The sequence below is a fragment of the Medicago sativa genome, chromosome 6, assembly GCF_051527215.1.
Source record: "Medicago sativa cultivar Bolivia chromosome 6, Bolivia_mono, whole genome shotgun sequence".
NCBI lineage: Eukaryota > Viridiplantae > Streptophyta > Magnoliopsida > Fabales > Fabaceae > Medicago > Medicago sativa.
The window spans coordinates 20,228,173-20,300,261 of NC_140754.1; the positions used below are offsets into that span (position 1 = coordinate 20,228,173).

Below are 72,089 nucleotides of genomic sequence, written 5' to 3' on the forward strand. Positions count from 1 at the left end.
CTTTTATCATTCAATGGAAAAAGAATGGTTTATATGTGGGGGATTGAAATTGTTGGTTTTAAAGTCTTCCTATGAAAAATTAGGATTTTAGAAGGTATAATAAGAGAAATATGTTAGGAAAAAGATGGATATATCTATCATCACAAATTATGGTCGTGTCGGTACACTTCCACTCCTTCACAACCTTCATAACTTTGTCCACCCTCATCATTTTTGTCTTTAGGGTAAAATAGGAGGAATGCATTTTCTTTTTGTGTTTTGATTTTAGCAATATAAGTGCATGTTTTTTTAAGACGCCAGTTGGCTCTATATATAGATTAAACTTGTCAATCAATCTCAATGAGTTGAAATAATGGTCAAAACGTACAATTTTGACTTTTTTACTCTAAAATTTTCACTTAGTAAAAAAAATGCGTTTTACCTTTATAAAGACCACGACCGAGCTTCTCAATAGGGTCTTGTACATGCAAATATAGGCTTAATTGCATGTTTGGTCCGTTATGTTTATTTTAGTTTTCAAGTTGGTCCCTTACGTTTTGAAAGTTTCAAGTTGGTCCCTTACGTTTTAAAAGTTTCAAGTTGGTCCAAAACGTTGCTCATGTTGGAATAAGTTAGTCCCTTATGTTTATTTTAGTTTTCAAGTTGGTCCCTTATGTTTATTTTAGTTTTCAAGTTGGTCCCTTATGTTTTGGACCGACTTGAAAACTAAAATAAACATAAGGGACTAACTTGAAACTTTCAAAACGTAAGGGACCAACTTGAAAACTTTTAAAATGTAAGGGACCAACTTGAAACTTTCAAAACGTAAGGGACCAACTTGAAAACTAAAATAAACATAAGGGACCAAACATGCAATTAAGCCTGCAAATATACAAGACATATGCTCAATCCCATCTTTGTTTAAGGTAGATGAGAGGTAATCAGAATATCGTGTACATAACCCACCTTGTAATCGTTTCTCCTTATCACTTGACATATTTCTATTAATCACCTTGGAGGTGACAATGGGTTGGTCGAGGTGGTGGAAGACGTTGCGGAGCTCAGGCTCCAATGTTTCCCACGAATATTGCAGACGCGCTCCTGCAAGTGGCGGTTAAATCATGAATGCTTACCACATGTCTCGTTCATGTTAGTTTATGTGGGTGATCAGAGCCCGACCTTAGGGTGTGAAAACAACTCAATGGAGTTGGCCCTCCCCAAGGTATGGGCCTAATAAAAATAATTTTATAGTCAAGCAGTACTATTAAGTATTAAGTACTAACCATTCTGAAAATTAATGCTTTGATAATAAACAGACTTGTTTCGGTGTTTATAGGTGGGGATATTTTTAAGATGTGAAGTAGTTTGCTATAGCAGTATATAGAGACAATAACTCAAGGAAGATGATTATTTTGAAGAAATGAGAATGATATGTGGAGCTATTTATTGTTGAACATTGCACACGGTTCATATTTGCTCTTTTGAGCTACTTGTAAAAAAAATTAAATAGAATATTGTTAGTTAAAAAAAAAATACATTTTTATTTTATTACGGACCTCTTTTCACTTACAGAGCCGAACCTTCAGATTCGTAGGAACGGCCCTGTGGGTGATGTCACATGAACTATCCCTAAGCTCCAGTAGCAAGATCGCTCCAGTAGCATAATCTTAGCGCTCATGCGCTTGAAATATCCCTAAGCTCTATATAAATGATATTTTTCACTTCCTTAATTCATTTCCATGAATCCTTTTTTTTCCTACCTCTGTAAGTAAATATTATCAAGTAAAAAATCATTGTTGAAGAAATCTAAGCTTCGTTAAAGGTTGTCAACGTGTTTGCACTTTTGCAGTACTTAGTATGTGTTAGGATTTTGTCATTGATCTTCGATTCTCTTCTTTCCATTTCAGTAACATGTTTACATGAGTGTTACCCATATGTTCCTTTGATGAATATATGATTTCTTGGTTTCCTTGTTGATTAAACATTGTTTTAGGGTTGCAATGGACAGTTGGATTTTCGGTACTACGCAACACATTTCGGCGTTTTCTCACTGATTGTTAGCAAGTTTAACATCCTCAACCTCTCTAATCCTAGTTCTCTTATTGATTCATTTATTTCTATGAGTTGCTCTTAATTCGTTATGTTTATTTTTTTTTTTGTACTTGTGAATCAATATATCCAACTCGTTACCGTGTAAACAATGTTATTAACGAAGCAATATTGTGCTGTGATTTTCTTCGAAAATATAGGTAAAGCTATTACAACCTCTGATGTAGTTATTCCTTGAACTTCGGGTTTTGTTTTGTTATTTCTAAATTAATTCTAACCATATATTTGTGTTATGAGCTAAATAAGGGTTGTCAGGACACATCTCTTATTGTGCCTGTTGGAGTGTAGTTTGTTTGTTGTTTAAGGAAGTAGGGGTTGTGGTTTAATGTGGATTAGAACTTCTATCTTGATCGTGATATTGGTTTTATTTTATTTTTTTCAGGTCGGGAAAGTAATTATTTTTTTTTTAAGAAGCTAAATAAGCCAGTCCACCTAAATTGACACCGGTGAGAATAAAACTTGAGACTAACATGGTTGTTATGCACTCGATGTATGAGGTTTGACTATAATATGGAAACAAGTGTGTCAATATTAAGGGAATTAAAGAAGATATGGCAATTTTGTGCTCACTTCAGGAGTATATGGATGCTAACCAATACTTTCAAGGATATTTCAGAGAATCATCAAGGTTGCATCAGGAAGAACAAGATTATCGCAGGTTTAGAAAATTGGAGACTTCAAAATCTAAAAATCAATACTTATAAAGTTTGTATGGGTTTATTATACAAAGAAAGGGCCATTAGAAGTCCATGATAATAGGAGGAACAATCTGAGGAGCTCTAGTGCTAATGTTAGTGGATAATGGAGAAACTGACAATTTCATCACACCTATAGTGCCAAGAGCTTTAGGGTGGGAAGTTATCGTGGTACCACAAATGAAGGTGAGGCTAGGAGATGGTCACCTCAACATAAGTGTACTTTAACAAATTAATACTTTTATTTCTAATTTATTTGCATTTTACTACATATTTCTTTTCTTTTTTTAAATAAAAAGTATAAATCAAGAGAATATGGATTGGTAGAATTATGATGGAAAGAATTTATTTGTATCAGTCTCGATGATTAAGAATGAATTTATGCTAATGGAGACCATCTTCAATGCAATCAAAGTGGAAAATCAATTTTTAACACTTGAGAAGCGCCGCCAAAGGACCCAAAATCATCGCCTTAACTCAGAAGTTAGAATAACACAAACACAAAAAACAAAAGTTGATGAGATAACACCTATTTGCCTATGATCCGTCTGGGTTCCTAACCCTTATTTAGGGGTGAAAAATCATATAAATAAGCAATTTCTCGTTCGGCACGTGTTTCACATGTTTCTTCTTAACATGAGACAACCGTGCTTTTCACTTAGCTCACTTTTATTTCCTTTAGTGTGTGTCCATTGTTTGAGATCGTACGTCGTCACACATGGACACCAACGACCTTTCTTTATTCATTCTTCTTATGTGCGGTCGAGTTGGGTCATTCGCGGGCGCATGGACTAAGATATATATTCCTTTATTTTGTCGCTCTCTATGGACACTTCACCTTTGATACGTCTTTAGGACTTGGAACAAAAAATTCCAAGTTTTCTGGATTTCAATATCTTCATCGTGTTTGGCTTTCATACTTCCTTAACTTTTATAAGGTGTCTTTTGATTGAATCAACCCACTGACATATACCAAAAAGACCGACACCCTATAGAGTTGTTTGATTTGTTGATTACAAGAGACATAATGATTCAATTCAAAACATTACAAAATATTACCAAACTATCACTAACTCATTCTAATGCTCTATAAAATGCTAAAACAAAAGACAAATTAAAGACACTACAAAACACTAAAATACATGTTATGATATGGAGCCATCGTGTTTCTTCTTTTTGTTTGTCTTGTGTTATTGTTTCTATGAGATATTGTTCCAACGCTAGAAAGTGAATAAACCAGTCATTGTAGTATCGTGGTATCCAACTCATAATGAAATGCTTAGTAATCAGAAATTAAGTACTTAATGATCGATCTTATCTTTGTTGGAGATAACTTATTATCAGAATTACTTTCTTTGATATAAGGTATATACAAGATGAACTCCTTGCAAATAATGAATCCTTTGCTTTACCATATAGTAAGCATCAAAATATATGTTCCTATTTCGTGGTTAATATCTACTGGAAAGCTCCACCCATGGTTGGGTAGTTCAAGTATGGGTAGTTCAACTTGTTTAAGCTAATGAATTCGGAGTTCCTGGATGCAAACTCATACGAAGGAGAAAAACTCTTACAACTAATTATTAACCTTTTTTATTAAAAAAAATATTCTCCGAATTGCTTAATCACACTCAGTTGAATAAATTGTTGTCGTTGTTATTATCATCAAAACATCCAAGGTATTGTTCAGGACAAACTTAGTTCTTTCATCATATGATGAACCAGTTTCAAAGATCCGTTTTAACTAGCCTAAAATTATTTTTCCGCACTGATGCAATTGAAAGTAGTCAAAATCAGTCTTTCACTAGAATAATTATTGAAGGGGTAATGCTGCTTCTAGCGAATTTTCTTTTAGGGAAAACATCACGACCCTTGTAGCTTTTTGGCGTGTGACTGTAGCATGACATCATCCTTTTATCCAAGCTTCCATGTTTTGTGTTGAATATGATCGAACGATGGCATTGAATTCTAGATAAATTCGTGATGTTATATTTCGCTTGGAATAGCACTGCCCTTATTGAAGAAGCTACACTTACCTCTCAGTCACGAACGAGACTACGAATTACCAAATCTCTTTCCCTTTAAAACGCGAGGATTTGGAGCAAAAAGTTAAGGGAAATGCTGCATAAAGCGACAATTATTATCACGATGACATCGCGACAGTATAAACGTGTATTGTAGCAAAATAACTAAATTTCATCCAACCAGCCATGTATTGTGTGCAAGGAGATCTAACAGTGGAAAGCAATTTCGGGATAGATTCGGGAACACGGGCTTCGCTAGAAATAGCATTGCTCTAAAGTTAATAAAAATGAACAAAAGAATAATTAATGAATTAACAACAAGGTGTGAATTCCAAATATGGACAAAATAAAAAGTGAAACTAGAGTTTTGGCAAGCAAGTGAATTTGATGATATATGCATAGAAAGCTCGATCGGTAGTATTAAAGAAGAAATAAAAACTGATGAAAGAAAGCAATAGAAAAAGAAGAACATTCCAAAGGGTTGGTCAAGAAACCATAATTTAGAATTTTGCTCTCCACCCAGCACATTTTGCTCGCACCCTGTAGCCATGCCAATTTTGCCCCTGCGCATGTTAACTAACGCAAGTGTAATACTATGCGTTAGTTAAGTGACGTTGCGTAAGTTAAGATGCGCAAGTGTAAAACTATACGTGAGTTAACTCACGCATTGGCATGTATGAAAAAAAAACACTGCGTGAGTTAACTCACGCATAGTATTACACTTGCGCGAGTTAACTCACGCACTACTGATATATCAGTACAGCATTAAATGCTGTACTGATGTGCATTGAATGCAGTTTGGGTCCAAACCCTAAAATGCTCGTAATTGAACCTAATTACGTCAGTTTAACAATATTATTGGATAATACGACTTGGTGCATCAAAATTATACCAAAACATCGTTTTTTTTCACAATCACATAATCACACATAACGATCTAAACGGTCCAAATTACACAAATTCGCCGGTAATGACCCGTAATCATCTAAACACACTTAATGACACGTAAACGATCCAAATTACAAATAATTAGAGACAAAGTAAGTAATGCAAGCAATAATTGGTGTGACATAACCGGCCACCAAAAAAAATAATTCATTTCATTTAATATATATATATATAATATTAGTTACATATTGGCCACAAATATACAAATTACATAACCGGCCTTTTTATAACGGATTTATCTATACAAACACCAAATCCGGCCTTCACCCCTTGTCCGCGAACCCAAGTAAGTAACTCTTCTCGCTCTCTCCATCTTGCATTTGTTGTAAAAAATGAGGCGGTGTCACGAGCTTCACAAATAACACCGGTAGGTACCGGATTAGGTTCTTGAATTTTACCAATTCGAGCTTGATTTGGAATTTGGACTTTAAATGGTTTGAAATTAAAGCTTGGTTTGACATCGCCGGAACCTTCGTCGGAACCTTCACCAGAACCTTCTTTTTTGGCCGGTTTCGGTTCAACGCCATCATCCGCGACTTTGTCAACCATTTCCCTAAATATCTAATGAATAAAAAAAATTACAAAGGAAGAAAAAATAAATTACTTGCGGAACAAGCTAACCAAGAACAAAAGTGGCGCAAAAAATTCAAAAAAACATGACTGCACAGTGGCGTGACTTAAGTCACGCAGCACTAATGCACTTGCGCCAGTTAAGTCGCGCAGCAAGTTAACCTGCGCAAGTTAACTTGCATACCATGCCCTAGTCCCTACGAAAACCAGACGAACCAAGCAGGAAAACTAGCAAAATGAGATGAGTTTAGATGGTACAATACCTGATATTTGATGCTTGATGAGCGTAGAAACTTGCTTCCTGACGATTTGCAATGATTTGGGATGATGATTTTCACCCAAAAAATCGCACTTTTTGGGTTTTTGAAGGTGGAGGGAAAGAAAATGGTGGTTGGAGTTCGGACTGATGGGTTTTGTTCAAAAACAGGAACACTGCGTGAGTTAACTTGCGCAGCGTGAGTTAACTTGCGTAGCGCATGTTAACTTGCGCAAGGGCAAAATTGGCATGGCTGCAGGGTGCGAGCAAAACGTGCTGGGTGGAGAGCAAAATTCAATAATTTATTAGTAATGACGTGAAGCAAACACTGGCTTGCAGTTTCTCTGTGAGGTCGGCTTAAAACTAGAACATTTTCTGCCTTCTTTATTGTTTATTTGTCCTATACTCTTGATAATTGAGTATGTGAGACGTTGTCAATATAATATTTCAAAACATTAAATTTGCAAACATGTTTCTAAGTGTATTTTTTGTTTGTACTTTTACGCTAAATCATCTAACGAAAAACACATTTGAATTTAAACTAATTAACTAATTAAACACATATCTAATTACGAAAATAGCTAACAAAAAGCACTCTTTATCATGTTTTTATAATTTTGATATATTCAAGGATTAACGTAATGTCACACAAATTTATGTACAAATTGGTTGTTTAACCGGCAAATTCAAGTATGTTTAAAATATTTTTGGTATCAATTGATTGTAGTCGATCAGAAGGTGATTGTCGATGCGGTGTTTTTTTATGGTTTAGAATGGTTTGCGTTGGCTAGAACGACAGGGGGGCGGTGCTTTTCGACACTCTGACGTTCAAGTCAGTGTTGAGTTATAGAAGGGGGTTAAGATGGGAGAGAAAAAATTTTAACCTTCAAAAATATAAAAGTTCATATTAAATTTATGTTTTGTTAAAAAAAATTTAATTTTTTTTGGGAGAGATTCTTATAATATTATGAATTTTTCTGCAAAATTTCATTCAAAAATATAAATTTTACGTATGAGTTTACTTTAAAGGATGGACTAAAAGTGAAGATGGAAAATTTTTAAGGGACTAAAAGTTGAAGAAATGTTTTAGAGGGACTAAAACGAAAAGTTGACATATTTATAGGGACCAAAAACATATTTAACCCTTAAATAAATAACATCGTAAAAGTGTAACAAATGATGTATCAATGTGATCCTTTAATATACCATGTTCGATTGACTTAACGACCTTGCATTGTGACTTTCTACAACCGGTGGAAGATGCATTGGTGATGTATCAATGTGATCCTTTAATATACCCCGTTGTAAGATGAAGATCGTTAAATATCGACTAAATTCATACTGGAAATGAAACTGGGAAATGGCTTAGAAAGGAGAGATTTTGTGGAAAAAAAAAATAGCCAATTGATCTTTTGAAGTGACAGGAAGCAACCTTAGAAACACTATATTGAACTTAATCTCATAATATATGACAACATATCTCCAAATGTTTAGTGCGCTCATGAATAACTGGGTTGGCTGCAATATGAAAGGCACTCTGGCTGTCATAGTGGAGCATAGGCATTTTGGAAGTGATGACATGAGGATCTTGCAACAAGTATAAGAGTCGCTGAATTTCACAAGTAGAAGCTGCTCACTAGAAAATTTGGACAAAATTATTTGTTTCATTGTTCTCCAAGACACAAGAGAATAACCTAAAAAGAAGCACATGCTTGATATTGGCTTTCTAATGTCAGGACAACTTGCCCAATAAGTAGTTGACTTTCTATACAAGTAATCAGTTATAACCAACTTCTAACTAAATAATCTAAGTGTAAATGGTGTTCTATTGATTTGATGAGCTTGCATTGTGACTTGCTACAACCATTGGAAGATGCATTGTTAATGTATCAATGTGTCTAATAGAAATGTACTCCAAAAGGGGATCATTTTTAAAAATATAAAATAAAAATAAAGGATTAAAATAACCCTAAAAATATATATGGACATAGTTGGGACTCTAACTCAAATAAAAATATGCGATGTAATTTTATTTTTATAGACGAATTAGTAAGCACCATCTAAAACTCACAAATAACCACTGAATTTTAGGTTCAAATCTGATTGAAGATGTTCAATCTAACAATATTGACTCAACCGATCGTGTTAGGTCTTATGGACTAGGAAGCAATTCTTTTACTAACCAAATAATAACATTTGAAACGGATGTAAAAAAATGGCGAAGAAATAGCTGGAGATATGGGGCAACCAAAATCGGATTATGCTCAATACATGTGCCCTAAAAGAAAAACAAAGATGTTATATGGTGTTTCTCTTTTATAAATACGAAAATATAAATTAAGCACCTCCCTTTGAACCATAAATAAATAAATCATTCACATTATGCATATTAGAATATAATAATAATCCGAACTATGATTTTTCTTGGTATAGTGACCATTGTTGCTGGTGTTGATAGTTTATAAGTTTTATATGATATCGTTCTACGAGGTTATCTGGGACTTAGTTTGATGTTTATCCAAAAAAGGAAAGTTTCGAGCTGTATATGTATACTACTCAAAATACCAATATATAATATGATTATTATATTAAAGTATAGTAACATAAGTATAGGAATCTCCATTGTTGGGGTGTGGAGTGGACTGTGTGCTGTGAATGACAGGCTCTCGTGCTTGCTTCTCGTACTGTACTTTGGACAAAATTAAAATATAAATTACTATGCTACAAAATAGGCTTTTGGCAACATCCTTATTCTTTGCATTGCATGTCAGTGTCAGTGTATTACTATTTCTTAAAAGTAATTCGTACGTCTAATTGACATGTGGTCAGAGAGACCAATTTTTAATGAAAAAATAATTGTTAACAATATTGGATTTCACAATATTTCAAAAGTTTGGTTTTGGGAACTCAATCGCGAAAACAACCAATAATTTAAAGAAGATCGAGTCATGTTCTTGATGTCATGTTCACAATAGAGTTTCAATAATAATAAAGAGACGGTTAGGGTTTTTAATAATATTATATTAACATTTGTTGTCAATATTATATTACACTAGAAGTGTGTTATGTGTTGGACATGCATTGATGTTCGACACTTATATGATAAAAATCTTACACTGCCGACATAAATAGAAATACAATGTTTTGAAAGCTGAATTAAAACTTTAAATCCAAGTCTGCCATGTTTTACAAAGATGGAAAAATTTAAACAACAACCAAGAACTATTGACTCTAGTCACTATAATATTAATCCAGTTTCAATTGACTTTAAAATAGTTTATACCTAAAAAGAAGTCAACAAAGTGGGATGAGATACTACAATATTATCCAAGTAAATTCCCAAATTCAGGATAAAATATATCATCTAATCTAACAAATTATATAATAATTCTGTAAAACATCCAAAGAAAATGCTTGAAAAACTAGTTTTTTAAACCTCTTAGTGTTAAATAACTTGGTTTAATCGTCTCATCTCTACATCCAGGAGAGTAACAAAGTCAGTGACAGATAAAAATCAATTTTCAAAAGCAGAAATTTTTTTTTATTATTTAAACAAAAAATATTCAATCTATTTGAGCTTAAACATAACTCTCTGCAAAATGTCTAGGGACGAGTTCATACCTTTCACCAAGTATCTTAATGATTTAGGCAGTCATACATAGGACTTACATATCCTCTCACACACCACCAAAATATTTTGGTTAAGAGAAGACACGAACACATAGATGAACCAAGTGCCCTATGACCAACTCACATGCATCACACGAATATTTGCATTACCTTCACCTCCCAACCTCATCCCGCTATCTCAATCATCACTCACCACATGCAAACTATAGAACTAAAACTGACATTGATCTACCTAGATTAGATCATAGAGTTTTTCTTCCTCACACTAAAACTAAAACATTAAAACAACCACTTAAAGACTCCAATTTGTTGGAAGCCATGAAAGAAGAATGTTATGCTTTAGAAAAGAATAAAACATGGTCTCGTGTACCTTTTCCTCAATGGCCTTTTCTCTTATGATCCCACCTTTGTTTGCCAGCAGCACAATGCCTTATATGGTTTAAAACATGCTTCGAGGCAGTGATTTTAGAGACTCAAAGAAACCCTCACATATTTTGGATTTTGCACTAGCAAGTGTGGTTCTTCTTTCTACATCTACACTAACAATGGTTATGTGATCTACATCTTAGTCTATGAAGATGACAAAATAATCACAATGAAATCATCTTGTGAATAAGATATGCCAATTCATGGCTCACACTTTAGAGGATTGGTGGACGTTTGAGAAGTGTACCAAATTATGGTCCATATAGGGCTGTGATCAATCTATTAACTCAATAATTGTAACTCTACTTAAGTGATAGCTTATGGGGGGTTTGCATAAGACCATCTCCAACGACCCTATTGAAAGGGTGATTAAGCATGTTGAATCATTGGAGGACAGGGTATTGAAGACGAGGTGGAGGAAAGAAGTGATGAAAGCCTTCAATATGTTGAATCATGTACCGGCCTTGCTACGCGGCGCGTTTTTATTGGTTCAAGGGAGCGCGTGAGATGCACGCGCCGACAAGGCGTGTGTGTGGAAGTTGAACGCGGAGAGAGAAGAATATTTGGATAAAGCTGTGACACGTGGTGCAACACAATTGGCTGCTTGGATTTTTATCTTCTTAATAATTTGGACTCAATTATTTCATTGCAAATATTTTTTTTTTTTTTACCAAAATTCGTGATTTTTTTCCTCTACAAATAGAGACTTGGATCATTTGATTTGGACACAGAAAAAAAAACCAAGTTTTTCACTCTCTTAATCTTATTATTAGCTTTTCTTTTGAAGTTTTAGTCTTTACTTAGTGAAATGGATCCCAATAATAATCAATTCAACACCCAAAATTCTTCTGATTACCCATTTAGCTACCAAAATCCCAACAATTATCAATCAACCAACATCTTCAAAACCCAAATCAATTTCCCAACCAACATCCTCAAAACATGCCTAATTTTGGTTTTGCATCAAATTTCAATCACCCATCCTCTGTTCCAAACAACTTTAATTCATATCATAGATCTATGATGGGTTATCCATCTCAAACACCCCTATTTAATGGTTATATGTCAATGGTGAATGAAAATTTTCAGAGTGTTGGTGAATATCCTGAATATTCAACACAAATAAATCGTGGTGGAATGACAAGAGCTAATGAAGTAACTCCAATTCCAGAGGATACAACTCCTAAGAGCAAGAGAAATCCGCAACCAGCATGGAACACGGAACAAAATTTGGTGCTAATTAGTGGGTGGATAAAATTTGGAACATCCAGTGTTTTCGGGAGAAACCAGACAGATGAAGCATATTGGGGTAAACTTGTTGAGTATTGTAATGAGCATTGCTCATTCGATCCTCCGCATGATGTAATTGCTTGCCGAAACCGTTTTAATTATATGAGCAAAGTAATAAATAAATGGATTGGTGCTTATGAAAGCGCTAAGCGTCAGCAAGGAATCGGTTGGTCGGAAGATGATGTTTTGGCAAAAGCGTAGGAATTATTTGCATGTGGGAAGAATGTTCAATTTACTTTAAAGGAAGAATGGCACGCTCTTCGTGATCAACCACGTTATTCTAGTCAAATGGGAGGAAATGTTGGGTCAGGAAGTAGTGGATCTAAGAGATCTTACGAGGACTCTGTAGGATCTAGTGCTCGTCCAATGGGTAGGGAGGAAGCTAAAAAAAAAGGTAAAAAGAAAAGCAAGGACGCTGCTGCCTTGGAGGAGGTGGAAAAGGAGTGGGTTGAATTCAAAGAAATCAAGGTGCAAGAGATTGAACAACTGAAAGAGTACACCGTAGTGCAACAGGAGAAAAACAGATTGAAGAAAATGAAACTGTATCTAAAGTTATGTTCCGAAGAGCATCTCGATGACCGAAAAAAAGAGATGTTGGAAAACTTGGTGCGTGAGCTATTTGGAAATTAATTTCACTATAATATTTGTTTGTATTCGGTCAAAATTGTCAGTGTTGTCTAGTCCTTAGTGTTTGCTTTAATAATTGTCAGTGTTGTCTAGTCCTCAGTGATTGTCCCTAGTGTTGTCTAGTCCCCCGTGACTTTTTTCACCTACTATTTGCTTTAATAAGTATGTCCACTGTGTGCTCATTATTTCACCTACTATTTGCTTTAATAATTATTTCCACTGTGTGCCCATTATTTCACATACTATTTGCTTTAATAATTATTTCCAATGTTTGCTTTAATACAATACAATAACTTATTTCGAATCCGTCAGTGTCCACCGCACGATGTACTTATATATAGGGACTCATATCTACTTCCAATTTCACAAATCTCATTCATATCTACTTCCAATTTCACAAATATCATTCATATCTACTTCCAATTTCACAAATCTCATGCATATCTACTTCCAAAAAAACTATCAATGGACCCTTTTGATATCGAAGCCTACTTCCAAAAACGTGATGTTGAAGACACTTATATCGTCAACCGATTTATTCAGCGTCGAAAAAAATTAGAGGAAGGTAGTGCATCTCGCACTAGAAAATATTTCAATAGAGATCATGCAGCGGCAAACCAAAGACTAATTGACGACTACTTTGCCAATGAGCCAGCATACTACGATGCAATGTTTCATCGTCGGTACCGGATGCAAAAACACATTTTCCTTCGAATCGTTGGAGACCTTTCAAGTAGTGATAACTACTTCACCCAACGAGTTGATGCAGCCAATAAAGAAGGTATATCACCGTTAGCAAAATGTACCACAACAATGCGAATGTTAGCATATGGTGTGGCAGCAGATGCGGTCGATGAATACATCAAAATAGGAAGTAGTACAACATTGGAGTGCTTACTTAGATTCTGCAAAGGAATCATACGACTGTATGAGCAATTGTACTTGAGGGCACTAACCCAAGATGACCTGCAAAGAATACTACATGTTAGTGAAATACGGGGGTTCCTAGGGATGATCGGGAGTATTGACTGCATGTACTGGGAGTGGAAAAATTGTCCTAAAGCATGGGAAGGTCAATTCACCAGGGGGGATAAGGGAACCACCACAGTTATTCTTGAAGCAGTTGCATCTCATGGTTTATGGATCTGACATGCCTTTTTTGGATGTCCGGGGACGTTGAACGATATAAACGTTCTAGACCGGTCACCAATGTTTGATGATGTGGAACAGGGAAAGGCTCCAAGGGTGAATTACTTTGTGAATCAACGTCCCTATAATATGGCATACTATCTAGTTGATGGTATCTACCCTTCTTATCCAACTTTCATCAAATCAATTAGACTTCCTCAAAGTGACCCGATAAGTTATTTGCAAAACATCAGGAGAGCTGTCGGAAGGACATCGAACATGCTTTCGGAGTGCTTCAAGCTCGATTTAAAATCATCCGTGAACCAACTCGCTTGTGGGACATAGCCGATTTGGGTATCTTCATGAGGTCATGCATCATATTACATAATATGATTGTTGAGGATGATTTTGAGCAACCTGGGGGAAGTGGATCTAGTACACCGCAACCATACTCGACTGAGGTGTTACCAGCTTTTGCAAATCATGTGCGTGCTAGATCCGAGTTGCGTGATCCAAATGTTCATCACGAATTGCAAGCAGATCTAGTGAAACACATATGGACAAAGTTTGGACTGTATCGTGATTGAAGATGATTTGTATCGTACTAAATAAATTACTTGTGTGTTGTATGCTTAGTTTGTTGTCTTGCATTTTAAGTTATTTGTGTGCCGCGTGCTTAGTTTGTTGTATTGCATTATAAGTTATTTGTGTGTCGCGTGCTTAGTTTGTTGTATTGCATTTTAAGTTAAGAAGATAAAAATAAATTTTTTTACAAAATTTTGTTTTTAAAAAAAAAAACTAAAAAATAAATTGTTAATTGTATTATTTAAATTTAATTATAATCGATAATTATAATTTTATGTAATTAAAAAAACAAAAATTAAATAAGAATAAGAAATAAATAAAAAGTGGTGGGGTAGGGTGTTGAATGAAAAACCATTGGAGAGGGTAAAAGTTGAATGAGTGTTGAATTAAGAGAGAGAAAATGATGTGGAATGTTGGGAATTGAAAAAGTGGGTGTTGAAGGGTGTTGAATGGTTTTAACCATTGTACATGGTCTAAGATTGGTTGCAGATTAAAAGTTAAATATCACAGCCTTCCACGCACTACTGAGAACATTTTGATTCTAAACGTCCTCCATGTACTGAAAGTGTCTTTTGTACCTGTATGTATTGATCTAGTGTGATAAGCAGTGCATGTTTTAACCAAACACCACATGGAGATTGATCTCCTTTTTGTTAGAGAGAAGGTGTTGAGAAAACAACTTGATGCCTTCCATATCCAAGAAACTTGTAAAAAAGTTGATATGATCTTCACAAAACCCTTACCTACAACCAAGTTTTTAGAGTTTAGAATCAAGATCAATGGGGTTAATCCTTCTATTCACCCACCTTGATCTTGTAAGGGTGTGTGTGAATGTATTAGAGATATAATCAATCTTATTGGGTCATAGTGAGTATTCATCCAAGTCCCACGTCGAGTAGTGTGAAGTAAAAAAAGATAGAGTTAGTTTGAGTTTTATTCAACATAACATTTGTAGTCTCTTGGGTGTACTAGGGGCTACGGTATTTGTGTGTCGTGAGAGGATTTTCAATTTTGTTCTTGTAAAAATTGCAATTGTGTGAGGATTGAGAGACTTTGCAATTTTCTCCCGCAAAAAATTGCAAATTTAGTAATTAAATATTTTGTTGAGAGATTGTGGGTGTAGGTATGAACGGTTGAACCACAATTAATATGTGAGGTTTATTATCTGTTTCTAGTTTTCTTCTCTAATGGCGAAGAAAGAACTCTTTTTGTATGTTTTTAATGCAGAAAAGTGAATGTTTTTATGACAAGACTTTCTCTAGTACAATGAACTTGAAGTTCAAGGTTGTGAAAAAATAAGTAGTGTGCAAAGAAACGTAAAATGTTGAAAGTAAAGTGCATGAAGAGTAAAAGATTTGAAAGTAAATATGCAAAGAAATGAAGTTGCATTAATGTAAAGGTGCAAGGAAATTGAAGTACAAAAAAGTAAATGTGCGATGAAAGGTCATCTTAAGTTATTCTTAGTATGTTTTTCAGTTATTTTCATAAGGTTTTACCAGTAAAACAGAGGAGTATTAGATCATTTGCCTACGATTTCAGGACATTTGTATTGTTTTCTATATTTGAGTCTGTAATTCTATTCTTTCCGAAACATAGCAATTTTAAGGTATTGTTGATGTAATTCACGAAGAAATCATGCAAATCGGCAAAGCAAGACATCCAAAGATTTATGTGGTCATTGGGAAGATGAAGAATGAAGATTCAAGAGGCCTCATAATACAGAGGGAGGAATTCTTTTCCCAAGTTCCAAGACATCTTATATTGAAGCAAACACCTAAATAGGCAAAGAAAACAGGCATTTCAGTACAAAATTTGCACAGAAATGCCTAGGCACACATAACGAGGTGCCCAAGTGCCCAGAAGCTGAAGGAAAGCGCCAATATGGATACTATGGCGTGCTAGGCGCCCATACATGGCCGGCACACGCGCTTGGCGCATGGCTAGGGCGCTAGTCGCCCAATGACTTGCGAAAAAGTCACATTTTGTGACTTTTTCGCCCCTAAAAGCCCGTGATTTTAGCCCAAGTCAAGTGGAAATTTTTCCTATAAATAAGGCCTTCCTCATTCATAATTTCTCATTTAGAACTAAAGCAGTTCAAGAGGAAGGCGATTCTAAGAGCTTCATGGGGAGTTCTATGTTCTCCTTATCTTTATAGGGTATGTTTTTATCTTTTTGTATTTTATCTTTAGTGACCATGTGTAACTAGATATTTATAGGCTAGGGTTCTAATTATTTAATTTAATGTCGTTTATTTAGTTATTTTCTGTTCGCTATTTAGTTTTATTAGTTTTAGTTTATTTCAAAGGAGCGCAACCCTATTTTAGGTATTTAGGTTGTGACATGGCCTATATTGATGCTTGTATATTGATATTTATATCTGCCTATCTAGGAAGTAATTAGTTAGTAACTATCGAAAGATACCGAAAGAGAGTTAACCCTAGTAGTAAGTACTTAGGAGGTAACAATACTAATATTGAGTAAAATCTATTGAACTTAGGATGTAACTAGTTATTGATTAAGGAAACAAGTGACTCTGGAAAATAAGTAGAACCTAGTAGAACCATTCTCCTCGACCCTTGGTAAGGTAGACGCTGATAGGGCTGCCTGTTTATAGAACTACCGAGAGGGAGAGTGTGCTTTGAGATACCTAAGATTCATAGATGGGAAAACCTTCAGGAACACTAGTCTTCATTGCCTTTGGAAATCTAGGAACTTCAATTTAAGTCTATGTTTCAATTACCTTTGAGAGAGTAAGACCCTGCACGTAAGGATCACCGTGCGATCAGTAGGTGCAACTAAACAAAGAAAGGGTAGACCTAAATCAACAGAGAAAGTAAGTCCCCACACGTAAGGATCATCGTGCGATCAGCAGGTGCAACTTGACAAACCAATTAGGTTAGATAAATCCCAACAGACTCGTCACTTAGATAGTCTACTTAAGATAACTAAATGCGACATGAAAGTTATTTAATTCCAACAAATAAATAGGGGGATTCAAAGAGTCCTAACCGCTGCTAACATTTCTGCAACAAAAACAAGTAACTTGCTCTCTTGCAAACAGATAAAAATTGCAAATCTCTAACCCTCAACTATTTTATTTATATTTTGTTAAACCAAATTAGTAACGCAAATTGTTTGGACGAAACGACAGTCCATGTGGATACGATACTCTACTTACACTTTATTACTTGGTAAACAATTTGGTACACTTGCCTCATCTGACCATCAATGTGCAAGAAAGTTGAAGAGTAGAAAAAGTAAATAACTTGAAAATTAAATAAAGATAAAAAAAGGACATTAATCATGTACAGATAATCGACATTCGTTTTATGTGTTAGATAGATGTGATTTTTGAATGCATTAAGCAACATTTATTACAGTGCCTCAAGACCGGCTAACTTTGTCTGCTATGCATGTTTGCCAGGTGTCCTGGGCTGGAAACGGTCCTCAGTTGTTTTCATTGTCAACGTTGCTTCTTACTTTTTTATTTTTGTACAAAGTCAACAAGCGTTCTCTTGGACCTCATATGCACTTGATTACTCCTTGTTAAAAGTATGGCTCATATATACAAGACACTAAAGAAGGCAAGAGACGGAAATAAATTTCTATACCAACGCCTTAGAGGAGACTCGTGTCACTTAAGGATAACAAATTGGTCCTTTCAGCTTTTTCGGTATCACTTAAGTCTTTTATGTTATTTAACCGTAACAATTTGGGGGATATTTCAGATCTTAGAAATTTAAGTTGTCCGGCGTTGTTACAATGAAATAACTTAAAAGATCTAAGTGATACGAAAAATACTTAAAAGACTAACTTATTACAATCAAACAATTTAAGGGAAGTGAACGAAAAAATTTAAAGAACCTTAATTTGGCATAGAAATATATTTCATACTTTCTCATTGGCATAAAAATAGGGTACAAAATAGTTCATAATTTCTCTTTGTTGGAACAAAATGTGTTTAACAATAAACCTTGAGAGTTTTGATGATAACAAGGTATTAAAAATTGTCAATTGGACTAGCTAATATTTGTTCAAGTGTACAGGACCATATACAAAAATTTACATCTTAAATAGGTTCTGGATGAACAAAAGAGAGCTAAGAAATCAACAAAAAGGAAGCTTAAAGCGTCTGAAGAGAAATGCTCCTGAAGTCAAAAAGTGCTCCTGAAGAAAGTGCTCCTGAAGACAAAGCGCTCCTGAAAGTGATGACGTCATCAGAAGCTGAAGTTCATCAGAAGCAAGATTATCAGAAGCAACCTCATCATAAGCTGAAAATCACCAGAAGCTGAAATTCATCAAGATGGAAGAATTAAATCTTCAAAAGTTGTTCAATGGACTCGAAAGCAATGCAGAAGGCTTGGAATGTGAAGCAACGATCATTTTTTGAGAAGATTTGAAGGCATTGGATGCTTATCTTCAAAAAGAGTTGACAAAAGTACAATTGTACGAAGTGTACAACCACTACCTCCACTACTCTGCAGTGTCCTTGCTACAAGACAAGAAAACAACTCTGGAATACAGCTCTGCCTGCAACGATGTTCCTTCACAATGGGAATGGATTTGAAATTGGTTCTTCATAGGACAACAACCATATCAGGCAAAAGATCATTGGTGATTGATCATAGTTTCAAACGACTCTTTTTTGATGTGCTGGCAATTTCACAACGTCTCTTTCACACCTCTATATAAAGGAGTGAAGACTCAGAGATTGGTAATGCTGAACGAGAGACTCAACAACAATTTACAAGTGCAAAAACTCTGCTGAAATTGTTCTGCATTCAAAGTTCACTTAGAATTTCTGTGTTCAAGTTCATATCTTAGAAATTCTAGAGTCTTAAGAGTCTGTATCTGATTTGTATTGTGAGCACCTCTGATTGTATATCAAGTGTTCAATTTCAAACATTTTTCTTTGTAATCTTGTTTGATTAGAAGTCTCTTGCAGTTGTGCTTGAGCATTAGAAGTCTCTTGATTGTGTTCAGGAGCATAGGAAGTCTCTTGCTTGTGTGCTTGAGCAATTTGAAGTCTCTTGCTAAGTTTAGCAATAAGCAGTTGTAATCAGATATTACATTTTTAGTGAACTCTCCTTGGAAGTGCAAGGGGGACTGGACTACTTCCGGTTTGTGGAAGGAACCAGTATAATTGCTTTGTGTCTTTCTTCTTTCTCTCTCTCTGTTTTTATCTGCTGCATATTAGTCCTGAATCTCACTTCAGAAGCAGTTCTCACTTTGCTTCTGATTAGTGTTTTCAGCTTAGGAGAAAACGAAGAAAAAGCTAACACAATTCAACCCCCCCCCCCCCTCTTGTGTGTTTTTCTCACCTTCACTCTTTGACATAAAAATTGGGTACATTGACATAAGAAGAAAAAAAAGGTATCTAAACCTTTATTAGATTTATTGCTTATTTGAAGGAGAACAAGTAACCTTATTATTAGTTTTACTAAGAAACTCTTATTTTCTCAGTCATCTCTATTTGGAGAATTATCACGAGTTTTCTCATCTCCAATTGGAATGCCAGCAACAACATCAACTATAGCATCAACTATAGCAAACAGATAAAAATTGCAAATTTATAACCCTCAACTTTTTTATTTATATTTTGTTAAATCAAATTAGTAACGTGAATTGTTTGGATGAAACGACAATCCCTGTAGATACGATACTCTGCTTACACATTATTACTTGGTAAACGATTTGGTACACTTGCCTAATCTGACCATCAATGTGCAAGAAAGTTGAAGAGTAGAAAAAGTAAATGACATGAAAATTAAATAAAGATAAAAAAAACACATTAATCATGTACAGATAATCGACATTCGTTTTATGTGTTAGATAGATGTGATTTTTGAATGCAAGCAACATTTATTACAGTGGCTCAAGACCTGCTAACTTCGTCTGGTATGCATGTTTGCCAGGTGTCCTATGTTGGTAACGGTCCTCAGCTATTTTCATCATCAACGTTGCTTCTTACTTTTTTATTTATGTACAAAGTCAACAAGCATTCTCTTGGACCTCATATGCATTTGGTTACTCATTGTTAAAAGTATGGTTCATATATAACATACACTAAGGAAGGCAAGGGACGGAAATAAATTTCTATACCTAACGCCTTAGAGCTGACCCGTATCACTTAAGGATAACAAGTTGATTCTTTAAGTTTTTTTCGTATCACTTAAGTTATTTAACCTTAACAATTTGCGGAATTTCATATCTCAGAATTTTCAAGTTATTCGGCTTTTAAAAGTTACAATTAAATAACTTCAAAGATCTAAGTGATAGGAAATATACTTAAGAACTAACTTGTTACAATCAAACAATTCAAAGGACATAAACGAATTTTTTTTAAAGAAACTTCGATGTAATTTGGCATAGAAATATATTTCATACTTTCTCATTGGCATAAAAATTGGGTACATTGACATAAGAAGAAAAGATAGGTATCTAAACCTTTATTACATTTGAAGGAGAACATGTAACCTTATTAGTTTTAATAAGAAACTCTTATTTTCTCAATCATCTCTATTTGGAGAATCACGAGTTTTCTCATCTCCAATTGGAATGCCAGCAACAACATCAACTATAGCATCGACCATGTGATTACTTTCAATTGTGCTCCCTCCATATTGTTTTGCTTTGGTCCAAGCCCTCATTGTCACATCCTCAATGAACAATTCACATATTTTTGCCATGGTAACACAAGCCTCATCTGAGTCCAGCTCAACATTTCTATCCTCCATCATCCTCCTAATAATAGAGATAGGTAACATTGGATCTTCCTGTGGTTGATTTCCATGTTGGTTTGGATCCATTTGTTGTTGTTAGCTTCAAAATACTCTTTGACATGCACAAGACAAAAAATGAAAAGTCAAAATTATACATATTATAATTATAGATATAGGATAAAATAATAAAAAAAATACTATGATTTTTGTACAAAACACAACCATTTAAAGAGTTTAATTTTCCAGGCCAATTCTGTAGGTATTATGAAACATGACCTTTTGTTTATTTTGATGGTGGAGGGCGGAAATGTAAAGAAAATCATGCTAATGAAAATATGAGTATTATATACTAAAAAGTTCCATCAAGAAGATTGAAGTTTCTTCTTGGCCACAAAGAAAACAAAATCAAATAAAATAATGAGATGGTGTCATGCATGAAATATGAATTGTGAACTTATTTTAATGGCATGAAAATATGTTTCATGTGAAGTATTGAGCTTATTGTTGAAAGGTTTATTACCTTATTATGATAAAGGAACAAGACTCTATTGCTCTCTTGATAGTGATTCTTTCTTGACCAAATATTCAAGAGAAATTTTACAATGAAGATGTGTGTATGGATACCATGTATTTATAGTACAATAATACATAAAAAGAAAAATTGTTAATCAAAATATTAAAAATAAAAAACTTTGACTTTAAAGAAGCTTTGTAAGTAGTTTGATAAATGCAATTTATGTCAATTCTTCGGAAAATTTGTTATTCTTTAAAGTTTGTTTGTTTTTATATATGTGTGTGTGTGTGTGTGTTATCGTAAAAATTTATACACCATTAGCAAATAACAGTCAATCATATGCGTGACTTTATAAATAATTATGATTAATGATACAAAATTTAAGATTGTTTGATACAGTAAAATATATTACAATGACAATGTATCTAAATTAAAGCATTTTTAGTGTCTCCTTTTGTTCTATAATAACTTCCAAATTTTCTCACAACAAAAATGTCCCAAAGAAATCGTACCATTTTACATGTCGAGTTTACAAGTTGATTCAATCTATATAAAAGGAGTTGAAGTAAAAACTCGAGTACTAAAAGTTGCTTTTTATTTTTCTTATGGACCAAATTTGATCTTGCGGTTTTATTTCGAGATAAAATGGCTAATGACCCTAAAATAAATTATAAAACATATTTTTGAACTAGTAAGAAATAAGTGGCATGCCATATTTTATGGAATGTCATGTAGTATTTTAACATACAAGTATTTAAAGAGTACTTTAATTTCATAAATACTTTTGTTATTTAATTTTTGGTCAAAGACTAACGGTTATTTTTTATTTTTCTTATGAGCTGGATTGCATGTTGTGCTTTTTTAGGGACTAAAATGGTTCTTCATTCTAAAAGAAACTATATTGAAGTAATTGCATAACTTTATATAGTTATCAAGTCAAATATATATATATATATATATATATATATATATATATATATATATATATATATATATATATATATATATATATATATATAGTGTTTTAGCATGCTATAACTAAAAAGTTGATAAATACACCTTGAGGTGTATGTTGCTATAGCACACCTTCTAAAAAATAAGTTGGTGTATGTTAGCAACTCCTATAAGCATTTGGTAGAGTACACCCACTTATTTTTTAGGAGTGTTTTACCAACTAATAACTAAAAAGTGGTTAAATACACCATAAAATGTAGGTGTCTAAAACACTCCCACATAAAAAGTAGTGGGTGTATTCTGACAAATACCTCTATATATTACATTGACCTAGTAAAAATATATGACATGCTATATTTTATGGAAGATTGAATGTCCATTATAGTCGTCCCCGAGAAAAATGGACATCGAGAGAAATGTGTGACATGCTAACTTGTCCTGGACATCGGAATATTAGAAATAGAAAAAATTAGTACAAATTCATGTACTTTCTTTTTTTATAGTATAGAAGGAGCTCATACAATCCTCGTAAGCTTAGCTCAATTAGTAAGGATATTGCATAATATATGCAGGAGATGGAGTTTGAATCCTCGACATCATATTTCTCCACATTTAAAATATGTGAGTTTAGCCACTAGTATACTTGACAAAAAAAACCACTCACTTCTTCACATTTAAAATGTGTGAGTTTAGTCACTAGTCTATTTGACAAAAACAAAAAACAAAAAGAAGTTCACACATTTTAAAAGTGAAAAAATGAGGTGTTCGGGCCACTAGTCTACTTGACAAAAAAAAAAAACAACTCACTTCTCCACATTTAAAATGTGTGAGGTCAACCACTAGTCTATTTGACAAAATAAAACAAAAAGGAGCTCACACATTTTAAAAGTTAAAAAAATGGGGTATCTGGATTCGAATAATGGTTTATCCATATGATATTATGCAATGTTCCAACCAAATACGCGAAACCCACTGGGACATTTATTTAAATATTTTATTTCATATTTTTGAAAGGAAATCATTTAATTTAAATCTTAAACGAGTCTTCTGGGTATATTTTTCTCAATGACTATAAGTTGTTTTTATTTTTTTTGTTATGGAATTAATTGGGTCTTTTTTTTTTTGAACAAGCCAAAAAGAAATATATTATTATGTCAAAAGTGAATCATCATGCACTAGGCGTGCAACGAGAGAAGCACCACAATACGGTTACAAAGTCACCAGTGCTTAACACGCAAGCACCTCCGAAAAGGAAATAAACATGATGAAATCATTAAATAACAACACCCATACAAAGGAGAGGATGTCATCATCAATCGTAATAAGGAAAAGCAAAAGATGGCAAAATGTGCTTTTAACCACAAAAACGAAACCAGCTTTACTTTGTCCAAGATGGTGAAAGGATCGGATGTCTTGTTGTTGAAAACTCTGTTGTTACTTTCCTTCCAAATGATCCAAGCACAAGCAAGCCAAATGACCTTGAGGAATGAATGCGATGATCGCGACATACCCGCCATATGACAAAACTGATTAAAGTGGTCACGAAGCACACAAGATGATACAGAAGTAATCTGTAACCACTGCCAAACTAGTGTCCACACGCTACCCAAAGTGACACAACCTAAAAAAAATGTGCGGCTGTCTCATGGGAACCACAGCCAGCCGGACACAAGTTGTGCTCTCTTGAATAACTCCCCTGCGCACCATATTGTCTTTGGTTGGAAGACGCTTGCGGAGAAGGCGCCAAGTGAACAAGGAAACCTTTAAAGGAATATGATTGTGCCAAACATTATCAATGAGTTCCCTATCCAAAGGAGCATCCGCGGACGTGAGGAATTGATAAGCCCCACGCACGGAATAACCTTCAATAGGATCTAACAGCCATTTCCACCTATCATGAACATGAGTCTGCAAAACAACGTTATGTAACAAAACAGAGCATTCCCTCACTTCTTCCTCCTCCCACGCAAACCGACGACGTCTCCACACCTACGCTCCTCCACCATCATCCCACCCCCAATCTCGCCATCTCCTCCATCGTACTCCCTTCGCTCACGGCCAAATCAAAAAGGCGCTGAAATCTGACCCCTAATGGTACATCCCCCATCCAGTTATCAGTTCAGAAGTAAGTACTACGACCATCTCCAACCACCCTACGATTATTATTATCAAACCAACTCCCCACTCCCAAACCTACCCCCTGTGCATATCAGAAAACATCCACCACCATTGTGAACTATGTCGTCCTCCCTCCTGCAATCGGCCTCCCTCCTCACTGTATCGATCTTTTAAGACACGATACCAAAGGCCCTCCCATCAACAAGCATCCCCTAACACCAATTCCCTAAAAGAGAAAAATTAAATTCACCTAACCTCCGCACCCCTAACCTTCTTGCTTCCTTCAGGAAACAGAGTGATTCCCAATTGACCCAAGCAATTTTCCTAAAATCCTCACCCCCCCCCCCCCCCCCCTAAAAAATCTTTTAAGAATAGATGTTATAAAAGAAATTATACCTGCAGGGGCCTTGAAAAAGGAAAGAAAGTAAACCGGAAGAGAAGACATTACAGATTTCAGTAGTGTTAGACGACATCCAAAAGAAAGAAATTTGTTATTCCACCCTGACAGTCGAGCCATAATACGGTCAATCACAGATTTTCAGAAACTAAGTCGGCGAGCATCCCCAGTAATAGGCATCCCCAGTACACAAAAGGGATAGTACCCGTTCGAAAATTCATAACTGACGCCGCTTCATTCGACCACGAATCAGCAACATTAACTCCCGTGAATATACTTTTATGGAAATTAACACACAATCCAGACACCGCCCCAAAAATAAGGAGAACCGCCCTCATGGACCGAACATTAGACCAACTCTTTTCACCAATAATTAAAGTGTCATCCGCAAACTGAAGATGTGTTAATTGCACTCCATCATGCGCACCAATACGATAACCGCTAAAGAGACATGCCTCCACTAAAGAGTTCATCATCACATTAAACCCCTCAACCGCCAACAAAAATAAAAAAAAAAAAGAGAGAGAGAGGATCCCATTGCCAAAGCCTCCTTTCAATAGGAAACTCCTCCGTAGAACTACCATTCACCAAAGCTGACGTCTGTTATACCCTAATTTTGGACCTAAAAATATTTCCTCAAGATGTTTTCTATCTCTGATATGAGTCTTTGGACCTTTGAAAGATTGCCTATTTGTTACTGTTTACTCTGATATTTTACTCTGCTGTATTTGCATATTTCTACTGTCTATGTCTGAAAATCTCTTCAACTGTGTATTTGTCTATGATTCTTTGCATTTCAAGTCATCCAAAAACATTTTTCTTGCATTTCAAGTCATTTGAATTGTCTCTGATCAATTGCATATCTCTCTGCATTTTATTTCAATATTATTTGCAAAATTCATGAAAAAGGGCATTTTAGTCATTTCCTGCATTCAAACTCATTTTAGTCCTTGAAAATTGTTTGTGTCTTTTCATTTGATTTGTATAAGTCCTTGTTTCACTCTTATGTTAAAATCCATTTCAAAAAAATTACATGTGAAGTCTTTGAGTCAGTTCAGCCCCTAGGGGCATTTTAGTCATTCCCTGTGTTAAAGTCCCTTTCAATCCCTGAAAATTGTCTCTGAGTCTTTTAATTTGCCTGTATAAATTCTTGCTTTATTTCCCTATTAAAAAACCGTTTTAAAAATTGCATTTGAGTCATTTTGAGTCATTTTAGTCCCTAAGGGCATTTTGGTCATTTCACACGAAATTTTGACGGAGAAAGGTTACTTTGAAGTACTTCATTTCAGTAATTGGTTCATTTTAGTCCGTTTTGTTATTTTAAATCGTTTCACTTTACGTTAATTTTCAAATTACTTTTTTTTTTATGCAATTTTAGTTAATTTTGCATTTTAGTCCTCAAGTTGTCAAAATTGCATTTTAGTTCATTTTTTGTCCAAGAAGTTAGTTACGCCACATGTCCTACTCCTATTGGTCCAAAGATTCACACATCATCTATATAATGGGTCCCATGTGTTATACCCTAATTTTGGACCTAAAAATACTAACTTCATTCTTTTCTTACATTTCAAGTGATTTGATTTGTCTCTGATCAATTGCATCTTTCTCTGCATTTTATTTCAGTGTTATTTGCAAAATTCATGAAGAAGGGCATTTTAGTCATTTCCTATGTTAAAATTTCTTTCAGTCTTTGAAAAATGGTTTGAGTCCCTTCAAATAGTTTGAATAAGCCTTTGTTTCAATCTCATGTCAAAATCCATTTCAAAAATTGCATTTGAAGTCATTTTGAGTCAGTTTAGCCCCTAGGGGCATTTTAGTCTTTTCAAGTGTTAAAGCTCTGTCTAATCTCTTAAAATTGTCTCTGAGTCTTTTAATTTTGCTTGTATAAGTTCTTGCTTTAATTCCCTGTTAAAAATCCATTTTAAAATTTGCATCTGAGTCATTTTTAGTCGTTTTAGCCCCAGGGGCATTTTGGTCATTTCACACGAAATTTCGGCAGAGAGAGGTTACTTTAAAGTACCTCATTTAGGTAATTGGTTCATTTTAGTCCGTTTTGTCAATTTTAATCGTTTCACTTTACGTTATTTCCAAATTACGTTTTTTACCAATTTTATTATTAATTACTTTTTAGTCATTTGTGTCATTTTGCATTTTAGTCCTCAATTTTTAATAATTGCAAATAGGTCCAAAAGTTTGTTATGAGTCCAGTACACATGGCAGTCTATCATTGGTCCAGGTCCATACATGTGTCAGCCTATAAAAAGGCCCAGTCATCACATACACTATGGAGATCCATTCATTTCTTTACACATCATCATAAACAACTTTTCCTTTCTCTCTCCACCCAAGCACGGATCAAAAAGCCAAAAAGCTCAAGAACAAGATGAATACCGCATGAATCTTCATGAATATTCATCTTCAACAGCAATAAAATTCCAGAAATCACAATCATCATCAATCACACAAAGAACCGTTCCAGAACATCAAATTCACCTCAGATCATCACCAATTCACTATTGAACCATCAATTCTCATCAATTCCGCCATAAACGAATTCGATTCGATAATCATTTCACCAAATCAGTTTCGAATTCATCATGTTCTACGAAGTTCCACATCACAGAATACTCAACAACTCTGAAATCACCAGAAGAGTTCAAGAACGTTCGCGAAAGTGAGAAGAGGAAGAAGAGGGAGGAGTACCGATTTATTTTCGGTGTTCAAGCTAGAAAGTTCTTACCAGAGGCACGAAGAAGAGGATCGAGGTGTTCCATCGTCCTCTCCTTTTTTTTTTCTCCTCCATTTTCACCGAAGTAAGTTCTTAGTCCCTTTTCTTCCGTCGTTCTCTTTGCTTCTTCACAAATTCAAATATCTAGGGTTCGTTCTTGTTCACCCTTCACAGATCAGCATAGATCGAAGGTTTGCGAGTGTTTATTTCCAAAATTTGTTTTAAAAACGAAAAAAACTCAAATAACCTCGAAGCCGTAAAGATCTCCCTTGATCTATGCCGATCTACTCATTTCTAGTGCTTGTGAGGTTCGGATTGATGTTTAACTTCAAAATCCGAGCGTTTTGATGTCTATTTGGCTCAGATTCGTAGGCTTAGGGTTTTTGTTCATCGGAGACGATGAAGTTTCCGGCGGAACTCTCCAGTTTTCGGCCAGGCTTCATCACTTCCGACGTGTTGTGTCTGAAGGGAGCAAGAGTGAGAGAGGGAGAACTTTAGAGAGAGAAATTAGGGTTGGAAATGGCATATGGAACCGGTTCAAGGTCTTATATAAGCCTGTGAACCGGTTCGACCCGTTTTTTTAACCCTAACCGGCCTTTTTGCCATTTGAACCCAGTTTCCAAGCCTCTTGCTACAGGAACCCCCGCTTTTATTACGTTTGTGTTGAATCTTGCAGTATACACCCCCCTGTTTGATCAATCTTTTTACTGAAGAGGTTCTAAAAATTTTGCAAGGCTTTTCTTGATTAGTTCTAATTGTTTTGGCATTAATACATGGTTAATCTGAATTTTAAAGAAAATACATGCGAAAAATATATTGATTCCCTTGTTAATCCATTGGTCTTTTTGTTGTTTTTTGATTAAAGTATTGAAAAAACTCCAAATTAATCATGTATTTCTTGCATAATATTTTCTTGTGTGCGTTTCTTGAATTCATGTATGTTAAATCCCATCTCCAAAAACATGGAAAGTGCATGAGATTCTCATTCTTGTTGCTTGTTAAGTTTGTACTTGAATCTTGGTAAAAAAAATGTAGAAATAAGTGTGGTAGCTATGTACCTAGGAATCATTGTGAATTTTGTGAGGTATTAGCCCCCTTTGGTCCTTGTATCATGATTGAAAATTTGGTTATGATATTAGGTCATTGGATTCATACTTTACAAAATCCATAATGATTTATTTTAAGCATGTTGTTATATCGGTTTCTTGCATGTTAATCTTTTTGCTCTTGATGAATTCTTGTTTTCAAAATGTGTCAAAATATATGCTCACAATCCCTTGATTACTTCTATGTCATTACTCCTTTTTTTTCCCATGATTCTACCCTTCTAAAATGTCTAGAAAGTGTCAAGTTTCAATGTGCTTTTGCTTGTTATACTTTACTTGCTTCATCTTTGGCTATTATATCATTTGTGCTAACTAACCCTTTCATTTCATATTTCATTCATCCATGAGCATTTCATCCTCCATCTTATGTTTTTAGTTCCTTATTTCTTGCACTTTAATTTCCATGCCAAGACCTAGAATGTAAAGCCTAGGGATTTTGTAATATTTTTCTTATGCTTTTAATTCCTTGCAAGACCATAGGATGTAAACTAGGGCATGATATAAAGGACAATGGACTCTAATAATGTACACCGACACAAGCACCGACACATGCACATACCTCACTTTAGATGTATGGCTAGGATATGCATGTTTAGATGTATGTTTAGGATTGTATGATTAGATGAATGCCTAGGGTTTACACTTAGAAAAAATCCTTTTCCAAAAAATATGAACAACATCACTCAAATCTCTTTTCATAATAAACCTTGGGATCCAAAATCCCATTGTATTCTCTTTTATTTTCTTAATCAAATTTCAATGAATTTTAATCATACTTTGACTTTCATTTTGCAAAATAACTAATTCCACCTCACTTTTTTCCAATCTTATGCCCTTGAGGCCTCTTTTCCTCATTCTTCAAATTCCAATTTTCAAACTTAAAATCAACCAACAAAAAACAAAAAAAAACATTTTTTGGAAGAGAACTACGGTGGATTTGATCCCTTAAACGGGTACGTAGGCAAGGAATCAAAATTCCTTCAATTCAAATAAAATAAAATTTCAAACATCTTCTCCTCCCTCCAATTCTTCACTTAGAAAGTTTTTAGGTGTAAATAAACATTTTCAAATAGCATTTAAAAATAAAGCGCGCGCGTAGAAAGTAAAGACGGTTCCTATAGGATACTATAGTCGTTATGGGTGCCTAACACCTTCCCGTAGCGAAAACAACTCCCGGACCTCGATTCTCAAGGGTTTTGCTTACTTTTTCCCTTCCCAAGAAAAAATAAGATATCACCGGTTAAAAAGGTTAAAACGTAATCAATGTTTGACACCCGAAAACCAAGATAAAACACCATGGTCAAAGAGTCAACACACTAATCATTTTTCACAAATACACAAAAATCACAAAAATCAAATTTTCTTTTCCCTCTTTCTTCTCCAAGCCGCCACCTTCATCACCATTTCCACCACCACAACAAACTTTTTCCACCACCTCAAACCACCATAACAAACTCTTTCCACTACAATCTTCATCTCTAACTAATTTCTTCCACCACAATCTTCATCTCTAACCTCTCTCCAACCACCACAATCTTCTTCATCCACCATTAAAATTCACCACAAAACCTCCATAACCACCACAACCTTCATCTCTAACAACCTACAACCACCACAATTAACCTCAAATCTCCACAAATCCATTACCAAATTCACGGATTCATCAAAAACATTCATCAATACAAACCTTCAATTCCACAAAAATCACATCCATGAACAACAATCTTCAATCAATTCCATTGTGACCGAATTCAACAACGACGAACCGGAATCGGACGAAGGAAAGGAATACAATCGAAGCAAAGGGAAAGGAAAAACAGCACCAAATCCGAATACATAAGAAGAATCCGGAGCCATTCGAAGCGTCGTCAAGCATCACGGTATTGTTCTTGATCCAAGCTTTTTTATTCCATTTTTTTTCCTCCATTAGCGCGGCTGTTAGCCTTGGATGTAGGTGGACTGATTGCGTTTTGGATGTTTCCGGGTTCATATTCGAAAAGAGGATAACGATCCGGTTTTAAAAGTGTAAAAAAAATTTGAATCGGAGCTCGCCGGAATCCGGAAGTGTCGCCGGAGTTATGAATTTTCCGGCGAACCTTTGAAGATTCCGGCGAACTCTATGAAGTTTCCGGCGAGGCTTTATGAGGAAGATGAAGTCTTCATGTAGAGAGAGAGAGAGCAACACGTTTTTTTAGAGAGAGAAGAGAGAGTTTACGTGTTGTTTTGGCTTTAGAGAGAGAAAATTTTCTTGTTGTGCTTCTTCTTTCACGTGAAGCTTTTCATAAGTTACTACTTGTTCCATTTTTTATCCTATGAGCATGACCACATTCATTCCATGTTCCTTTGCCTTCTTGATCGTTGGATCAAGGGTTGATCCAATTGGATCAATCCTACGGTCCCTGATGCTTTCTGTTTGGATGTGGATCTTGTGTGTTTGGGCCTGAACTTTTGTTACTACTTTCTCCTTATTTTCTTGCTATATGCACACTATTTCTTGCTGAATACACCTTTGCATGCCTAAAATCTCTTTGAAAGACTCTAAGAAAATTCCTATAATTTTTCTAGTATATTTTGACCAATTTTGATATATTGCATGTCAAGATTGATCAAGAAATACTAGAAAAATATTTTGCCTTGGTTTAATGCTTTTTCTTTTACTTTTTGTTGAAAAATCTTGATGAAAAGCTTGTAAAATTTGGTGAGTTCTTTTTGTATTTGTGTTGATTGATTTAGGATTGTTGCATGTGAATTTTTGTATGCTGAAATTTGTTAGGAAAATATACTTGTAGGATTTGTTGTGATTTTGCGTTGTTTTGCCCAAATTTTATGAAGTTTTTTGTACTTTCTAATTCCAATCTTTTGGCTCATAATGATTGTGTTTTGTTGAATGACCTTGGAGTGTTGTTTGATGCTTGATAAGTAGTGTTTGGGGCTGTTTTGAATATGTGATAATTGGTTACTTACATAGCAAGTTACTTGATGTTTAAATGTGTGAATTAATGCAAAATAGGCTTAATATCATACCATAGTTTCTTGACTTGTAATTTTCTCATAACTCTCACATTGGGGCTGAACCTAGACCCTTTGAAAAATGCCAAAATGGAGAATTATGAGTCTCTTGCATTTGCCTTGGAATTTTGGTGTTTTATTAAGTGCATTTTTGCTACTTTTTCTTGCATTTTTACCATGTTTTATGCTTTATTTCCTTGCCAATTTTTCTACTATCCTATGCCTATTATTACTAACCATTTGTTCATTGTTTCATACATCATGAGCATTCCATACTTCATCTCCTCCTTCACTTTATTTCTTGCACTTTAAATTTTACCAAGAGTTAGAATGTAAAAAACTTAGGATTTTTTTTGTACTTTACTTTTATGCAATTTTAATTTCTTGCAAGACCATAGAATGTAAACTAGGACATGATGTAATGTGGACAATGGACTCTAAATATGTACACCGACACTCACACCGACACTAGCACACACCTCACTTGGTTACTTTAGATGTATGCTTAGATTATGCATGTTTAGATGTATGTTTAGGATTGAATGTTTAGATGAATGCTTAGGTTTTACATTTAGAAAAATCAATTTTCCAAAAAAAGCTGGAACAACATCACTTGAAAACCTTTTCCAAAAATATAGGAGTCAAAACTCCTTTGCATTTTCTCTTTATTTTCTTAATCAAATTTCAATGAAAATTAATCATACTTGACTTTTTTCCAAAATCACTAATCAAACCCCACTTTTTCTTAAATCCCAATGCTCATGAAGCCTCTCAATCTCCATTCTTCAAAATTCCATTTTCGGACTTAAAATCAACCAACAAAAACAAAAATATTTTTGGAAGAGAACTACGGTGGGTTTGATCCCTTAAAAGGGTACGTAGGCAAGGAATCAGAATTCCTTCAATTCAAATAAAATAAAAATTCAAACATCTTCTTCTCCCTCCAATTCTTCACTTAGAAAACTCTTAGGTGTAAATATCATTTTTTTCAAATAGCATTTAAAAATAAAGCGCGCGCGTAGAAAGTAAAGACGGTTCCTATAGGATACTATAGTCGTTATGGGTGCCTAACACCTTCCCGTAGCGAAAACAACTCCCGGACCTCGATTCTCAAGGGTTTTGCTTATTTTTTCCCTTCCCAAGAAAAAATGAGATATCAAAGGTTGAAAAAGGTTCAAACGTAATCAATGTTTGACACCCGAAAACCAAGATAAAACAGCTGGCGACTTCACTGGGGAGCTTCGATAGTTACGCCTAGTCTTTATTTCCACGCTTGCACTTTCGTTTTTACTTGCTTCTTTTTGCTTTCTTATGTGAATAATTGTTTAAATTCTTGCAAACGTGTGGGGTGAGAATATCAAAAGTCCTACACCCGGGCTGAGTGAACTTAGGATTTAGGAGGGATATAATCGACAATTCATTCCGAGGGTTGCCTCGTGTATTGGATTATGCGATCAATCCCACATAGCTGAGGCATTTTGGGGGTGATGTTGTTGGCGCGTGTTGTCGCGTTTAGGCACTTTACTTCTAATTGTGCTATGACGCTATGAACCGTAGATAACCGAACCCATCCATGGCCATTTTCTAGGATGTAGTGCGGAGGCTAAACCGAGTGTTGTCTCGAATTTTAGTCGTCACGCGATACTACTCTCAAGTTAGACCTTCTTACGGATAATCAAGGAGCGAGTGTTTGTCTCGTGACACCATGATATACGTCGGAGAGGTTGCAACTTGGGAACCTTTTTAGAACCCGGTTACTATTATCCAAAGCCCTAGTTTCACCGGACACCATGTCCACCCATGACTCCTTAACTTTGAATTTCAACCCACCATGTTTTCTCCGTACTTGAACATAATCATGCATACATGCATGCATGCATACATGCATACAGGCATAAACTTTTTCCATGCATTTATCGAAGGGCTTAGACAAATCGAATTTGTAAACATTGTAGGAATGGGAAGGACTAAGTCATACAAATTCATGAAGGTTGATTTGGCTAGTTTGAGGGATTTGGCACTCAAGATCAAGGATCCGATTGGTTTCCAACACCGTTATGGGAACTTACTTACCATTCTCCGGACTAATGTGGATGAGAAGCTTGTGCACACTCTAGTGCAATTCTATGATTGGGAGTATCGGTGTTTCACCTTTCCTGACTTTCAGTTGATGCCTACCCTAGAGGCTTATTCTTCCTTGACCGGCATACCCATAGCCAAAGAGACACCTTTTGCGGGACTTGAGAATGCTCCTAACCCATTGACTATTGCTAAGGATCTCCATCTCAAGACCACTGATGTCTCCAAGAATCTTGTCACTAAGGCTCACATCCGAGGGTTCACTTCAAAGTATCTACTTGAGAAAGCCAATCTCGAAACTACTTGTCAGGACACTCTCGAGGCTAATTCTTGCACTACTCATCTATGGGCTTATTCTCTTTCCACACCTTGATGACTTCATGGATATGAATGCTATTGTGATCTTCTGCTCCAAGAATCCGATTCCTACTTTACTAGCTGACACATACCATGCTATTCATGATCGATCCGGCAAGGGTCGTGGATATATTCTCTGCTGTGTACCTCTTCTCTATAGGTGGTTTATTTCGCACCTTCCAAAGTCTTTCCGTGATAATCCAGGGAATTGGACTATTTCACAGCAGATCATGGCTCTCACTCCTAATGACGTGGTTTGGCTCACTCCTGCTGCTAGAGTCAAAGAGATTATCTTCGGTGGTGGGAAGTTTCTTAATGTACCTCTTCTTGGTACCCGGGGTGGAATCAACTACAATCCGGAACTTTTTTATTCCTAATAATGTTTACAAAAGCTCTAATTTGTCTAAAACCCTTCGATAACACAAAAAGAGTCTTTTGCATATGCATCTGTACATATCATGCATCATTTTACATTCATAGTTTCTCGTTCGTGTCTCACGTGTTCTCTTTCCGACAAAAGGGTCGTCTCTGCCGCCTAAAGTCAAGCTACAACTGCAAAACGCTCGGGATAAACAAGAAATCAGAATGAGTCCATTTGAACAAGAAATCCAGGAGCTTCGCGAAGAAGTAACAACACTCCGTGGGGAGGTGGAGAGGTTAAGCGCCTTGGTGACAATATTGGTAGCCGCACAGGGTCAGCCGACACCCTCATCACCAGCCAGCTTTCAAGCTCAAATACCTGATGTTACTGTTCCGATTCTGACGAAGGTTGCCAATACTCCCCAACATATGCATGTGCTTTATTGTCTTGATGAAGTACCTCTTCCCCATGTCTCTGAGGTTCCAATGCCTACGCACCTGGTCAGAAGAAGTGATCCCACTGATGGTCCCGAAGAGAAAGAACAAAGAGCGAGTATGGTGAACTTCAATGCTGCTACTGTTACACCTATTATCAAGGCTGCCCAAAACCTGGGTCATCAATCTACTGCAACTGTGATACCTGTCTTCCATGCTGCTCAGAAACATGTTGCTACTGTTACACCTGTAATCAAAGTTGCTCAAAGTCCCAGTTATCAGACCCAGTTTCAACTTTACCAGCGTCGAGGACAACAGAATCTCCAACAATCTCAACAGCCTCAACGACAGCATCAGGGTCCCCAACCTAAGCAAATCTTTCCTCCTATACCAATGCAATATGCTACACTGCTCCCATTTCTTATTGCTAAAGGGCATTGTCAGACTAGGAAGGGCAAGCCACCACCAATCCTATGCATCCCGAATTCCGTACCGATCTCAGGTGTGTTTTTCACCAAGGTGCTAGGGGCCATGATGTTGAGGAATGCTATGCTCTGAGGTATATTGTGAAGAAGCTGATACACAAGGGAGAGTTAACTTTTGAAAATAATACTTCTAATATCCGAGACAATTCTCTTTCAAATCATGCACCTGTTGTTGGCAAGACACGACCATTACTACACCTTGCACCAAGGGGGACGAAGCCTTGAGCTCGACCATTATTTAAGTTTTTTTTTTTCTTTTCAAAAGATAGAGTCAAAATCAAATGATATACATGAAGAATAAAAATATACTACTACAACAATTAAGCTTTATCCCAGTAAATGGCAGAATAAAAAGTTACTATCAATCAATATTTTGTGATTTTATGTGACGATAAATAATGTCATTCTAATATGGAAAGACTACACACAATGTAGGACCAAAGACAAAATGAAAAAGGTGATAAAAAAATTGAAGGTTGAAAGATTGAGAGAGTAAAATCTTAAAAGAAATTGCAATCTATGGAAATCTCATGTTTTTATGAAAAACTATTTTGTGCTGAAAATTCTGTAAAAAAATCTCACAAAATCTTTCAATATCAAACTATTTTATGAAAAACTAAACAATTCCTTGAAATTACAATGTTTTTTAATACCGCGTGACTTTTTTTAAGGGTGCGTTTGTTTCAAGTTATATTTGTTGATTTCTATGAATAAAATGATAGAAATAGATATGTCTATGTTTGTTACAAGTTTACTAAATTTTATTCTCAGGTAAATGTTTTTGGGAACAGAAAAAATTTTCCCAAAGAAAAGGGTAATAAAGTTAGAGATTGGAATAAATTCATAGTAGTTACTTATTATAATCCCTATTTTTTATGGTTCATAGGAATATTATAAAGTTACCCAAACATATTTTTTCTAAATGTTGCAGTGTTAGAGATCGGACTGTTGTTAGAGATGAAGAAACTAGGGTTGGAGATGAAGAAGAAAAAACGGAAGGTAAATTTCAATACGCACTATGAGTACAAATTACGTTTGGAGTGATTAACTCATCAACAATATATATGGACTACTTAGATAAGTTTATGGAAACTTTTAATTTTATTTATGATATTTTGATAGATCGTGGGAACAAAAAGAAGCATGATCAGAACACCACAAAATTACCTCAACAATGTCGAAAGACATGAATTTACATTCCAACTACCAAGTTACCGAAGTATGTGTAATGTATTATGGCTAGAAACATGTGAGAGGAGCATAATATAGCTGCAACTATTGTATACTGCAACATCCCAGACTACATTCCAAACATGAATTGAATGGTTTCTCATCTTTTCAAAATGGCAATGTTTTAAAAATCTAACTGTAAAAAAATTGGGAAAATCAACTAGATGAATGTATTCATATTTCAGATAAGTATTTTACATTCAATTTACTTTTAAACAAAATCTAACCGTTCAAATGATCCCCAAGTTTTAACGAGAAATCCAATCTTATATCCTCATATTCTCTTTCTTTTCAATTTTGCTGTCCCTTTTAATCTGTGTTGGATCAATGTTTGATTTTAACTAATTTCTCTTTTTATATAGAAAGAGTGCTCTACCTTTTCCCTACTATGAATTGCTTGTCTTTTTTACCATTTCCACACTTATGATGCAGCCGGTGTGAAGGGTGGTTGGGTTGCTTGTGTTAAGCCTTAATAATAATAATAATACAATAATGAACCAAAGTTGCATTAAGCTTGTTAGTCCTACATGTTCTCTGACAGAGATTAGTCATTGTTAATCAGTGGTGGAAAAACTTCGTACCAATATTATATTAAACCAAAAAAAATAGACTAGACAAAAATTTGTGATTACCCTAAATTGTAGTAAAAACTATGTTTGCATATATTAAGCCTTAATAATAAACTAGAAATTGTGGTAAAAACTCCAAACTCCCCTCATCTTGATCATCATAATCCCAACAAATAAACTTTTCTTCCTCAATACATTGACCATTTCCTTTAACGACACCTCAATATCTACTCAAATATATGAATCATTCGTTTCTTATTTCTAACACTAAGTTCAATTGATGGTTTCTTAACAATGTTGTAATATTTTCCTCAAACTTACGCAAAATTGACTCATTTTCTTTAAACAAACTTTATACTCAGTTTGATCTTTACCTTTTACAAACTTGCATATTGAACACAAGGTAGCAAAACATGAAAAATCCAAAAGAAACAGAGTCTAAATCATGCTTTCAATATTTAGTGCCAAATTTCAACTAAATCTAACCACTTCAAATTTAAAAGTCAATTGATTTAGCTAAAAGCTGAATTGATGAGATTTAATTGATATTTTGCGTGAGATGCTAAAAGCTAGATTTAGAAATCCATGTTTTATATTATTTATTTTTTGGACTTTTCACGGTCAATTGGATGGTGTTCACTATTCAATGTTTAAAGTGGTAAAGATCAAGCTGAGTAGTGTTATGTAGATATAATGGTTTAAATTTGCATCCGTTTAAAGAATAGATTAAAACATTGTTAAGATATTACCAACTTAAAATTGAAATTAGTTTTGAGAAATAAAAATGTGAGATTTATACATTATGGTGAATATTGAGTTGCAAATAAAAGATGTGGATAGTGCATTAAACAAGTTATATTGGGTTTCAATGATTAAAAGGTGAGAAGATGATGTATGAAGATGAGGGAAATTAGTAATTAGGGTTTTATTTTTAAAATTTTGGAATTATGACTGATTTAGGGATTTTACTACAATTAATTATACGTAGTTTATTGTTAATATCTGTCAGGTGATTAACAAAAAACACGTGATAGCGCCATGTTGGATTTTGTTAGGTGCCCAGCTAACAAAAAGACTAAAAGTTGTGACCAAAAATATTTGAAGGATCAAAAACTTATTTAAGTTTTTTTTTTCCAAAACAAAAATAGAGTCAAAATCAAATGATATACATGAAGAATAAAAATTTTGATACAACAACAATTAAGCTTTTTTTTTTTGACGGAAACAATTAAGCTTTATCCTATTAAGTGGAAGAATATAAATTTACTATCAATCAATATTTTGTGATTTTTTGTGACAATAAATAATGTCATTCTAATATGAAAAGACAACACGCAATGTTAGGACCAAAGACAAAATGAAAAAGGAGATAAAAAAAAAGAGAAATGATATTTGTACAACCATTTTGTGACAATTTTTAGACAACTTTCTTTCTCATACTCACATTATATTCTTAATCTCTCTCTTCCTTTTTCCCTCTCTATTGTTTTTGACTAATAAAAAAAGAGAAAAGGAAGGTTGTCAAATAAGTTGTACCAAATGGTTGTTCAAATATCATTGCTCTAAAAAAATTGAAGGTTGAAAGGTTGAAAGAAAAAACAAAAGAAATACCTGCATAAGATGACTTATAAACAACAAGACAAAGTAAGCATACTGCAATGGTGATCATAAATAAGAAAAGCAAAAAGCATTAGATATTAGATCACACATATGAGGTGAAATTATTAAGAACTTAAGAGATCATATCGGTGTTGTGAGAGTTTTGAATAAAATGGGAAATTATGATTTTGTAAACCTAGGAATCTTCAACCGTCATTTTCTTCAAATTCATTTGGTTCTGACCAAAACCATTAACCATTTGAACAAATGAAAAACCCAGTCTTTTTGTGAAATGGTAGGTAATAGCATAAAAAAATTGGATTTTGATAAAAGGGTAGGTGATAGCTTTTAAAAAAATTGATTCTTAGAGCCTTTTGAAAGATGTCTTGATCAGGAATATATATGGTTGTTTTGAAAGATGTCTTGGTTAGTAATATGGTTGTTTTCAAAGAATTAGGTTAATAAGCCTCGTAGTAAAACATGATTTGTTTGAGGCAGAAAGAATAAATAATAGGTGAAAAGCATGTTTTGATGAAAATACAACTAGAGAAAAAACATTGCTGGTAGGGATATGAGTCTATATGATGAAGTATAAGTTAGAGTTGGTGTTGTTTGGTTGGTTGTGGAGAAGAGAGATCTAACAACTTCTTAATTTATTTATGAAGGAAAAAACAAAAGAACTAAGATATGAGATTAAATTAACAAAATAAAGAAAAAGCAAGCTTTGTAAGAATCAAAATAAAAAACAAATAGATGACTAAAACATGTTTTGAAGGATGGAGAAATGAAAGATGAATACAAGATATGCCTTTGTTGAAGCGGTGAGAGCCTTTAAATAGGCTCTCCATGAGATTTGTACTAATTAATAACTAAATACCTATTATGCCCTTCATGTATTTGTTCACACAAAAAATGTTTCTTCTCACGCGAAGATAACAATGTTTTAAAAATCTGATGGGACTGACTACTTCAACAATGGACCAAGAATTGGATTTGATTCTTGTTAGATGCCTCAAAAATTGTTTTTATTGAAAGAAGATGCCTCTAAAATTGTTGATTAGTAAAAAATATTTATAAAAAAAATCAAAAATATCATTGTGGAGAACCTATTCTGATTCGAGACAAACATTTTATATTCAATTCATTTTTAATCAAAAATTATTTTACAAAATTAATTAATTAATTCAAATCAATTTTTACCATCACATGACCAAACACATTTAATTACTATAAACTCCTCCAAAAAAAATAATGTTCTAATGATCCCCTAGCTTTAATATCTCAGATTTTCTACCTTTTCCCAATTATGAACTTATTGTTTTTTTTTTCCAAAAAAAAAAACAAAAAACTTCTTGTCATTTTTACCATTTCCACACTTATGTGTGCAGGGTGGTTGCTTGTGTTGTGAGCAATATAATTGCAAAGAAAAGGAAACATGTATAGAGACGTAGAGAAAGTGTTGTAGACATGTCATGAGAATATCACCTTGTTATTGTTTGTTAAATTATTTTTTAAAAGCAAAAAGAAAGGAAATAAATAAATTGATGAGGGTCAAACCAATTGGCTCATTGAGTGAACCCTCTTGAATCTTAGTTTTATTTTTCCATTTAAAATAATGGAATATAAGAATATTTGTTTTTTTTTTTTTGTCCCGTGAGCATAACTCAGTTGGTAGGACAATGCATTATTATATGCAGGGACCGGGGTTCGAACCCCGGACACCCCACTTATTCACCTTATAAGGTGAATTCTAGCCACTAGGCTATCTAACCAAAAAAAAAGAATCTTTCTTGTACCAAAAATAAATAAAATCAAATAGATCTTTGTTTTGAACTACATTAGTGAAGCATGGCCATTGGCCAACACCAAATTCAGGTAGGATAACAATATAATTTACTTCGAGTTTTGACACTAAAATGATGTTTAGGATCAATGTGTAGAGTGAACTTAAGACAAACTTGTAGCAGTGGAAGCAAGTTTGAATTTTCCATATTAAAACTTAAAAACTCATATGTGAGCATGAATCTAGAGCAAAATGGATTTAAAAGAAAGCTTGGTCGCAAAATGGATTAACATATAAAATAATACTAATAAGAATAGTTCGCAAGGTGCAAATAGTAAAATTAATAGTAGAGAGAACTAATGACAATAATATATGTAGAGATAAATAATACATATCTTCAAAGTTCAAACTAAATAATACATCACATAAATAATATTATGGTGTAATAACATGGTGACCTAATAGAAAAGGGCACTCTTATTGTTGTATATAGAAATTAAATACCTTAAAATAAAAGAGGAAAATTGAAAACCCTGCAATTTCTTCTAATTTCTCCTTGATTTCCAACCTTAACGTCAATACTTGCCAACTTACTCCAAGAAACTCCAAATCTTTCCCAAAAGTTAAAATTACCACTTGCAAAATTCCAAACCAAGACACTTGAAATAGGATCCAAAGCAAGTTGTTGATCAAATTGAAGTATCCCTCTCTTATTAACTATTTGATTATAAAACCCATTGTCAAAATCAAAGGGTGTTTTTTGATCCAAAAACACTGAAGTTTCATTCCCTCTTGATCCACATTTTTCAACCAAAAAAGCATCTAAATTAGGATCCATTGTAGGGTCAATATTTCCACTAAAACTTGATAGCCTACTTTGAAAGAAGATACATTTAGCAAAACCAATAGTGTGTGCACCCATAAGGGTTACCATGTCTTCTAATGTTAACCCTTTTGAGGTAAAAAAATTTATAGCTTGTGACACATTAGAGAATGGTCCAGGAATGGTTACATTGAAGCCATTGGATACTAACCCATCTCTTCTTCCTGTTAGGACATTGTATGTTGGTCCATTTGATAATGCAATTGCATCTCTTGTGGCAATTGCTAGGATATCGGCACACGAAACTGTTTGGGGGCATTGTTGTTCTAAGTTAATCTTGATGTCGTCTATTAGGTCGAATCCTCGAAGTGTTTTGTTGGGTATTGCATCTTTCTCTGCTGTCCTGTTTACTCTTGAATCGATTAGTATCGAAGCATCACAACCCTGAAATCAAAAAGTATAAAATTTGTTAGCAATTTTGTTCCTTTATATATAATATTGCATACCAAATTTAATTTTGATTCAACTTAATTTCAATAGCTCATAGCCTGATAGAATTCATGCAAACGCACAATCTATTAGGAATGTTTCATCAATATCAAATTGTCCATATTTTAATTAGGTTTGGTAAAATAGATTTAAAGAAACTTAAAAACAAACTCCAATATAAATTATTTGATCTTGATCGAACATACCAACAGATTGATCGCATGTCACGATGTTTCTTTTTATTAGGCATGTCAAATATTTCTTTTACAACATTATATTTGGACTAAATTTGATTTGAGTAAGTGATCAACATTTGAAATCAAAATTGATCTACATCTACAATCTATATTGCATAAAATGTGAATGTAAATATAAACAACTAATATAAAAGAAAAGAAAAAAAGTTTTGTATCTTACATTGACAATGCAATCATGATAGTGCAAGCGAATCAAGGCACCAGCAATGGTTATATCCCTTTGATAATAACTTTGCACAACCTCGCCTACAATTTCCTCTACTTGTGGACATGTAAAACTATAATAGCCAAATCTTAGTTGAGCCAATGAGAAAGGAAGGACAAAGAAGAAGATCATTAAGATTAAGATGAGCTTCATTTTGAGTGTATTTTCTACGGTAAATGTTTCTTTGATCCTCTTGCAAATGCTATATTATCTATTAATTATAAGATTATGAATTTTGATTGAGCTTGCCAATACGAGTTTCCTCTTTCTTTCTTTTTTTCTTAATTTCTATTTGTTTTGAAAATTTAAGTTTATGCTATTTAAAGATATAATGATGAATTCAATTACCTGGCATATTTGTCCAATTGCTTGAAGAGGGACAATGCGTATAATTCTATTTTTTTCCATGTAACAAAAGTATTGAATGCTTTGATTATGACAATTAGCTACATTATTTACTTTATAATGTTATTTTGCACCTAACTTTTCTTTCTTAATCCATTGGGTTAGTTATCAAAGAAAATATTCTTCTTTCCACATTGTTTTTATGGCATAAAAAGGTAGGTGTAGAATATAATTACATGTTTTTTTACATAATAAAGATTAAATGTTCAATTTTGGGACTCATAAGGCTATTGTTACATAAAAAATTTAAAAGGCTAACTAGTTACAAACATTTAACTTAAAGGATTGCCGGATGTATTTGGTATGTTTGTGTTGGCTTTGGATCTTGGAGTTTGCTTGTCTCAAAATTTCAAGTTCAATTCCTTTGATGCCAATATCAAAGGGCTAGTTCATATAGAGATTTATTCTAACTTTGAATACCCCACCTCAAGTGAGCAGTAAGATTGAACCCCCTCCAATAATTAATCGGTCCTTGACCAGATATCGAGCTTATAAAAACATCGAAACTTTAACAAATTCTTTTATGAAATATGGAGTGAGTTGTTTCTTTAGGTAGTAGATCAGTCTACTTTGCGCATATGATGAATCCCAATCAATGGAAAGTAGACTTGTATAAAAATGGTGCTTGGTTTAGTGGAAAAGAGTAAAGGATAAAAATATTTAATGTAATATTACTTTTGTGCATTTCTTCCTCCAAATGGAGAAGATGTTTGGATCCTCTTCATTTTTTTAAGAGATATTGTGTTTGATTTTCGCCACTACTCGCAATATTTTTTGGAACCGAAAAAAAAGTAATGAAGGGTTTCACTTTAAGAGAAAGAAAAACACAAAAATGTTTGAATTTGAATATAAAAATAAAATCCATGATAAAAAAATATATATTTAATCTAGTAGGTATTTTCGGATTTTTAATTTGTGGAGGAACATTTTGGAGGGTTGTGAACAATTAAAGAGACGCATAGATCAACATTCCATTTGTTTTTACTCATTCACGTCCAACGTAAGTTAACTCACGCTGAAAAATACATCTACGTAAATTAACTCACGTTAAAATTATACCTGCGTGAGTTAACTCACGCTCGGTTGTTTTACGGGAACAAGCAATTCTAAATGGGATAAGAGAAATTCTCAAACGTTGGGGTAGTTGATTTGTCGACCTAATGTAACCCATCCAGCACAACCCAACATAAAAATGGAAAGGAGGATCAGGGTAGGTTGGGCCACCAAACTTTTTATATTTTTTGGAAATTAATTATTCTTCTCACTTCTCAAACTATTCTTTTTCTAAGTGTCGTTGGGTGCAAGTGTTAAGAGCCCCACATCGGATAGAAGATGGCCTGACAATGTGTTTATAAGTGGGGGCAATCCTCACCTCACAAGCCAGTTTTGTGGGGTTGTGTTAGACCCAACCACGATTTCTAAGATGGTATCAGAGCCTCTTCAAGATCCATTGGACCACCTGCTATCGGGTTTCCGTTATCTGGCCACCCACAGTTTATGTCCACGAACCAAGCCCAATAGTGCTGATCGTGAAGGGGTGTGTTAAGAGTCCCACATCAGATAGGAAATGGTCTGTGTTATACCCTAATTTTGGACCTAAAAATACCTGTTCAAAATTTCCTTTCATCTTTGATATATGTCTATTATTCTTGAAGAATTGCCAATTTGCTATTGGTTACACTGACATTTTACTCTGCTTTATCTCTCAATTTAGCTTTACAAATCTTTTCAACTGTGTATTTGTCCATGTTTTCTTGCATTTCAAGTCATCCAAAACATCTTTCTTGCATTTCAAGTCATTTGAATTTGTCTCTAATCAATTGCATCTTTCTCTGCATTTTATTTCAATATTATTTGCAAAATTCATGGAAAAGGGTATTTTAGTCATTTCTTGCATTCAAATTCATTTTAGTCCTTGAAAATTGTTTGAATCTTTTCAATTGGTTTGAATAAGTCCTTGTTTCAATCTCATGTCAAAATCCATTTCAAAAATTACGTTTAAAGTCATTTTGAGTCAGTTTAGCCCCTAGGGGCATTTTAGTCATTTCCAGTGTTAAAGCTCTTTTTAATCTCTGGAAAAAATTGTCTCTGAGTCTTTCCAATTTGCTCGTATAATCTCTTGCTTCAATTCCCTGTTAAAAAACCATTTTAAAATTGCATTTGAGTCGTTTCAAGTCATTTTAGTCCCTAGGGGCATTTTGGTCATTTCACACGGAATTTTGGCAGAGAGAGGTTACTTTGAAGTACCTCATTTATGTAGCTGGTTCATTTTAGTCCTTTTGTTGATTTTATTTTTCGTTTCACTTTACGTTTAGTCAAATTTACCAATTTTTAGTCCAATTTTATTTTTAATTTTTTCATTTATTTTTTAAAAAAGTCCTCAAATTTCTAAAATTGCATTCAAGTCCTTTTTTGTTTCGAATTTGTGTTTAAGTCCTTTTATTGAAATTGCAGGGTAGTCCTTTTATTTTTAATAATTGCAGAATGGTCCTTATTATTGTATCAAGTTTATTTTTGTCCTTTTTTAGTTTTGCAAGTTGGTCTTCTAATTTTCCAGAATTGCACAAAGGCCCTTGAGCCAGGTTTAGTCCAAACAGGTCCAATTTTAGTCCAAGTTTACGTGGCAGTCACACATTGGTCCAGAGGTCCACATGTCAGCCTATATAAGGCTATGTCATTAATGCAACAGAGGATTACACCATTCTCTAACCGCCAACTCTCCAAAATCAGAGATCAAATTCAGAAAAGTTCAAGAACACGAAGAACACATTGAAACCCTAACTTCTCCAGAATCAAAATTGAACCCAAATTGAAGCTATTTCTTCACCATTCTCAGTGATTCAAAGATGAATCTTCATCATTGAACGGTGTTCCTCTGCAATTCAAGCACAAATTCTCCACCAGAGGTGTGAATTCGTACGATCACAGAGAGTTTGAGAGAGAAGAAGGATCAAAAAGATTTGAATCAGAGAAGAAGAAGAGGAAGTTCACCGGTTCGTTTTTTCAGTTCGCAACAACAAATCACCTACCAGAAACTCAGAAAAGATTCACGAAGATTTTCTTCGTCTTCTCACTTGAATCTCCAGGTAAACTCATGAAATCTTCTCGTCTTTTCGTTTTAAATCATCATCGAAGACTTTTAAACACAAATAAACGGTGAATCGAAGCGGAAACTCTAAAAAGGTTTAAAGAAGATTGAAACTGAAACCCTAGAAATGTAATCTGTAAAGATTCACCGTTTATTTCGTAAATTCAAGCTCATAATCATAATCAGTGAAAAAATAGTATAGATTAGGGTTTCAGTTCAAGAAGTTTCGAAAGTTTTGAAAACCTAAAAAACCAAAGAGTTTAATCATAGATCTACTCCGATCTAAGCCTCATTTCAAGAAAATAGTTTTGAAATCATAAAGAGGAGAGAAAGAGCTTGAAGAATATGTAATTGGTTTTTGAATTGGAGTAGATTGAAACTCCGACGCGGCGGCGCCACCACTGGCCACCACGTCGGAGAAAGGAAGAAGATGAAGATCATAAGGTGAGAAGAGAGAGCTTCTCTCTCTAAGGTTTAACCTAGAGAGAGAAACGAGTGAGAAAATGAAAGAAAAAACCGGTGTGTTGTTTTTATAGGTTGTGGACCAGACCGGTTCACATGAACCAGTTTGGTTCACCCTGGTTCAGCCTTCCCTGCATTTTGACCATTAGATCTAGGGTTTGATGGAGCTGGATCAATCCAACGCTCCTGATGCGTTTGGATGATCCAGGATCCATTTCCCTTTGGGCCTGGACCTTTTTCTTTGCAGTTTTTTACTTGTTTCTTGCTATTTTGTACATTACTTTTGATAATTGCACCTCTGATGAATTTAAAATCTCTTATAAAAATTCTATAAAAATTCATAGAGTTTTCTTGATGGTTTTGGGATGTTTTTTTGATAGTTTTATACTGGGAAACTTGATAGGAAATGTTGATGCTAATTCTTGTTTCATTTCTTGAAATTCATGTTAAAAACTTGTGAAAATTGGCTTAATTTTGTTTCCAACTCTTGATCTACATTTGTGAGTCATAATATGTGATTTTGTGAGGAATTTACTACAGCTTGATTGTGTTTTTACTGAATATGTGCATGTGATGCTTAGTTGCTTGCCTTGCAAGTTTTAGTTTGTGAATAAATAATGTAAAGTTTGCTTAAATTCACTATTAGAATGCATGGCCTATCACATCCCTTTGATCCTCATTTTTGAGTTCATGTCTTTAAAATGTGTTGAAATGTGAGGATTATAAGTCATGTGAGCTTTGCATTTTGTGGTGTAATTTTGGCTATGCTTTGCATCATTTTTGCTATGTTTTTGTGGTAATTTCTTTGCTTTTGTTATAGTAACTTTTACTTGCTTTATTTTCTTGATATTATCATGTGCTACTAACCCCTTTATTTCATGTTTCATTCATCCATAAGCATCTCATACTCCATTCTTCCTCTTCACTTTGATTTCTTGCACTTTAAAATTCATGCAAAGCTTAGAATGTAAAGACCTAGGAATTTTGTAATTTTACTTCATGCAATTTTAATTTCTTACAAGACCATAGCATGTATCTAGGCCAATGATGTAAAGGACAATGGACTCTAATGATGTACACCGACACAAGCACCGACACATGCACACACACATCACATGGTTACTTTAGATGTATGGCTAGGATATGCATGTTTAGATGTATGCTTAGGTGATTGAATGCTTAGATGAATGCTTAGGTTTTACACTTAGAAAAATCAATTTTCCAAAAACACTTGAACAACATCACTTGAAAACCTTTTCCAAAAAATATAGGGGTCAAAACTCCTTTGCATTTTCTCTTTATTTTCTTAATCAAATTTCAATGAAAATTAATCATACTTGACTTTTTTCCAAAATTACTAATCAAACCCCACTTTTCCTTAAATCTCAATGCTCATGAAGCCTCTCCCTCATTCTTCAAAATTCCAATTTTCAAACTTAAAATCAACCAACAAAATCAAAAACATTTTTGGAAGAGAACTACGGTGGATTTGATCCCTTAAAAGGGTACGTAGGCAAGGAATCAAAATTCCTTCAATTCAAATAAAACAAAAATTCAAACGCTTTCTTCTCCCTCCAATTCTTCACTTAGTAAACTCTTATGTGTAAATATCATTTTCAAATAGCATTTAAAAATAAAACATGCGCCTAGAAAGTAAAGACGGTTCCTATAGGATACTATAGTCGTTATGGGTGCCTAACACCTTCCCGTAGCGAAAACAACTCCCGGACCTCGATTCTCAAGGGTTTTGCTTATTTTTTCCCTTCCCAAGAAAAAATGAGATATCAACGGTTAAAAAGGTTCAAACGTAATCAATGTTTGACACCCGAAAACCAAGATAAAACAGTCTGACAATGTGTTTATAAGTGGGGGCAATCCTCACCTCACAAGCCGGTTTTGTGGGGTTGTGTTAGGCCCAACCACGATTTCTAAGAGCAAGCAACAGTTTACCGCCGTTCACATTTTGAGTGATAATCAAGTGTTGTTGGATACCTTTAAGATCGATCAAACTGGTTTAAAAAGTGATTGATCCGGTTTAAAAAGTGAACGGACGGTTAGCTACCGTTGGAGTATTTTTTTTAGCAATTTAAGAGGTGAGAAGATTAATATTTTTATTTTTCAATTGTCATTTTACATGAGTTTGACTGTGTTTCTTACAACCCATTTTTTAATTCTCATTTTAGGAATTTCACTTCATACCCCCTTTTATACCTATATCCTCAAACGCATGATATTATAGAAATACCCTTAATTTTAACAAATTGAGAACACTTTTTTTAAAAAGTCACGTACCTACCTCTAATTAGATTAAATGATCCGAAAGATATTAAATGTGTTAAAATTTCTGAATGTTTTGAATCTTGAAAGATCCGGTTGGAATATTCATATAAAATATTTTAAAGTAAAATATTTGACATGAACATTTTTATGAGAAATTCATCTGCGAAGGCGAATGTAAAATGTCAGATTTTACAAACAATCAATCAGGTTTTATGTTGAATAAAAGAATTTAAGAAAATAAACTAAAAATTGAAAGAACGTGTAAGAGGAGAAGGATGAAAAAACTCAATCGGGCCATTGTGCCCAAGTTCATCGTCCAACCACCGCCGCGCTCCACTCGAGCCTCTCTAATGGTGTACGACGCAAACACAGCATAGTTAAACACTTTCATTGCACCACCCTGTTGTTTCCTTGTAAAATTAAAAGGGACTTTCTAAAAATATACAAGTTCTCAATTTATTTGTCCAATGATATAATTCTTGCTACCTTTGTCTTGAAATGTCATGATCAATCTAAATAGTAACAGATTAGGTTTTGCTTGACTAGAAATTACTTTGCTTGTTTGCTTGGAATTCGAAATTTACCATTTTAAATTTTTATTTATTTGGTTAAAGATAGCATACTTTTTCAGTTCCTTGCTCTTCAAATCCTGTAAAACGTTTCCCACAAAAGAGAAAAATCTTGTAAAACGTTATCCATATCAAAAAATAGTGAAAAAACTTTTGTTTGTTAATATATATCTCATTTTGTTCAAAAAAAATGTCAAAAAATAGTGGCAATAACAGCGTAACTATACAAATTAGGAGTAATTGAAAAGTTATCATCTTGATGTTTCGTGAGAGAAAATTTCGCTAAAAATAGTACTGCTCTTTTTTACATTGTGTGTCTTTGAGGAAAACTGTAAAAAAAATTATTTAATTTTTGGAAGAAATGTGTGAGAGAGAAATTATTAAATTATATCCTATTTCCTCTGGACATATTTTCTCATTTAGAAAATAAGGTATGTGTGAGAAATTAATTGTCCAGTTTAATTTTGTAATATTGTCTCGAGGATGATCTTAAAGAACTAATGCTCTAATAAAAATCTATTGTTATCCTTCTTTTTTTTGTGGTGAAATCTATTTATCAAACTTTAATTTAAAATAGAAAAATCAATCAATATATATGACATTTATAACTCGTGGAGAGCCACCTGAATTGCTGGACTAATAACAAACCATTATAATGGACTGACAAGTGAAATAAATAACTAGAAAATGTAGCAATTTTGTGGCTATTATTGCGTTTAAGTCATGAGCTTTGTGACTGTGTGACCAATTCAACATATATGACATTTATTTTTTTGAAAGAAACATATATGACATTTATAACTCGTGGGAATAAGTTATTGACTACCCTAACCTAATAAGTCATGAGCTTTGTGACTGTGTGACCAATTCAACATATATGACATTTATAACTCGTGGGAATAATTTATTGACTACCCTAATAATAGTTCTATTTATTAATAATAGTAGAAATACTGCTCCAAAAAGAAATAGCAAGACCTAATAATCATGCATCTAAATAATGTATCCATATTTAAAGGGGAAAAATGCGATCACTAGTACAGGTTGAGAAGGAAGACTCACAACTACTATCGCCAGTTCCAATTATGCATTTAAGTTGGCATTTGATTTGTTAAAATATTTGCATGGTAGTTTTATTGGTAACCCTGATATGTAGATCAGGATTTGAGAGTCTTATAAGAAATTCTGAGTGCTTTGGATTATTGGTTTGTTGGAAGTTGTGGTCATATTAATGTGGAGCTTCATACATATTTGTTTCTCGGATTTTTGTCAAACTTACGGTGATAAGGTCATTATCTCAAATGTTACAGCAAATTAAAATAATTGGGAACTTATGTATTTTTAGAGAATAAAGTCTGTCATCTTTAGAGAATTTCAGATGATTTTCAAGTTTTGATCTATGTAATTTTTTTACCTTAAAAAGAACTATTCTGAGTCTTCTAATGAGTGAAAATTTTTGTTTTGCATAAAATATACAGAGTAAAACATCAAATTGGTCTCTGTCTTTGTGTCAAATTCTCAATTTGGTCTCTGACTCTATTAATAACTCAAAATGGTCCTTATCTATATCAAATGTTTCTCAGATTGGTCATTGACTCTACTAGTTGTTTTGCATTTTTAGTGTTAATTGTAACACCCTATTTCTAATAAGCGGTAAAACGCGCGAATACATCAGACATATTCTAGAAATAGATGCTACGTCTCCGAATAAACCACAATACAATACATGCATAAAGATCATGTTACACAACATAGCAGCAGACATACTTAAAAATCATAAAACATCTCCAGATCTCAACAAAATACAATTGTATTCTCCAAATCTCAAATAACAGAATATCTCAACAACTCCAAAATACATAGTCAAAATAAAACAACATGGAAGAACTATCCTAGATCAGAGCCCTAATCTAGCAACTTGCATGAAAAAGAGGAACTCCACTCCTCGGCATCAACAAGCAACAACTAAGCATCCTGCACGCCGTCTACCCATCCATACAGAGAGGTAGGCGGTCCACCACAGACCACTGAGGGTTAGCATTACATCATCATAATCCACGAAAAACATTTATCATGAACATTGGAAATGAAAGAATATATTCAAGAATAACAATCCATACATATATTCATAAGTAATCACAACATATGTATATTATCATTCCAAGTTCATCTCCACAAGTGTATCATACACGTATCACATATACATAACCCTCCCTCCTAGAACACTAGCATCACATGATCATTATTATCCCCCATCACTTACATTTCAAGCTATCACATTATTATCATAGCATAGCATGCATATTCCACCTCTAATCAAGTCATCAACAAAAGCTCATCATTTATCAACATCAATCAATGAAAACATTACTCACTTCATTACTCATCTAGCATGCTTATCTCAACAAGTACAATTCATCATTTCCAAATTATAAGCATGCAATCATCATTATCAACGAAATCACCATATCATATGTATGTATATACAGATACAAATCTCACCTCATCATTATTATTAAAATAACCATCATCAATTGATTCACCAAGTGTATAAGCACAAACTATTTAGACATGCAATTAGAGCATAATACAATTATTCACCACCATCCACAAAATTCACCAATGTACATATACATCAATCCACACAATCACAACATTAACCAAATTTCACCATTACACAAATTCATCAAGTCACATATTCAATTATGTCACAACTCATCAACCATTAAATTCCAAATGTCACAAGTATGTATTCATCAAACACACTTATCATCAACAATCACCATTCACATGCAACAACACGATAAAATTTCAATATGCAATGCGCCTATACTCGACACATATATGCATGTGGTACCATAACAACAGTCATTAGATGCCAACCGCACATCTATGTAAGAGTACACCTCCTCTTACATGTAAGAGTACACCTCCTCTTACAACAACTATGTAAAAGTACACCTCCTTTTACATTTCAACATATGACTCAATATGATATGATGCATGGACATACAACAACGACCCGATAATGCACAACTTCACCACAACAACGACAATGTAAAAGTACACCTCCAATTACATTGACTATCTCAACAACATTGCATTATCAAGTATACATGTCCACACATTCAACAATCATAATTCACATAAGAGTCATCATCACATAAATCATCATCAACTACACAATATCCCACAACAATTCCACATACTTCTCATAAACCAAGCAAAGTGGAATAATACAACATTTATGATAAACATCATATTCAACCTTCAACAACCATTCATACGTCATCTCATCATCTTATTAATCTATTCATAAAGGGTTCATAAGCAATTGGCTCTCAAAAGTCATTTTCTACCAAGTTCGTCTCCAAAAATCACAACATTAACTTAATTGAACATTTAAGTCAAAACCAAGTAAACAAGCTCAATTGTCTATGCCATGTACTTCCACAAGTCACATATATATGCAGTAGAGGTTACATAAGCATTTCATCGGCCAAATACGACGAATTCCAGAAAAACCTAAAGTTCGTCTCCCTTTTTCACTTTTCACAAAATTTTCCATTTTCAAAGCAAAACAAGTTCAAACTTGATAAAACCAATCACATCCATTTTTAAAAATCATATAAACAATATACAACTCTAATCCCACTTCAATTTTCGGAGAAAACGAGTTTTTGGAAAAATTGACGTTTGGACCGTTTTTACAAAAAGTTAGACGATTTTCACAAATTCAAGTCCAAACCAATTCAAATCATGTTTCAGTAGGATTAAAGGTGTAAACAGATGTTAATTATGTCCAAAGAAACATTTTAGAAGTATTGGATTGGTCCCCCAAAGCTCAAAACAAACAAAACAAAAAAAACTGTTTCTGGGCAATTTGGCTATTAGCTCAATCTGGGCTATTAGCGAAACAGAAGAAAAACTGCTTCTGGGAAATTTCGCTATTAGCTCAATTTGGGCTATTAGCGAAACTGAAGAAAACTGCTTTTGGGAAATTTAGCTATTAGCTCAATTTGGGCTATTAGCGCAGTTCTTGAGAAATTCTGCAGTAGTTACGGGTTCCTCATCATTTTCACCCAAAATCCCATTTTTCAAATCCCCAACTCCCAACCTAAGTTCCAGAAAGTGTTTATGGGTCAAAATAGGTTCAATACACTTAAACAAACATGACTCAAACATTAAAAACAACAACATAGCTCATTTCACCAAAATCATAAAATTTTCTCAAAACTCCAACATAGCCACAAATCTCCTCATGAATCCATAAACAACAATTCCAGTCACACCAATTCAATTCCAACAGTTCAACAATCATCAACAGCAACTGATGAACACAAATTCATGCACAATTCAACATCATAACTTCATTTTTCATCAATTTTGCTCAAGAACACAAAGTACCAACAACTATGCATTTAAACATGTTAATTCACATACTAACATGCAATTATCATATAAATCATGTTCTTAAACATAACAGCAACAAGTATGCACGAATTTTACAACAATTAGGTTCAATTCATCAATTTCACAAAAATGGGTAAAGAGAAAAAGATGTGAATTATGGTTGAAATCTAACCCTCTTACCTCTAATCACCAAAATTCTCTAACCCAAGCTTCAATTTAGCTCCTAGATGATGAATCCCCTCTTTGCCTTCTAACCCTTGTTGTTGTTCTTCTCTCTAGCCTCTATCTCTTCTCTTCTCCAATGAAATGAAATGTGAAATGTTGTAAAACCTAATTTCACCAACAACTAGAGTTTATATACATGCTCTACTCAATTTTGCTTATCTCTCAAACCTTAATGGGCCTAACCCATTTCTATTCTAACACCCAAAATGTCACTACTCGCTTAATGGTAAATTATAACACTAACGGTCACTTAACGGTAATTAAAATAATTACTACACCTTCTCTAGTAACTTGGTAAAATAATACTCTTACTAAGCACTAAAAATAATCCTCATCCACAATTACAAAATTACCCCTGCTCTCAAAATGACCAAAATGCCCCTAAGTCCAAAATGACTAAAATACCCTTCTACACCAAATTCTACAATTCCCAACCAAAAATACACACAGAGGCAAATAATCACATAAGAGCACAAATAACACACATAAATAAATAATAAATAAAACTAGCGAAAATCGGGCTGTTACAACTCTCCCCCACTAAAAAGAATTTTCGCTCTCGAAAATTACCTGAAGGAAACAACTCTGGATACGCAACCCTCATCCTACTCTCAGACTCCCAAGTGGCACTCTCACCCGTCGGTCCAACCCAAATCACTTTAACCAAAATAACCTCCTTGCCACGCAAACGTTTCACTTCACGATCTTCAATCCTAACTGGCCAAGTCTCAACGGTCAAATTATCCCTCACTTCCAAATCATCCACTTGAATCACATGAGACGCATCACACACATACTTCCTCAACTGAGACACATGAAACACATCATGAAGATTCGACAAAGATGGCGGTAACGCAATCCGATACGCTACAACCCCTACCTTTTCAACAATCTCAAAAGGTCAAACAAAACGAGGAGTCAACTTTCGACACTTCAAAGCACGTTCAACACCAGTTACAGGATTCACTCTCAAAAACACATGATCACCAACCTGAAACTCAAGGTCTTTCCTCCTCTTATCATGATAAATCTTCTGCCTACTCTGAGACGCTCTCATCTTCTCTTGAATTATCTTAACCTTCTTGGTCGTCTCTTGCACGACTTTCGGTCCTAACAAAGCACTTTCTCCTGACTCATACCAACACTAAGGAGTCCTACACCTCCAACCATACGAAGCTTCAAACGGTGCCATTCCGATACTAGAATGAAAACTGTTGTTGTAAGTAAACTCAATCAACGGTAAACATTCGATCCAACTGACACCTTGCTCCAACACACAAGCTCTCAACAAATCTTCCCAACTCTGAATAGTCCTCTCCGTCTGACCATCAGTCTGGGGATGATACGCAGAACTCAACCTCAACTTAGTTCCCAAAGCATCTTGCAAACTCTCCCAAAACTTAGAAGTAAACCTCGGATCCCGATCCGACACAATACTAGAAGGAACACCATGCAATCTAACAATCTGCTCAATGTAGATCTCAGCCAACTTAGCCACAGACATACCGGTCTTAATAGGAACAAAATGTGCTGACTTCGTCAACCGATCAACGATCACCCAAATAGAATCAAGACCCTTCACAGTCTTCGGCAACGCTCCAACAAAGTCCATTGGTATACTATCCCACTTCCACTCTGGCACAAACAATGGTTGCATCAAACCTGACGGCTTCTGATGTTCAATCTTAGACTTCTGACAAACCAAACAAGCATACACAAACTCTGCAATATCCTTTTTCATTCCAGGCCAACAAAACAACCTCTTCAAATCCTGATACATCTTAGTCGTTCCTGGATGAATACTCAAACTACTTCTGTGACCTTCCTCCAAAATCTGCCTCTTAAGCTCAAGAACACTTGGTAAACAAACACGATCACGAAACATCAAAACACCGTTCTCATCCAACCTGAAATCTCCACCCTTACCTTGGTTAACCAACACCACCCGATCAACAAGTTCCAAATCTTCCTTCTGACCATTCTTGATCTCCTCCAGAATATTACTCGTCAGCTTCAACATTCCCAACCTCACACCATCCGGTGTCAATTCGCTACCCAAACTCAAATCTCAAAACTGCTCAATCAACTCCAACTCTTTCACCATCAAAGCAGACATATGCAACGACTTCCTACTTAAAGCATCAGCAACAACATTGGCCTTTCCAGGATGATAGCTCAACTGGAAATCAAAATCCTTAAGATACTCCAAACATCTCCTCTGCCTCATATTCAACTCCTTCTGGTCAAACAAATACTTCAAACTCTTATGATCACTGAACACTTCAAACTTAGAACCATACAGATAATGCCTCCAAATCTTCAACACATACACAACGGCCGCTAATTCCAAATCATGAGTCGGATAGTTCTTCTCATGCACTTTCAACTACCTCGAAGAATAAGCCATAACCTGACGATTCTGCATAAGCACACCACCAAGGCCCATCTTAGAAGCATCACAATACACCACAAACGATTCCTTCGGATTCGGCAAAATCAACACTAGAGCTGACGTCAACCTCTTCTTCAACTCTTGGAAACTCTTCTCACACTTAGCATCCCAAACATAAGCTTGTCCTTTCCGAGTCAACTGCGTCAATGGCAACGCCAACTTAGAGAATCCTTCAATGAACCTCCGAAATAACCTGTCAATCCAAGAAAGCTTCTAACTTCAAAAACAGACTTAGGTGATTCCCACTGCAACACTGCATCAACCTTCGACGGATCCACAACAATACCACCTTTAGAAATCACATGACCAAGGAAACTCACTTCCCGCAACCAAAACTCACACTTTGACAACTTAGCGAACAACTTCTTCTCTTTCAAAACTCCCAACATAATCCTCAAATGCTCGGCATGCTCTTCTTCAGATTTCGAATACACCAAAATATCATCTATAAACACCACCACAAAACGATCCAGAAAAGGATGAAATATTCTATTCATGTACTCCATGAAGACACCTGGCGCATTAGATACTCCAAATGGCATCACAGAATACTCATAGTGTCCATACCTCATTATGAACGCAGTTTTGGATATATCTTCTGCCTTTACTCTAATCTGATGATATTCTGACCTCAAATCAATCTTACTGAACACGTCTGCACCAACCAACTGATCCATCAAATCATCAATCCTCGGAAGCGGATACCGATTCTTGATTGTTACCTTGTTCAACTGCCGATAATCCATACACAATCTCATGCTTCCATCCTTCTTCTTAACCAACAACACAGGAGCTCCCCACGGCGAAACACTTGGCCTGATAAACTGCTTCTCAAGCAACTCTTCCAACTGCTTCTTCAACTCACCCAACTCTAATGCAGACATCTGATACGGCGCAATCGAAATAGGACTCGTTCCAAGCACCAAATCAATTGTAAACTCAACTTCCCTCTCCGGCGGTAACTCGGTAATGTCGTCCGGAAAAACTTCTGAAAACTCTTGCACTACCGGCAAATCACCAACTCCTTTCTCACTACTCTCCCTCAAGGAAGTAAACATCATGAACACACTAGCTTCACCATCCAAGGACTTCTTCACTTGCTCCGCGGTCAAGAACCTTCTACCTTCCTCAACTACCGGCTTAGAAAACGTTACACTCTTGGTCAAACAATTAATGTTAACACCAAAAGTCAACATCCAATCCATACCAAAAATCACGTCCATATGCTTCAACGGAAGACACACAATATCCAACTCAAAATCAACCCGAACTTTAACACAAACCACAACCAACTGAACCTCCGCAGCCAAAGATACCTTCCCTTGCCAGACCCAACAAACCTGAAACAACCTGCTACTCCCCCACTACGCTCAAACCCACCTAAAAGAACGAAACAACACAACAAGTACCGACAGTACTTCCGTACATGTCGCATACAAACAGGAAAATCAACGGGTTTTGGTCTGGACAAGACCGACCACGGCTCCGATACCAACTTGTAACACCCTATTTCTAATAAGCGGTAAAACGCGCGAATACATCAGACATATTCTAGAAATAGATGCTACGTCTCCGAATAAACCACAATACAATACATGCATAAAGATCATGTTACACAACATAGCAGCAGACATACTTAAAAATCATAAAACATCTCCAGATCTCAACAAAATACAATTGTATTCTCCAAATCTCAAATAACAGAATATCTCAACAACTCCAAAATACATAGTCAAAATAAAACAACATGGAAGAACTATCCTAGATCAGAGCCCTAATCTAGCAACTTGCATGAAAAAGAGGAACTCCACTCCTCGGCATCAACAAGCAACAACTAAGCATCCTGCACGCCGTCTACCCATCCATACAGAGAGGTAGGCGGTCCACCACAGACCACTGAGGGTTAGCATTACATCATCATAATCCACGAAAAACATTTATCATGAACATTGGAAATGAAAGAATATATTCAAGAATAACAATCCATACATATATTCATAAGTAATCACAACATATGTATATTATCATTCCAAGTTCATCTCCACAAGTGTATCATACACGTATCACATATACATAACCCTCCCTCCTAGAACACTAGCATCACATGATCATTATTATCCCCCATCACTTACATTTCAAGCTATCACATTATTATCATAGCATAGCATGCATATTCCACCTCTAATCAAGTCATCAACAAAAGCTCATCATTTATCAACATCAATCAATGAAAACATTACTCACTTCATTACTCATCTAGCATGCTTATCTCAACAAGTACAATTCATCATTTCCAAATTATAAGCAAGCAATCATCATTATCAACGAAATCACCATATCATATGTATGTATATACAGATACAAATCTCACCTCATCATTATTATTAAAATAACCATCATCAATTGATTCACCAAGTGTATAAGCACAAACTATTTAGACATGCAATTAGAGCATAATACAATTATTCACCACCATCCACAAAATTCACCAATGTACATATACATCAATCCACACAATCACAACATTAACCAAATTTCACCATTACACAAATTCATCAAGTCACATATTCAATTATGTCACAACTCATCAACCATTAAATTCCAAATGTCACAAGTATGTATTCATCAAACACACTTATCATCAACAATCACCATTCACATGCAACAACACGATAAAATTTCAATATGCAATGCGCCTATACTCGACACATATATGCATGTGGTACCATAACAACAGCCATTAGATGCCAACCGCACATCTATGTAAGAGTACACCTCCTCTTACACGTAAGAGTACACCTCCTCTTACAACAACTATGTAAAAGTACACCTCCTTTTACATTTCAACATATGACTCAATATGATATGATGCATGGACATACAACAACGACCCGATAATGCACAACTTCACCACAACAACGACAATGTAAAAGTACACCTCCAATTACATTGACTATCTCAACAACATTGCATTATCAAGTATACATTGTTATACCTTAATTTTGGACCTAAAAATACTAACTCAATTCTTCTTTCCTTGCATTTCAAGCTATTTGATTTGTCTCTGACCAATCACATCTTTCTCTGTTTCCTATTTCAATATTACTTGCAAAATTCACATGAAAGGGTATTTTAGTCATTTCCTATGTTAAAATTTCTTTCAATCTTTGAAAAATTGTTTGAGTCTTTTCAATTGTTTGAATAAGTTTCTATTTCTATCCCAAGTCAAAATCCATTTCAAAAATTGCATTTGAAGTCATTTTTAGTCAGTTTTGCCCCTAGGGGGCATTTCAGTCTTTTCATGTGTTAAAGTCCTGTTTAAATTCTAGAAATTGTCTCTGAGTCTTTTAATCTTGCTCACATAGGTTTTTGCTTTAATTTCCTGTTAAAAATCTATTTTAAAATTGCATCTGAGTCATTTTTAGTCGTTTTAGCCCCAGGGGCATTTTGGTCATTTCACACGAAATTTCAGCAGAGAGAGGTTACTTTAAAGTACCTCATTTAAGCCATTGGTTCGTTTTAGTCCGTTTTGTCAATTTTATTGGTTCCACTTTACGTTTTTTCCAATTTACCAATTTTATTCCAATTTTATTGTTATTTTCATTTTAATCCCCAAACTTTTAGGAATTGCACTTTGGTCCTTGTATGCCATTTCATTTCTTTTAAGGTTTTTTATATAGTCCTTTAAAGTCAAACTTTTACTTCTAGTCTTTTTTAGGTCAACTGCAGATTAGTCCTTTTATTTCGTATTTTTTGCATAATGGCCCTTTTAGTTTCAGAAATTGTAGATTGGTCCCTAAGTCCAGAATTCAGTCCAAAGTTTGTTACAAAGTCCAAGCATACGTGGAAGTACCATATTGGTCCAGAACATCACACTTGGCCTATAAATGAAGGCCAACTCATCAATGCACAGGAGGATCACCATTCAATCACTGACACATCATCAGAGAAGGTCCTAACAACTTTCTCTCTCTTCTCCAGAACTCTATCACCACCGTAACAGAATTCCACCACCACCATAACAGAATTGCACCACCACAAGCTTTCAGATTCACCACCGCACCAATCCTCCATTGAATTTCTCATCAAAAACACTAGAATTAACACAAATTGCCAGAGAATCAAAGCAACAAGAGCACGTTCAATTCAACAAAGTTCTTGCGAATTAATTGGAGTTCTCAGTGGCTCTCTCTGTGAGAATCCTCATCATTGAACATTGATTCATTGCAATTCAAGCGTGAATCCGTCAACAACTGTGACAAACTCAACGCGATCACAAAGAAAGCATCAAGAGAGAGAAGAAGAGAAATTGAAGCAAAATCAAATCAGTTCGAAGAAGAAGAAGATCAAGCACCGATTTATTTTCGGTTTTGAAGCTTATCAGAAGAACCACAAACTCGCAAGGATCTATCTGCTCGAATCTCCAGGCAAATTCAGGTAAATACGTAAAACCTTCTCATATTCATCATCGAAGATTCGTATTAAAAATGAACGGTGAATCCTGATGAAAAACTTGAAAAATACGAACAAGTTGAAAACCGAAACCCTAAAGTACAAAATCATGAAGATTCACCGTTTACTTTTTAATTCAGAGCTCAAATTCATCATTAGCATAAAAAACGAATCAGATTAGGGTTTTGTTCCCAAGGAAGTTTCAAAAATCCGAAACGTTTCGAACTTGTGAAGGTTTAGGATCGAATCCGTTCGAATCAGTGTAGATCGAAACATTTCAAGTATTTTTCTTCAGAAAAACATCATGATTGAAATATTTCGAACGACTTTTTTCAGAAAATATCCAGATCGAAACCTTTCAAACAATTTTCTTCAAAAAACATCAAAATTGAAACATTTCGAACAACTTTCTTCAGAAGATATCAAGATCGAAAAAGTTTCGAGTGTTTTTTCTTCAGAAAGTATCAAGAGATCCAAAATGTTTCGAAACCCTAAGGATCTGTGTTCGATTTACACTAATTCATGGAATCCTTGTGATTTACGGTTTGAAAGTCATGGTCGTAATGAAAGAACGAGTGAAAAACGTGAAGACATGAAGATGAGAGAATATGGAGAGAATGAGAGAAGACGAGAGAAGATGAGAGGGTTTGAAGAGAAGAGAGAGAAAATTAGGGTTAGAAATGATTCAGACCGGCCTCCCCTCCTTTTATACTGGAGTGAACCGAATTGGTTCATTCAAACCGGTCTGGTTCGCTCCTGAACCCTGGGTATCCACCGTTTGATCTAGGGTTGGGTCCCTGGGTCAATCTAACGGTCTGTATGGTTCCCTGTGACCCAGGATCCATGTGTGAGTGAGTTTGGGCTTTTGTCTGCACTGGATTTCGTTTCCTTTCAACTTTCTTGCTATTTGAACACTGCTTGTTGATGTTTATACCCCCTGCCTTGCCTAAATACTCATAAAAATCCTATAATTTTTTCCACATGTGTTGGACACCTTTCTTGACATTTTTTTTTTGTGATATTGTCGTATGTTGAAAATTGATAAAAAAATATGTGTGGTATTATTCTTGTCATTTGTTTACTATTCTTTTTAATTTTTGTGAAGTTTTTGTATGTTTCTTGTGTCTAAAAAATTCTCTAAAAATTCTAAAATTTTCACACATAGTTCTTGTTAATTTCGTGGTGTTTTGTGATGGTTTCTGCATATTGAAATTGATACAAAGGTAATGTGATGATTTTCTTGTTATTTTGTGATAGTTTGTATTAAATTTCTTGTGAAAATTGCTTGATTTTAGTTCCATCTCTTGAAAAGTGTTTGTGATCTATTACCATGTGATTTTGAGAAGTTTTAGCTACTGTTTGTATGTGCCTTTGCTGCATGTGTGTGGATTTTGTTTAAATTGCTTGGTTTGCAAGTTATGTTTGTGAATAAAATGTCAAATATGCATTAGGACACTTGGTTTGAATATGTTCTTGTCCTTCTCATACCATTGAACGTGTTAAAACCTTTAGCAAATTGGCATGATATGAGGGTTATAAGTCATATACTTGGCTTGATGTCATGATAAATTTTAGGTGCCTCTTGCTACTTCTAGGTTAAAATTCCATTACTTTTTGTCAATTTCTTTAGCACTTTCTTTTGCTTATAGTTTCTATTCTATCATGCATTATTCTACTAACCATTTTGTTTAATGTTTCATGCATCCCATAAGCATCTCATCTTCCATCTCACATTCTTGGCTTTTACTTTCTTATACTTTAACTTTCATGCAAAGTTTAGAATGTAAAAACTTAGGAACTTTTGTACTTTACTTTCATACAATTTTAATTTCTTGCAAGACCATAGAATGTAATTAGGGCATGGTGTAATAAGGACAATGGACTCTAATGATGTACACCGACACAAGCACCGACACATGCACACACATCACTTTAGATATATGGCTAGGTTATGCATGTTTAGATGTATGTTTAGGATTGCATGTTTAGATGTATGCTTAGGTTTTTACACTTAGAAAAAATTCCAATTTTCCAAATAAAAAAACTTGAACAATCTCACTCAATTTTTTTCCAAATAAACTCTTGGAACACATTCCAAGTGAATTTTTCTCTTTATTTTCTTAATAAAAACATCAATGAAACTAATTCCAACTTCGACTTTCTTTTGCAAAATCACTAATCAAGCCTCACAATTTCACAAATCTTATGCCCTTGAGGCCTCTCTCTCTCATTCTTCAAAATCCCATTTTCAAACTTAAAATCAACCAACAAAAACAAAAACTTTTTTGGAAGAGAACTACGGTGGATTTGATCCCTTAAACGGGTACGTAGGCAAGGACAAAATTCCTTCAATTCAAATAAAATAAAAATTCAAACATCTTCTTCTCCCTTCAATTCTTCACTTAGTAAACCTTTAGGTGTTAATATCATCTTTCAAAATAGCATTTAAAAATGAAGCGCGCGCGTAGAAATTAAAGACGGTTCCTATAGGTTACTATAGTCGTTATGGGTGCCTAACACCTTCCCGTAGCGAAAACAACTCCCGGACCTCGATTCTCAAGGGTTTTGCTTACTTTTTCCCTTCCCAAGAAAAAATGAGATATCAACGGTTAAAAAGGTTCAAACGTAATCAATGTTTGACACCCGAAAACCAAGATAAAACATACATGTCCACACATTCAACAATCATAATTCACATAAGAGTCATCATCACATAAATCATCATCAACTACACAATATCCCACAACAATTCCACATACTTCTCATAAACCAAGCAAAGTGGAATAATACAACATTTATGATAAACATCATATTCAACCTTCAACAACCATTCATACATCATCTCATCATCTTATTAATCTATTCATAAAGGGTTCATAAGCAATTGGCTCTCAAAAGTCATTTTCTACCAAGTTCGTCTCCAAAAAGCACAACATTAACTTAATTGAACATTTAAGTCAAAAAAAAGTAAACAAGCTCAATTGCCTATGCCATGTACTTCCACAAGTCACATATATATGCAGTAGAGGTTACATAAGCATTTCATCGGCCAAATACGACGAATTCCAGAAAAACCTAAAGTTCGTCTCCCTTTTTCACTTTTCACAAAATTTTCCATTTTCAAAGCAAAACAAGTTCAAACTTGATAAAACCAATCACATCCATTTTTAAAAATCATATAAACAATATACAACTCTAATCCCACTTCAATTTCCGGAGAAAACGAGTTTTTGGAAAAATTGACGTTTGGACCGTTTTTACAAAAGTTAGACGATTTTCACAAATTCAAGTCCAAACCAATTCAAATCATGTTTCAGTAGGATTAAAGGTGTAAACAGATGTTAATTATGTCCAAAGAAACATTTTAGAAGTATTGGATTGGTCCCCCAAAGCTCAAAACAAACAAAACAAAAAAAAACTGTTTTTGGGCAATTTGGCTATTAGCTCAATCTGGGCTATTAGCGAAACAGAAGAAAAACTGCTTCTGGGAAATTTCGCTATTAGCTCAATTTGGGCTATTAGCGAAACTGAAGAAAAACTGCTTCTGGGAAATTTAGCTATTAGCTCAATTTGGGCTATTAGCGCAGTTCTTGAGAAATTCTGCAGTAGTTACGGGTTCCTCATCATTTTCACCCAAAATCCCATTTTTCAAATCCCCAACTCCCAACCTAAGTTCCAGAAAGTGTTTATGGGTCAAAATAGGTTCAATACACTTAAACAAACATGACTCAAACATTAAAAACAACAACATAGCTCATTTCACCAAAATCATAAAATTATCTCAAAACTCCAACATAGCCACAAATCTCCTCATGAATCCATAAACAACGATTCCAGTCACACCAATTCAATTCCAACAGTTCAACAATCATCAACAGCAACTGATGAACACAAATTCATGCACAATTCAACATCATAACTTCATTTTTCATCAATTTTGCTCAAGAACACAAAGTACCAACAACTATGCATTTAAACATGTTAATTCACATACTAACATGCAATTATCATATAAATCATGTTCTTAAACATAACAGCAACAAGTATGCACGAATTTTACAACAATTAGGTTCAATTCATCAATTTCACAAAAATGGGTAAAGAGAAAAAGATGTGAATTATGGTTGAAATCTAACCCTCTTACCTCTAATCACCAAAATTCTCTAACCCAAGCTTCAATTTAGCTCCTAGATGATGAATCCCCTCTTTGCCTTCTAACCCTTGTTGTTGTTCTTCTCTCTAGCCTCTATCTCTTCTCTTCTCCAATGAAATGAAATGTGAAATGTTGTAAAACCTAATTTCACCAACAACTAGAGTTTATATACATGCTCTACTCAATTTTGCTTATCTCTCAAACCTTAATGGGCCTAACCCATTTCTATTCTAACACCCAAAATGTCAATACTCGCTTAATGGTAAATTATAACACTAACGGTCACTTAACGGTAATTAAAATAATTACTACACCTTCTCTAGTAACTTGGTAAAATAATACTCTTACTAAGCACTAAAAATAATCCTCATCCACAATTACAAAATTACCCCTGCTCTCAAAATGACCAAAATGCCCCTAAGTCCAAAATGACTAAAATACCCTTCTACACCAAATTCTACAATTCCCAACCAAAAATACACACAGAGGCAAATAATCACATAAGAGCACAGATAACACACATAAATAAATAATAAATAAAACTAGGGAAAATCGGGCTGTTACAACTCTCCCCCACTAAAAAGAATTTTCGCTCTCGAAAATTACCTGAAGGAAACAACTCTGGATACGCAACCCTCATCCTACTCTCAGACTCCCAAGTGGCACTCTCACCCGTCGGTCCAACCCAAATCACTTTAACCAAAATAACCTCCTTGCCACGCAAACGTTTCACTTCACGATCTTCAATCCTAACTAGCCAAGTCTCAACGGTCAAATTATCCCTCACTTCCAAATCATCCACTTGAATCACATGAGACGCATCACACACATACTTCCTCAACTGAGACACATGAAACACATCATGAAGAATCGACAAAGATGGCGGTAACGCAATTCGATACGCTACAACCCCTACCTTTTCAACAATCTCAAAAGGTCCAACAAAACGAGGAGTCAACTTTCGACACTTCAAAGCACGTCCAACACCAGTTACAGGAGTCACTCTCAAAAACACATGATCACCAACCTGAAACTCAAGGTCTTTCCTCCTCTTATCATGATAAATCTTCTGCCTACTCTGAGACGCTCTCATCTTCTCTTGAATTATCTTAACCTTCTTGGTCGTCTCTTGCACGACTTCCGGTCCTAACAAAGCACTTTCTCCTGACTCATATCAACACGAAGGAGTCCTACACCTCCGACCATACAAAGCTTCAAACGGTGCCATTCCGATACTAGAATGAAAACTGTTGTTGTAAGTAAATTCAATCAACGGTAAACATTCGATCCAACTGACACCTTGCTCCAACACACAAGCTCTCAACAAATCTTCCCAACTCTGAATAGTCCTATCCGTCTGACCATCAGTCTGGGGATGATACGCAGAACTCAACCTCAACTTAGTTCCCAAAGCATCTTGCAAACTCTCCCAAAACTTAGAAGTAAACCTCGGATCCCGATCCGACACAATACTAGAAGGAACACCATGCAATCTAACAATCTGCTCAATGTAGATCTCAGTCAACTTAGCCACAAACATACCTGTCTTAATAGAAACAAAATGTGCTGACTTCGTCAACCGATCAACGATCACCCAAATAGAATCAAGACCCTTAACAGTCTTCGTCAACGCTCCAACAAAGTCCATTGGTATACTATCCCACTTCCACTCTGGCACAAACAACGGTTGCATCAAACCTGACGGCTTCTGATGTTCAATCTTAGACTTCTGACAAACCAAACAAGCATACACAAACTCTGCAATATCCTTTTTCATTCCAGGCCACCAAAACAACCTCTTCAAATCCTGATACATCTTAGTCGCTCCTGGATGAATACTCAAACTACTTCTGTGACCTTCCTCCAAAATCTGCCTCTTAAGCTCAAGAACACTTGGTACACAAACACGACCACGAAACATCAAAACACCGTTCTCATCCAACCTGAAATCTCCACCCTTACCTTGGTTAACCAACACCACCCGATCAACAAGTTCCAAATCTTCCTTCTGACCATTCTTGATCTCCTCCAGAATATTACTCGTCAGCTTCAACATTCCCAACCTCACACCATCCGGTGTCAATTCGCTACCCAAACTCAAATCTCAAAACTGCTCAATCAACTCCAACTCTTTCACCATCAAAGCAGACATATGCAACGACTTCCTACTTAAAGCATCAGCAACAACATTGGCCTTTCCAGGATGATAGCTCAACTGGAAATCAAAAACCTTAAGATACTCCAAACATCTCCTCTGCCTCATATTCAACTCCTTCTGGTCAAACAAATACTTCAAACTCTTATGATCACTGAACAATTCAAACTTAGAACCATACAGATAATGCCTCCAAATCTTCAACACATACACAACGGCCGCTAATTCCAAATCATGAGTCGGATAGTTCTTCTCATGCACTTTCAACTGCCTCAAAGCATAAGCCACAACCTGACGATTCTGCATAAGCACACCACCAAGGCCCATCTTAGAAGCATCACAATACACCACAAACGATTCCTTCGGATTCGGCAAAATTAACACTAGAGCTGACGTCAACCTCTTCTTCAACTCTTGGAAACTCTTCTCACACTTAGCATCCCAACCATAAGTTTGTCCTTTCCGAGTCAACTGCGTCAATGGCAACGCCAACTTAGAGAATCCTTCAATGAACCTCCGATAATAACCTGCCAATCCAAGAAAGCTTCTAACTTCAAAAACAGACTTAGGTGATTCCCACTGCAACACTGCATCAACCTTCGACGGATCCACAACAATACCACCTTTAGAAATCACATGACCAAGGAAACTCACTTCCCGCAACCAAAACTCACACTTTGACAACTTAGCGAACAACTTCTTCTCTTTCAAAACTCCCAACACAATCCTCAAATGCTCGGCATGCTCTTCTTCAGATTTCGAATACACCAAAATATCATCTATAAACACCACCACAAAACGATCCAGAAAAGGATGAAATATTCTATTCATGTACTCCATGAAGACACCTGACGCATTAGATACTCCAAATGGCATCACAGAATACTCATAGTGTCCATACCTCATTCTGAACGCAGTTTTGGATATATCTTCCGCCTTTACTCTAATCTGATGATATCCTGACCTCAAATCAATCTTACTGAACACGTCTGCACCAACCAACTGATCCACAAATCATCAATCCTCGGAAGCGGATACCGATTCTTGATTGTTACCTTGTTCAACTACCGATAATCCACACACAATCTCATGCTTCCATCCTTCTTCTTAACCAACATCACAGGAGCTCCCCACGGCGAAACACTTGGCCTGATAAACTGCTTCTCAAGCAACTCTTCCAACTGCTTCTTCAACTCACCCAACTCTAATGCAGACATCCGATACGGCGCAATCGAAATAAGACTCGTTCCAGGCACCAACTCAATTGCAAACTCAACTTCCCCTCCGGCGGTAACTCGGTAATGTCATCCGGAAAAACTTCTGAAAACTCTTGCACTACCGGCAAATCACCAACTCCTTTCTCACTACTCTCCATCAAGGAAGTAAACATCATGAACAAACTAGCTTCACCATCCAAGGACTTCTTCACTTGCTCCGCGGTCAAGAACATTCTACCTTCCTCAACTACCGGCTTAGAAAACGTTACACTCTTGGTCAAACAATTAATGTTAACACCAAAAGTCAACATCCAATCCATACCAAAAATCACGTCCATATGCTTCAGCGGAAGACACACAAGATCCAACTCAAAATCAATAGGAACCTTAACACAAACCACAACCAACTGAGCCTCCGCAGCCAAAGATACCTTCCCTTGCCAGACCCAACAAACCTGAAACAACCTGCTACTCCCCCACTACGCTCAAACCCACCTAAAAGAACGAAACAACACAACAAGTACCGACAGTACTTTCGTACATGTCGCATACAAACAGGAAAATCAACGGGTTTTGGTCTGGACAAGACCGACCACGACTCTAATACCAACTTGTAACACCCTATTTCTAATAAGCGGTAAAACGCGCGAATACATCAGACATATTCTAGAAATAGATGCTACGTCTCTGAATAAACCACAATACAATACATGCATAAAGATCATGTTACACAACATAGCAGCGGACATACTTAAAAATCATAAAACATCTCCAGATCTCAACAAAATACAATTGTATTCTCCAAATCTCAAATAACAGAATATCTCAACAACTCCAAAATACATAGTCAAAATAAAACAACATGCAAGAACTATCCTAGATCAGAGCCCTAATCTAGACACTTGCATGAAAAAGAGGAACTCCACTCCTCGGCATCAACAAGCAACAACTAAGCATCCTGCACGCTGTCTACCCATCCATACAGAGAGGTAGGCGGTCCACCACAGACCACTGAGGGTTAGCATTACATCATCATAATCCACGAAAAACATTTATCATGAACATTGGAAATGAAAAAATATATTCAAGAATAACAATCCATACATATATTCATAAGTAATCACAACATATGTATATTATCATTCCAAGTTCATCTCCACAAGTGTATCATACACGTATCACATATACATAACCCTCCCTCCTAGAACACTAACATCACATGATCATTATTATCCCCCATCACTTACATTTCAAACTATCACATTATTATCATAGCATAACATACATATTCCACCTCTAATCAAGTCATCAACAAAAGCTCATCATTTATCAACATCAATCAATGAAAACATTACTCACTTCATTACTCATCTAGCATGCTTATTTCAACAAGTACAATTCATCATTTCCAAATTATAAGCAAGCAATCATCATTATCAACGAAATCACCATATCATATGTATGTATATACAGATACAAATCTCACCTCATCATTATTATTAAAATAACCATCATCAATTGATTCACCAAGTGTATAAGCACAAACTATTTAGACATGCAATTAGAGCATAATACAATTATTCACCAACATCCACAAAATTCACCAATGTACATATATATCAATCCACACAATCACAACATTAACCAAATTTCACCATTAAACAAATTCATCAAGTCACATATTCAATTATGTCACAACTCATCAACCATTAAATTCCAAATGTCACAAGTATGTATTCATCAAACACACTTATCATCAACAATCATCATTCACATGCAACAACACGATAACATTTCAATATGCAATGTGCCTATACTCGACACATATATGCATGTGGTACCATAACAACAGTTATTAGATGCCAACCGCAAATCTATGTAAGAGTACACCTCGTCTTACATGTACACCTCCTCTTACAACAACTATGTAAAAGTACACCTCCTTTTACATTTCAACATATGACTCAATATGATATGATGCATGGACATACAACAACGACCCGATAATGCACAACTTCACCACAACAACGACAATGTAAAAGTACACCTCCAATTACATTGACTATCTCAACAACATTGCATTATCAAGTATACATGTCCACACATTCAACAATCATAATTCACATAAGAGTCATCATCACATAAATCATCATCAACTGCACGATATCCCACAACAATTCCACATACTTCTCATAAACCAAGCAAAGTGGAATAATACAACATTTATGATAAACATCATATTCAACCTTCAACAACCATTCATACATCATCTCATCATCTTATTAATCTATTCATAAAGGGTTCATAAGCAATTGGCTCTCAAAAGTCATTTTCTACCAAGTTCGTCTCCAAAAATCACAACATTAACTTAATTGAACATTTAAGTCAAAACCAAGTAAACAAGCTCAATTGCCTATGCCATGTACTTCCACAAGTCACATATATATGCAGTAGAGGTTACATAAGCATTTCATCGGCCAAATACGACGAATTCCAGAAAAACCCAATGTTCGTCTCCCTTTTTCACTTTTCACAAAATTTTCCATTTTCAAAGCAAAACAAGTTCAAACTTGATAAAACCAATCACATCCATTTTTAAAAATCATATAAACAATATACAACTCTAATCCCACTTCAATTTCCGGAGAAAACGAGTTTTTGGAAAAATTGACGTTTGGACCGTTTTTACAAAAGTTAGACGATTTTCACAAATTCAAGTCCAAACCAATTCAAATCATGTTCCAGTAGGATTAAAGGTGTAAACAGATGTTAATTATGTCCAAAGAAACATTTTAGAAGTATTGGATTGGTCCCCCAAAGCTCAAAACAAACAAAACAAAAAAAAATTGTTTTTGGGCAATTTGGCTATTAGCTCAATCTGCGCTATTAGCGAAACAGAAGAAAAACTGCTTCTGGGAAATTTCGCTATTAGCTCAATTTGGGCTATTAGCGAAACTGAAGAAAAACTGCTTCTGGGAAATTTAGCTATTAGCTCAATTTGGGCTATTAGCGCAGTTCTTGAGAAATTCTGCAGTAGTTATGGGTTCCTCATCATTTTCACCCAAAATCCCATTTTTCAAATCCCCAACTCCCAACCCAAGTTCCAGAAAGTGTTTATGGGTCAAAATAGGTTCAATACACTTAAACAAACATGATTCAAACATTAAAAACAACAACATAGCTCATTTCACCAAAATCATAAAATTTTCTCAAAACTCCAACATAGCCACAAATCTCCTCATGAATCCATAAACAACGATTCCTGTCACACCAATTCAATTCCAACAGTTCAACAATCATCAACAGCAACTGATGAACACAAATTCATGCACAATTCAACATCATAACTTCATTTTTCATCAATTTTGCTCAAGAACACAAAGTACCAACAACTATGCATTTAAACATGTTAATTCAAATACTAACATGCAATTATCATATAAATCTTGTTCTTAAACATAACAGCAACAAGTATGCACGAATTTTACAACAATTAGGTTCAATTCATCAATTTCACAAAAATGGGTAAAGAGAAAAAGATGTGAATTATGGTTGAAATCTAACCCTCTTACCTCTAATCACCAAAATTCTCTAACCCAAGCTTCAATTTAGCTCCTAGATGATGAATCCCCTCTTTGCCTTCTAACCCTTGTTGTTGTTCTTCTCTCTAGCCTCTATCTCTTCTCTTCTCCAATGAAATGAAATGTGAAATGTTGTAAAACCTAATTTCAC

The 72,089-nt window shown here is 35.0% G+C and overlaps 3 protein-coding genes and 2 pseudogenes across 3 annotated transcripts; 2 read left to right on the top strand and 3 right to left on the bottom strand.

Annotated features, from left to right (window-relative positions):
* Window positions 1–5,962: 5,962 nt before the first annotated feature.
* On the bottom strand, window positions 5,963–6,304 carry LOC146913559 (uncharacterized). The gene has a single exon (XM_085720949.1). The coding sequence runs from the start codon at window positions 6,302–6,304 to the stop codon at window positions 5,963–5,965; it is 342 nt and encodes a 113-aa protein (XP_085577075.1).
* Window positions 6,305–11,579: 5,275 nt separating this feature from the next.
* LOC146913560 (uncharacterized) lies at window positions 11,580–12,557 on the top strand (annotated as a pseudogene).
* Window positions 12,558–13,019: 462 nt separating this feature from the next.
* Window positions 13,020–14,348, top strand: LOC146913561 (uncharacterized; annotated as a pseudogene).
* A 9,711-nt stretch (window positions 14,349–24,059) lies between these two features.
* On the bottom strand, window positions 24,060–24,564 carry LOC146913562 (uncharacterized). The gene is made up of 2 exons (XM_085720950.1): window positions 24,472–24,564; window positions 24,060–24,365 (listed from the first exon to the last, which is right to left on the bottom strand). Exons 1-2 carry the CDS (start codon window positions 24,562–24,564, stop codon window positions 24,060–24,062), a joined length of 399 nt encoding a protein of 132 aa, XP_085577076.1.
* A 16,462-nt stretch (window positions 24,565–41,026) lies between these two features.
* Window positions 41,027–42,780, bottom strand: LOC146913563 (peroxidase 57-like). The gene is made up of 2 exons (XM_085720108.1): window positions 42,442–42,780; window positions 41,027–41,979 (listed from the first exon to the last, which is right to left on the bottom strand). Exons 1-2 carry the CDS (start codon window positions 42,637–42,639, stop codon window positions 41,218–41,220), a joined length of 960 nt encoding a protein of 319 aa, XP_085576234.1. The 5' UTR covers window positions 42,640–42,780; the 3' UTR covers window positions 41,027–41,217.
* Window positions 42,781–72,089: the final 29,309 nt, after the last annotated feature.

Bases quoted from the DNA above. Each gene is read 5' to 3' on its own strand.
- LOC146913562 (XM_085720950.1), bottom strand. From the start codon at position 24,564: ATGGGGGATGTACCATTAGGGGTCAGATTTCAGCGCCTTTTTGATTTG. The intron at 24,366-24,471 runs GTGGGATGATGG...GTTGTTTTGCAG, and splicing joins AGGAGATGGCGAGATTGGGG to ACTCATGTTCATGATAGGTG.
- LOC146913563 (XM_085720108.1), bottom strand. From the start codon at position 42,639: ATGAAGCTCATCTTAATCTTAATGATCTTCTTCTTTGTCCTTCCTTTC. The intron at 41,980-42,441 runs GTAAGATACAAA...TTTTGATTTCAG, and splicing joins ATCATGATTGCATTGTCAAT to GGTTGTGATGCTTCGATACT.
- LOC146913559 (XM_085720949.1), bottom strand. From the start codon at position 6,304: ATGGTTGACAAAGTCGCGGATGATGGCGTTGAACCGAAACCGGCCAAA.